This window comes from Electrophorus electricus, chromosome 10 (genome assembly GCF_041902795.1).
Source record: "Electrophorus electricus isolate QZ-2024a chromosome 10, ASM4190279v1, whole genome shotgun sequence".
NCBI lineage: Eukaryota > Metazoa > Chordata > Actinopteri > Gymnotiformes > Gymnotidae > Electrophorus > Electrophorus electricus.
The window spans coordinates 17881691-17946954 of NC_137506.1; the positions used below are offsets into that span (position 1 = coordinate 17881691).

Below are 65264 nucleotides of genomic sequence, written 5' to 3' on the forward strand. Positions count from 1 at the left end.
AGTCTATCAGCAGTAGTCATAGTCTTCATTAAATCAAAGCTCTCACTCACAATTGCCTCATATGAAAATTAGTCTGTGGAGAAAGTATCAAAACGTGTCATTTTGGCTATTGGAGATGGGAGCTGTAGAGTCTAACCCCACCCTTGCATCTGTTGGACCCCCTGTTTCATCATCATCATCACACCCGTCCGCCGGAGGTAAGAGTGGGCATACGAGTCGTGAGAGAAAGCCCCCCCCCCCCCCACCACCACCACCACCACCACCTCGCCGCCCCGGGGCTCCGAGAGGTCGGCGCAAGCCCCCAGCGCCCGGCGCGCCCTGTCCAACGGGCCTCGCGGCTGACAAGCTGTCGTGTTTGTGTCCCAGGTGCTACCCTGGCCATGAAGCCTGCGCCCGTGGCCCTGGAGGACATGGTGGAGTGGCCTCAGTCCGCTGCCCCCGTCGGCTGCGGCCCCGGCAGCTTCCGCCTGCGCCGCGGCAGCCGCTTCACCTGGAGGAAAGAGTGCCTCGCCGTCATGGAGAGGTGAGACTGCGGCCACGGGGGGGCGGGGCGGACGCTCTGGGCGTAGAGTCGGCAGGGGAAGCTCTGTGGCCTGCGGAGTGCACTAAGAGAAGGAAAAGATCTCAAATCTGGATGAGTTGTGAACATTCGAAAATAAAAGCGAGAACGTTGTAGAGAGAGAAACGGTCATGGAAGGGGGAGCTCAGGTCAGGTCATGAAGGTGTACGTTAATATTTGTGGGTAAGGACTTTTTAAATAATTTCTGTGCACTTGCCCATTCATGTATTGCCATATAGTACAATACATATATAGTAAAATGTATATATACAAAACAAACGTTTATTCCACCTTTGGATTCCAGTGGCGATAAAAATAAAGTGGCAAATGAGCTATATCTGTTACTTGATCCAAAAATCTTTTTGCATCTTTACAGGTTTTTGGACCTTTTTAGTGAATAGGTCTGTCAGTATTTCAGTGTGAATAGAGAGCTCTTTAAAAACCTGATGGATCCTCACTTATGGTTGGCTGTTCATCATATCAAATGAAGTCAGTTCTGGTTCTGTGCTGAGCTAAATGACGACCATTGTCTCAGAGCGATTTAAACGCTTTTCCTGCTGTCCATGCATCCCGCGTCCCACATTTTCCACCCGCGTCCCACGTTTTCGGGTTGCGTTCAGGCAGAGTGGGAGTGTTGGTGGGAGATGAGCAGTCACACTGACTTCTGGTGGGCACACCCTGCATTTGGTTATGAGCTGAGGTGAAGCAGCTGAGTTAGACCAAGGAAAACACTCACCACATGAGGCTGTGACCTCCAGGACCACAGGTGACTAACCCCTATTTTAAGGGTGCTTCGTTCATCGTCCGAATAACAACATTGTGGGGTGTTTCTTTACTGTTTCTCTTTCTTCAGCTACTTTAATGACAACCAGTACCCAGATGAGGCAAAGCGAGAGGAAATTGCCAATGCCTGCAACGCTGTCATACAGAAGCCAGGTGAGATGAATTCTCTTGCCATAAAAACACCGACCGCATGCGTGTGAAGCCATTGTTGGAGTTTGCCATCCAGGGAATTTACTGATGAAGTTCGCACTGACTTTATGACCAGGAAAGAAGCTTTCTGATCTGGAGAGGGTCACGTCTCTGAAGGTGTACAACTGGTTTGCTAATCGACGAAAGGAGATAAAGAGAAGGGCCAACATAGGTAACGCTGAGGTCCCGCGGGGGCCGGGCTTGTCACGTATTACGCAGCAGTAGTGTTTTTCAGTGTTACTTGGGTTAACACTGAGTATTTGAGGTATTTGAGTATTTGAGGGTTTGCACCTCTGCGTCAGCACTCTGGTTGCCAGTCCACTTTCCCGGGCCGTGTAACTCCCCTGCATGCCGGTCCGCTGCGATCTCGGATAGGTTATGGCAAGGTGTGTTTTTTTTTTCGAAGAAGCAGCAATCCTGGAAAGCCATGGGATAGACGTGCAGAGCCCGGGGGGCCAGTCCAACGGGGACGAGGCGGACGGCACCGAGTACAGCGAGCCGGTGGCAGAGCAGGGCCTGGGCGCGGTAAAGACCTCGTTTACTCACGCTACTTCATAAACGGTCCAGCGGTCCGGCCTCCGTCGATCCCGCGTTTAGTCCGACACGGATCAGAGAAGACCGCGAATTTGGATCAGTCCCCAACTGTTAATTTCATGTTTCTTTTTTCTTTTTTTGTATTTTTCTTCTTGAAAAGAGAGCACTGGCCAGAGGCTTTGGTTTCGGCAGAGGGGACCTGTCCTCGCCCGTTCAGGTACGCAGGACATGCTGCCAACACAGACAGGCCTTCAGTACCACACGGTGTCTTTCCTCATGCTTGCCATAGCTTGTTAAGCTATTATATTCATACTGATCAGACATATGTGGCATGGGGTTGGAGTTCACATTACCGTGTGGTATTACACAAATATAATTGTTCGATATAATAGTTCTTTATTAACTGTCTGTTCCAAGGCTACACTGCTCATGTGCAGGGGGGGTGCTAGAGTCCAGCACGCTTTGCTGATATCCCTGCTCAAACATCCCCGATACACTTATTTAACCTGGTAATTAAGTGATGATGAATTGGCTGTGTTTCAGAACGGAAATCACCAAATTGTGCCGGGCTCTCTAGGACTGGAACCGATGACTTATCAAATGACTCCAGATATACATGCATGTGTAACACAGATTTGTTCCGTTAATGCATTGTATAACACAATGCATAATAACATAACACAACTCAGCTAATTATCAGCTAATTATCAAAGTTTTTTTGCACACTGCCTCTGCACACCAGAATACTCAGCCACAGAGAGTCATTTTGAATTTGTGATCTAAAAAGCCATTCTTGCGATTGTAGGTGCCCACTGTGTTTCCCAGCTGGCTGGCAGCCTGGCCAGGACTGGGCCAAGGCAGGGCGGGGCCTCTCAGGGGGGCAGGGCCAGGCAGTCAGGGCCCAGGCTCAGGCAGTGGGGCGGGGCAGCAGGCGGAGGGCTCCAGACTGACAGCTGTCTCCTGGTCTCCCTCCTCCCCCCAGGATGACAGCACGGGCCCCAGTGAGCACCAGGACCCCATCACCCTGGCTGTAGAGATGGCAGCGGTCAACCACAGCATCCTGGCACTGGCTCAGCAGCGCAGGGGCAGCAACGACATCAAGGCCGAGGTGCTTGATGACGATTGAGGAACCTGCTAGACACACACACACACACACACGCACGCACACATACACACACACATCTGCCAAAGGAGGAGATTGGGATTGGTGTGAGGAGGGGAGGAGACAGAGTGATGTGAGTGTGAGATGTGATTTGAAGGGAGATTAGAGAAAATGCTGCGATATGCCTGGCTGATGATACCTTACCACTAATGACTGAAGGAACTGTAGAGTTCTGAGACTAATAACCCCACATTATCCCCACTCCTACAACTAACTCCTACAACTGCCACCTCAGTACCATAACGTTTATATGGTGCCCTGCCAAACAGGCCTAAGTGTCTGTGAAACAGAAACTCAAACAGTGCTTTTTCCATGTGCGCTTTGCTAACTAAACCCATATAAAACAGAAATTTGCACACAACATCTAGTAGGACGGAACAGGTCTACCATTCTTCTGTGGCTAGCAAGGAACCGCCAATTAGCTTCACGTTATTGCACAAAGCTAATTGCTGTTCATTCGCCTCACTTGCATTTTTGACTGAAAGACCTTTTCCTTCTAAGGAACGTCCTGCGCTCACGGCCGGCCAAGGTGCTGTTTGCCTCTAAGCCAACCTTTTGATTTCTTTTCGCAGACTTCGTGTGGTTAAGATCCATCGCCAGCCACACCGTGTTTCCCCCTAGTGGCGAGATTACGATACCTCTTAAGTCATGAGACCTGGGCCTGCTAGCTGGAAATCATATGAGCCTTATTCAGTGATCATGAGCTTCACCGTCACCTGACCAAGGTCAGGTCGGCTCTTCTACAGGCTTCTTTAAAAGCAATCAGACGAAATGCTGTTAACTGCACCGTGTGTAACCTCATAATGTCCTGTAGTTGGGTGCTGTGTTGGACACTGAAGATAGTCAGGTTTTGACACTGCAAACACTTTGAGCAGCACAGGACTGTGACAGAGACTCAGCAACCATGGTACTGGGTCACCATGTTCTGTTGGTGGGATACGAAGGTACATGCCCATTCACATGGGTCCACATATCAGTTACAAATGTTGATTACAGAAGATGGATGATAAACGATTAGAATTCTTAATTGTTGATCGTCGTCCAGAACCACTTTAAATAAATATCCAATTTAATATATCCACTTAAGCAGTCATTTGGTGTAGCTGTACAGATCCCCACAATGTCACTTTAGGGCTGAAGGCCATAGTGAATCTAAATTTACATTTTAAGAACATGTTACTGCTCTCATGCAAATCATGTGTTTTGTCCTTCCATCTGCTCCTTAACCAGTGGGAGAAGCAGAAGGGCAGTGTAGTGGTTATTCAGTTCTTAGAGAGCTGATTTCAACAGAGCCACTGATAGGCTCTTTAAACATGATGTACAAGACAACTCTTGGAAGTGCTGCTTCAAATCTTGTAAATCTCTGATTTTTGAGACATTAATTAATGAATTTCGCACTTGAGTCTGAAATTTTTCAACATAGAAATGTCCATCACTTAGGACTAAGCTTGTTTTAGCATGTTCTTTTCATTATCTGCAATTTCACTCCAGAAGTTCAAATATTCTCTCCTTTGTCCTAGTGTATTCTTTGGAGTAAAAAAAATACTCTTAAAGGTAAATTGCCCTCTTTTTGCACAAGGAGCCTTTAATATTAGATGTAACCTAACCATATTTCACTTTATGACTTTCTGTCTCTGTGCGAAGATTATGAATCTTCTCTTAAGGCTTAAGTATAAAAAACAAGATGTGGCATCAAGAAGTAGCATTTGACAATCTTCATTTCCTAAAGGTTGCTATTAAAACAAGTGTGTTCAACTTTTAAAAAGAAGCTTCGACTAATGTACCACAATATTTAAATCTTTTGTTTTTTTTCTTATGTGGCTCTAAATGGAGGATTTTAGTGTTATAGTCCATCAGTCCATCAGAGAAGGAAAGCTGAGAAGAGGTCTGAGTCACTGAACAGTCCAGGGAAAGTGCCAGTGGTTCGACCACCTTAAATACATTTATGATGCGGGTCTGTTTCGGTCCTGTCCTTGTGACTTCATTAGAAGGGAAAAGTGTTACCTACTGTCAGCTGAAATATAACGTCAGTGACCTCTACGTGTAATCCCTTTATTGAATTAAAATAATTCTTGTCTTCTTTGTATTTATATCATAATGCACCCTTCATGATGTCCCTGATTTAATACTTGCATGGAGAGAGGAACCCAAATCTTTGGGTTTAATTGCAATTGACTGTTTCTGTTTGAGGGAAACCGTGAGGGAGTTTGTCCTGTTATTCTGTCCACGTTCAATATGTGAATATATTACAAATATATAAATATTCTATACAATTATATTACAAATTACTGTTGTATCAACTCAAAATAGCTAAATCATGTATGTCTTATTTCAGGATTTAGTGCCTTTTTTGGACAGTAGACTGTTCAGTAATTAATATGTAGTATATGTATGCTTTATTACTTTTTTAAGACTTTTTTTTAAACTTGTTTATTTTAGTACTGTATCTTCTGAAGAATAAAGACTGATTAAAGACAAAATTGTGAAAACGACTGTGTCCAGAAACTGCATAGTTTATATCATGGAATATATTGAAAGTGGGAGCCCCAGGAAACCCCAGATAAGAGAGTGACCAAGGAGTGTCCCTGGTCAAGGAGAAGAAAGTAACTGGCTTTTCATCTCCAGTTTTGCATCATGGTTTTATTAGGTCACAGCCTAGAGAGGAGTGCAGTTTTTCATCAGTTTTCCGGGACTGGAAAAACTAAAGTCTCAGCACAATTACCTTCCAAACCTGACAGACAGAGATCGCCTTAATATGCTGAAGAACAAATATGCATCATTCATATAGACATGCTTTTTTCTTTAGTTATTACAATTTTCCAATCCCAAAGCCACATAAGACAATGGAGGTCTGCATACTGTGAAAAAAAGAACAAATGCACAAACCCTTGTGTAGAAAAATATACAGAATCCAACGATACCCAATTTCAGTATCTAGTCACACCACCACCCACAAATTCATGCAAATATTTCAAGGAGACAAACAGATGCTATGTTAGCCTGTTCACTTGGCTAATGTCGTTAGTCCTCACTGAGACAACTCCAGTAAATTATGTTTCATATTTTCAGACCCTTGGGAAACATTGAAACTGATATCAATGCATTTGGAAGTGCTTCTATTTAAAGTACATTTTCACATGTACTCTAAAAAGTGATACCATTATCCATATACAGAGACCATGTCAAATACAATGCAAGGATCTCAAAAACAATGTACACAACAATAGAAGTGCAACACAAATTGTCAAAACTAGTGTCCAGGAACTGTGTATAAATGTAACATATAGAAATTCCAACTCCGGAACAAAACGTCTTCCTCCGCATACGCCTTTGCTTCCATAACCAATGGAAAAGACCAGAGAAAGAGGGTGACCATCAAACTCATTTTGTCACATAATGCCAAATCAGTTCAGTTTTGCTTCTATGCTGAGGTGACCACCATCGTCTCAAAGTAATTTGTGGGTGTTTTTTTTTTTTTGCCGTCTGATGTCAAAATAGACAGGGAGTGGTCCCCCCAACACCCCATCAAGAATTTACCTTGGACAGGTACAGAGAACAAAAAGATTGCACCTGGACTGCATACTGTTGGAAGGAGAGGAGTGGTTATCACATCAAATCAAATTTATTTATACAGCGCTTTTTACAACAGATGTTGCCACAAAGCGGCTTTACAAAAGCCCCCAGTGTCAAGCCAAGAGCGACAGTGGCAAGGGAAAACTCCCTAGAGCATGAGGAAGAAACCTTGAGAGTAACCAAGACTCAAAGGGGGGGTCCATCCTCCTCTGGCCGACAACGGTCACCCACAATAGTAACAATTTTAAGAGAAAAATAAATAAATAATAATAACATGGAAAAAATAAGCAATGAATGTCTGGTTTTCTAGCTAAGCATGCCCTGCATTGCAGAGGAGCTCAGAACTAATACACAACGACGGTGGCACAAGAGCAGTGTGAGCTGAACCGTCTCCATATCAGGAGGAGAGCGAGAGATGGGGGTGGATTTCCATCAGACGGAAAAACTCCTCCACGACCCTGGATGTCATCATCCATCTAGAGACGCAGATGTTCTCTTCCAAAAGGGACAGAGCCCACTCTATTTCCTTGGAAGTTAATTCAGTGTACATGGCAAATTGCTACATTTTTTGATTCACTGGTGTTGAGTGCCACCTCCTATGCCGCTGTTTGATTGGGCAGCCACAAATGGAAGACGACATTCATCAGACTCAGTAAGATCTTCAGGAAGGCTGGGTCAGCCCTGGGCTCAGTCTGGACTCAGTGGTGAGGCTGCTGAAAAGGAGAACTCTGGCCAAACAGTCATCAGTCATCATACATCAGAAATTAGTGCAGTTAGCAGTTATGAGTCATCATACATGAGAAATTAATGCAGTCATCAGTCATCATACATGAGAAATTAATGCAGAGTTAGCCGTCATCAGTCATCACACATCAGAAATTAGTGCAGTTAGCAGTTATGAGTCATCATACATGAGAAATTAATGCAGAGTTAGCCGTCATCAGTCATCATACATGAGAAATTAATGCAGAGTTAGCCGTCATCAGTCATCATACATGAGAAATTAATGCAGAGTTAGCCGTCATCAGTCATCATACATGAGAAATTAATGCAGTTAGCCGTCATCAGTCATCATACATGAGAAATTAATGCAGAGTTAGCCGTCATCAGTCATCATACATCAGAAATGAGTGCAGTTAGCAGTCATTAGTCATCATACATCAGAAATGAGTGCAGAGTTAGCAGTCATCAGTCATACATCAGAAATGAGTGGTTAGCAGTCATCAGTCATACATCAGAAATGAGTGCAGAGTTAGCAGTCATCAGTCATACATCAGAAATGAGTGCAGAGTTAGCAGTCATCAGTCATACATCAGAAATGAGTGCAGAGTTAGCAGTCATCAGTCATACATCAGAAATGAGTGCAGAGTTAGCAGTCATCAGTCATACATCAGAAATTAGTGCAGTTAGCAGTCAGTCATCATACATCAGAAATTAATGCAGAGTTAGCAGTCATCATACATCAGAAATTAGTGCAGAGTTAGCAGTCATCATACATCAGAAATTAGTGCAGTTAGCAGTCATCATACATCAGAAATTAGTGGTTAGCAGTCATCAGTTATACATCAGAAATGAGTGCAGAGTTAGCAGTCATACATCAGAAATGAGTGCAGAGTTAGCAGTCATCAGTCATACATCAGAAATGAGTGCAGAGTTAACAGTCATCAATCATACATCAGAAATTAGTGCAGTTAGCAGTCAGTCATCATACATCAGAAATTAATGCAGTTAGCAGTCATCATACATCAGAAATTAGTGCAGTTAGCAGTCATCATACATCAGAAATTAGTGGTTAGCAGTCATCAGTCATACATCAGAAATGAGTGCAGAGTTAGCAGTCATCGGTCATCATACATCAGAAATTAGTGCAGTTAGCAGTCATCAGTCATACATCAGAAATTAGTGGTTAGCAGTCAGTCATACATCAGAAATGAGTGCAGAGTTAGCAGTCATCGGTCATCATACATCAGAAATTAGTGCAGTTAGCAGTCATCAGTCATACATCAGAAATTAGTGGTTAGCAGTCAGTCATACATCAGAAATGAGTGCAGAGTTAGCAGTCATCAGTCATACATCAGAAATGAGTGCAGAGTTAGCAGTCATCAGTCATCATACATCAGAAATTAGTGCAGTTAGCAGTCATCACACATCAGAAATGAGTGCAGAGTTAGCAGTCATCATACATCAGAAATGAGTGCAGAGTTAGCAGTCATCAGTCATACATCAGAAATCAGTGCAGAGTTAGCAGTCATCAGTCATCATACATCAGAAATGAGTGCAGAGTTAGCAGTCATCAGTCATCATACATCAGAAATTAGTGCAGTTAGCAGTCATCATACATCAGAAATTAGTGCAGTTAGCAGTCATCACACATCAGAAATTAGTGCAGTTAGCAGTTATCAGTCGTCATCATACATCAGAAATTAGTGCAGTTAGCAGTCATCATATATCAGAAATGAGTGCAGTTAGCAGTCATCAGTCATCATACATCAGAAATGAGTGCAGAGTTAGCAGTCATCAGTCATCATACATCAGAAATTAGTGCAGAGTTAGCAGTCATCAGTCATCATACATCAGAAATTAGTGCAGAGTTAGCAGTCATCACACATCAGAAATTAGTGCAGTTAGCAATCATACATCAGAAATTAGTGCAGTTAGCAGTTATGTCATCATACATCAGAAATTAGTGCAGTTAGCAGTCATCAGTCGTCATCATACATCAGAAATTAGTGCAGTTAGCAGTCATCAGTCATACATCAGAAATGAGTGCAGTTAGCAGTCATCATACATCAGAAATTAATGCAATTAGCAGTCATCATACATCAGAAATTAGTGCAGAGTTAGCAGTCATCAGTCATCATACGTCATCACACATCAGAAATTAGTGCACAGTGAGCAGTAGTCTCCTTCTGCCTCTGTGCAAAAATGACACACTATGTTTACCTTGTCCATCTAACAGTCATGGATATTTTCCCAGTTGCAAAGACTCCTGTATTATCAGTCTCTACTGAACAAATGCATCCACTGTTATTATTGTTACTATTACTTCCAAATCATTCTCATATCAAGCCATGCGCGTCATGCATATTTACACAGTACTGCTGTTCAAATTGAATGTCTACATCAATATAGCTGCACAAGATATTGAGGTACATCTGTATTTCAGCACATCAGTATATTTGCATGGCGCATTTTGAATGCATCAGTTCATCTGTATATTTGCATCTGGTACTTCTTGCACATTTTTAGAGCATACATTTGATACTATTTTCTGTTTATTTAGTATTATACTCTACTGTTTTTTGCTGCATGTTATTCTACTGCTGACTAAAATTCAACCCCTAAATTTCCTATCTGAGATCAATAAAGCATTATCTCTAACATTCTTGCACAAATAAAATTGTTCATTTGGTTCCATCTGACAGTTTTGTTTTTGAATCACTTGGCTGTTACAGTTTTACCCAACTAAACACTTTTTTCACAGAGCTGGCTCTGTGGGCTACAAAAGCCCATCTTAGGAGTCAGACATTATCAGACATTTTTTTGCTTACGACCTCTGCACACCATACCATTCAGCTACTGAGCAATAATTTTGAATGTGTGATCTAAAAAACAATTCTGTCAATTTGAATGAAATGATCTAAAGGGCCTCAGATGTCTGTTTATAGTTGAATTTGAATGAATTTGAAAAACTCATGCTTTGAAAGTGCTTTAGTTGCTGCCATGATAAACCTAATTTCTCTGGTCACAGAATGGTACCTGCAGGTTGCACTCCTGTCTAACTCGTGACCTAATAAAATAATGATAAGAATATTGACTTACTCTGATCATCTCCATAAATTGGCCCCGCAAAAATTCAAAGGCCATTTTATGATTATTGGCTCAAAGTTTTGACATTTTTTGATCATTTCAGTACTTGAACCATGGGTTTGGCAGGTCAGGATTCAGGAGTGAAAAAGCGCATAATTAAATCTTGAATATACTTCTACATTTCCATACATAAACTTTTATTTGGGCTATTTCTAGTTCTATATTTATTTATTTATGTATTTCTATGCTTATTTATTTCAACATTTCATTTTTTGTTTGTATGTTAATAAGGTAGGCAGCCTTAACCTCAGTCTAAAGCAGGAATGGTTAAAGGAGTGTTATTGTTTCAGCTCTGCTTTGGGTTGCTACAAGCCACTTAGCTAAGATGATTCAAGATGTATTCATTTGTGCATTCATTTTCATTTGTGCATTAAATTTGTACTACTGGCCAATGATTATAGCAGTCCCTACATTTTTTCACCCCCATCAATTTTTCAATATTAAAAAACATTTAGCAACATTTTAGAAAAATATGACAGAAAAAAAAAAATCAAGGATGCAAATGGTCAACAAATTAGTGATATGTCCATTATCATGCTCGTGTTTCGTAGTTTTGGGTTGAAGGCAGATCTCTTTTTGAATACTACTTGCTCTGTATACACAAACATGTCCAAAAAAAGAGCAAAAGCAGAAATGCATTATGGACTGCTTTTTTTGAAAGGAGTGTTGACAAAAAGTACGAGGAACATTTTCCATCAGCCGAGTCACATACGCATGTGTAAAATGCATTTTTATTTGCATTGGCTTCGAGAGATTATTCAAATTCTGGATGTGAAAGCGATCATGGGTGCTAATAAGATTAATTCTCTCATCATTCCAATCTGTGCCCCTTGCCTACAGCTACCACCTCAGGTCCACGATTACAAGATGGTCTACCAGAGAGTATCTTAAGCAGAACCAAAACTACTCTGCTGCAAACAGTTAATCAGTTTCAATTATGCTTCCCCTACACCCGAATTTAGTGCTTTTTTTTTGGGCAGCAGACTATGTTGGTTTCATAAATTCCATTTTTGGTAAATGTTTATAGAGGATAAAGAATGATTAATAATGTCATTTGTAAACGGCACACTATCCGTTTTCTAAAACACTGTTGCCTTGAAAAAGGAATGATGGCCAGGCACAGTACTGGTAAATAAGTTCACTTTTTATTTTTCCTTTACAGGGACAGTTGCACAGTCAATATAAAAGAAATTATAAATGAATTATACATGATTATTCTTTGGATATCAGCATAGATTACAAATAATTAAATTAATCCCAAACTTTCAGAATGTTTCCAAATGCATCTATATACAGACACAGGAACGTGTACTCACACAAACACCCACACAATCGCAATCAACAAACGAGGAGATGATTTATGAGAATAATCACTTAACTCCCAAGATGAGGCACAGCGCAGTGTCAGAACCCAACAGCACCGTAGAAGAGCCTGCCAGACGGCGAGCCAGGGCAGTGGATCTCTGCGAGGAGCGTCGTCACACATCTGTGTAAACAGAGTCAGCCCAACCCTGCCTTGCTCTGCTGCCGTGCTCTCTCCACTGCAGTCCCCGTGGGGCCGATTTATGAAATGGAGAGCACTTTGATCAGTGTTGGTAGCAAGCCAGCCGTCTTCGAACCAGATGGGCTGGAGCCAAAAGGCCACTTTATGGTCAGTTTAATATTTCTCTGGGTCTGCATCGCGTCGAGAAATCTTGCAGGCCACATAGAAATATCAATAGCTCCACAACTTATGATCATTGCTCTGTCAATCAACACACATTCTAAATATGAAGTGAGCCCTTGAATCGATGCATGGTTGTGAAGCGTGATCACTGGGTAAGAGTAAATCGGTAAAAAAAAAAAAAAAAGACAATAAGTGGTAAATTGCACTTGAAAACCTAAAACAAGTTAGGCCAGCAAAATATAGTATATTGCCTTAGTAAGACCCATCCTGGTCAATGGTGTTCCTATAAGGGGAGTGAAAACCCTCAAGGTCTATGACTAAGGTTTCCTTCCCTTTCTCAAAATAGTCTGTAAAATTCAGGGAGGCCTTGAACCTTTGACGCTTGTGTAGCCAGCCTTCAAGATGACTGTCCGTATTCCCAAAGATAGCCGCATCGCATAGAGTAAAAGTTGGGTTAGACGGCTAATGATCCCAAAATGTCCCCAGTGTACAGTGAGAGCCATGGATGAGAGCCAGAATTTGCAAATCATCTTTAAGAATAGTTTGTCTCCCTTGACCGACTTCTGCACACACCAGTCTAATGGAAGCAGCAGTTAGGTGATGCTACTTGTGCGCATGTTTGTATTTCTTGATGCACAAATTAAGATGCACTTCAGGATGGAGGCTAGCTTTAGAAGCATCTTTGTGCAATAAAAGGAAGAAGCAATGTCTAATGAAAAACACACGCACACACACTTACGTGCACACATGCACACACGCACTCTCTCACTAAAACTTTTATAGAACAAAATGACAGTTCTTTTAATAGAAGACTGGGATTATGAAATGAAAACTCAGAACAATAAATAGTACTTTTTAGAATGTTATCCTTTCATGGAGGGGGAAAAAAAAAGAAGAAGTATTGTCAGCTAAAATGGTGAATGCAATGGCTTATTACTTCAGCACCAAAACTTACAAAATGCAGAGCTCCATGGTTAGATTAGAACTACCCACTGGGTGGGCATGTATATAATATAAAATCAAATGTGCAATTCAAGGTTTTTTTAATTTTACGAAATTCTACCTACCTAATATCAATAAAATAGATTTTGATCTTTTTACATTGCATTAGTTTTAAGAAATCGCATGATAAATCTAAGGATAAAAGTGACTATGGTATAACCCATCTTTCTTGTCCGCTCTGACGCAAAAACATTAGCAAATCATGCAGAAGCCCACTCCTTCATATAAATCAAATTATGCACATCAATTGCACAGTGCTGCAAAATGCTGACTATATTGCAAGGAATTACTTTCATTTAACTTATTTGCTCAGTGCAAACAACTGAAATGTAGCTTTAGGTTTTACCAGGAATTGGTCCATGCACTCTTATGTAGCTAGCGTCCTTGCCACATTGATATATTGGAATAGAAAGACTATGGAAGACTCCCCTTCAGTAGAATTGCCCCACTGGTGTATGCCACTTGCCAGTAACCGTTCATTAGCTACAGTTTATACCAACTGCAGACCTTCAGAATACCTTCAGCTGATATGTGCCAACCCAAACCACATGGCTATCACCGTTACAAATGTACCTTTAAAACAGGTCGAATTCCAAGGCAGCTTCAAAACCATTGCAAGAATGCAGAGCCAAGCTAGTCTGCAATCTAGGGTTTCACACCGTAATCTTGTTAAAAATTACCTCCATGACAAAGTACTCAGTGTTCCAGTTACCTGTAATAGCCTGTGCAGCAGTAACACTTGCTCAGACTTTAATCATATACTCAGGGTCCCAACACAACATCCCTGACAACTCAACATGCATTCTGCCAAAGCCATTCTAAAATTCCATCTTTTCTCCTCTCACTGATCCACTAATTATAGCACTTCCCACCAATATAGCAGTAACTTTCTGGTCCCACATACACATCCACCTTAACTTTGCATACTGACAAAACAAGAACAAAACCAACCACTTTCATGAATGGAATAATTATACTACATGCATGAAACCATGGTAGTGACACCTCAGGGTGCAAATCCCATTCCACACTTCCAATAAGCAGCACCAATATCTCTGACCAATCCCTGAGGTAACCTGGCAATGACAAAGGCATTCTCACTAGTGTTATGTAGGAATGGAGAATGTCTACACCAATATAGGAAAATAAAACCCGATTTACCAAGGCACGTTCTGGAAACTCAGCACATTATTACTACTACTGTTTTTTTTTTTTTTTGACCAAACAGTGAAGATCATGCATAATCACCTAAAAACATGAGCCTACAAAAGGAGTCTTGATAGAATCAGGGCAGGACAAGAACGATGGACTCCAAAGAAAAGGAAACCTTATTGGGTCAGAGTGCGCAGAACTTGATTAGAGGTCTTCTATCTACAGGCGACCCATCTGCGCAGTGTGTTCAATATTCGGTTCCTTTACTGGTTCCTCCACACCGTGAGTGCACTTGAGTTGGTGCTGCGCCTCTGAAGAGTGCAGGAGAGAAATGGGACACCTCCTCGCAGAACTGAGCTCCAGGACTGGAATGTGAGCAGACACGGGACAGAGGACCCTCCTCAGCAGAGACTTCCCCTGGACTGGGATGATGTTGCTTAGCTGCTCCAGGACTTGCCGTTCTCTCCTTTCTGAACGGCCGTGGCCGAAACCCCTCTGTCCTGGGGGAGTCTGGTCGGCAGAGGGAGCTCACCGCTGTGCTGCTGCTCCCTAGGCTGTTTGGATCCCTCTCTCTGACTCACGCGATCTGGACGCACCAGCATGCCATAATTGGGCTTACAGTTGAAGTACTGACGACCTGCTACTGAGCCATCGTTCTTTCCTGGTAGGAAGACAAAACAAATAAGCAACAAAAACCACCACCCAACAAAGAACAAAAATATCAGATGCTTTGTGAATTCAAAAGCTTGACCAGTGAGAATGAAAAACATTTAATAAACACAGAGACAAAGTAAACCACGGGGGGCGGGGGTAGAGAATCATTGCAACTGACCTGCAGGAGTGTTGAGCTCTACCCCAACCCACACGCCATCTGAGAAGTCGGTGTGTCCGACGTAGCGCACAGTGCCACATTTACTGTTGGCCACCAAGACAGTCTCCCCTACTCTCAGCCAGGCAGGGAGGCTGGGCTCCTTGCTCACATCCTTGTTAGATACGCTGCCCAGTTTCTCTATGGGCTCTGCCTTCTGAGCATGTCCAGCAGTCACTTTTGCTCCTCGCGTCTCCTCATCCTTACGCAGAATGCGATTGAAGGACTTCAGCTCTGAGGTTTTGACCCTCTGGAGGGAGAAAGGGTTATCAATAGCAGCTTTAGGTACTAAGGGAGGAATGGATGTCAGTTTTACTTCGGAACAAGAGGGGGTGACCCCGTTCCTAGGCGCAGCCAGGGGGTCTTTGAGAGGAACGGTCTGCTCAGGATGCTTCTTCTGAGGCAGATCAGCGGAGTCACGCTTCAGCTCAGCTTCTGCAGGAGGACCGTCTGAGGACCGTCTGTTTGTGTCCGCTCCCAGTTCACACTCAGCCTTGCCCACGTCCGCTCCCATTCCATTCTTGGCCAGGTCCATGTTCACTCTGCACTTAGCCTTGTCCACATCCTCTCCCACACCATGCTCGGCCTGGTCCACGTCTGCTCGTGCTTCACACCCGGACACACCTGCTCCACGCTCAGCCTTGTCCGCTCCCGCACTGCGCTCGGCCGAGTCTGTGCCCACTCCCGCGCCATGTTTGGCTGGGTCGATGTCTGCTCCGCGTTGGGCCGGGTCCACATCTGCACCCGCAGCACGTTTGGCCGGGTCCATGTCTGCGCCGTGGTTAGCCAGGTCCACGTGCATGCTGGGGGAAAGGTCCCTACTGGCAGCAGAGACATCAGATAAGGTGGCCGTGGAGACGCTGGTGGAGAAATAGCCACTGGAAGCCTCGCTGATGGGGCTGAAGGCCAGGTCATGAGAATCGTGTGTGGAATAAGTCATGGTGTCCAGACTGGAACGCTTCTCGGAGGCTGGGCTCTTCCCTAGTATTAGTATCTGTGAGAAGGCAAGTACACAGCTAAATAACATCCTCTGATCACCAAACTTACCTCACACCACCAGTAGCTTGCTAGAAAAGGCACTCATGGTAGGAGACATGCATGAGAAGCAGGACATGCCACCTCAGTGGATCATTGGAAACATGTCTTTGGCGTTCACTCAGATGGAGACGGGGCTTTTAGGTTGAGGTCCACTTACTGGCTCTTCCCGAGCTCTGCTTTCATCAGGACTGCTGCTTGTTTGCATTATACGTGGTATAGCCTATAAGGCAGAGCAAAAATGAGTCTAAAAAAGTTTTAAATATCGTAAATTAACAAAGACTGCAGTTTTAATTAAACTTCATACATATTGGCTTCCTTTGGGATATGGCTAGTTTTAGATAATGTCAGATCAAAAGTCAGTATGTTTAAAGTAGGAGTGAACAAACTTGAATGTTGTACCAGTTGTCAAAACATTGTGTACAGCATCATTTTAACAGAGAAAAGACTAAGACTGCAAATTCAGTTACAAGGAAATTATTCTGTCTAATTCACTGGAACGCCTGCATGTTAAAAAGTTCTTTAGCATTTAGTGTAACATGTCTGAAGAAAGCCTTTCAGTGTCTGAATTTAAAAACAAAGCTTAGAGCAACCTTCTTTTACTTCATCATCCCAGAACAGCAGCAACAGCTACGATAATACCGATAGACTGTATTAGCCAATTCTATAGTTTTTACATGGAGAGATTATTCTTTATATGGAATTATTGTATTGAAGCAATAGGAACAGGAACACAGAAGATTACTTAAGTATCTGAGACTTAACTGGCCAATTTGCTGGTATATATAAAACCTCAATATTCTCGATCTGCTATGAAATTATTCCTGAATATGTATGTACTTCTTACAGCTGCCATTCCTCCATACAACACAAATCATTGGAGGGCTTCAGTTCTTAACGACTTCATGAAATACAGTAGCAGTCTGCACACACTGCTGCTGCTCTTGCGTGGGGAAGAGTGCGTTCACCTGCTGAGAGTGAGGAGAGGGACGCAGGTCTTTCTTGTCCTCGCGCGCAGGGAACAGAGACTTGAGCAGCTTGGGCATCTGGGGGACCAGGGCCCTGACTGGGGAGAGATAAGAAGCAGCAAGCCCTGAAATCCCTGTAGGGAGGGGTGGGGAAAGGCCACGGGAGGACAGACCAACGGTGGAACGCAGGGATGGAGAGTGGAGGGACAAGGACGGGCAGGGTGGAGGTAGACGGAGAAAGGTGGAAGAAAGTTGAAGGCGAGCACACGTAAATGCCATAATCGACAAACAGGGCAATGTGTGTAGAAAGCCTGTAAAACACGATTCCTTATGCAAACTTTCAATCAAATGTATTCATTTTTTGAGACATTTTTTATTTCTACAGATCACCATGTAATCTGTAAGAAATCTGAAGGAAAAAATGAAAGAATTTTAAAATTGAAATCGATCCAGCACATTACAGCTTAACCGTCAGAAACACACCGAAATGTGATGACAGTTTGGTAGAGACTGACAGAGTGTAGAGACAGGCTGGCCCATACAGAGGGGGATTCTGCACCAAAGATAAAGTGGCCACTAAGACTGAGAGTTTACCTTGCTCTGGTTCCAGGGTCTGAGTGTGTGCTGGCAGCGGCGGCGGTGGTGTTGACTCCCTGGAGGGACGAGGCAGTGTGCGGCTTAACTGTGGAGCCATCATGGAGATGTCCTGCTGACTGTCCCATTGATTCTTCAGTAAGGAGGAAAGATCATTAGAGTTAAGTCAGTTTGGGGGCAGATGGAGTTCTCCTTTAAAACGCTGTTTACGAATTCCACACAGAACTCCTACCTTGTTGTCCTCCAGGCCTGAATTTAGAGACAGATCCTGTCTGCTCCCGGATAACTGGAGGCGACAGACGCATACAAAACAGTATAAAAGTCTGCAGCCAAGTGTGGACCTCCCTCTCTGTGTAAATAAATGTGTATGTGGGTGTAGTGTGTATGGATCTGTGAAGTGTGTGTGTGATATATATATATATATATGCATGCGCAGAGGGGTCTCAGAACCAAGTTGCCTTGGACACTGAAAATAGTAATTAAAAGTTTTCAAAGAAATGCATTGTTATATATATTTCAAACTTACAGCTGAGATATATTTGGTGTTATGAGCAAGCTTGACTTAAAAGCACTGCCTATAAAGGTCTCTAGGAGTGTTAGGAGTGTGTGCCTACTCTGTGCACACTGGGAGAGCTCAGACTCCGCCTGCTCCCCTTTGCTTTGCCTGCCAGGTGCTCCTTCACTGCCACTTCCTGCACACACATCAGAGCACATGCTGGACCTTTCCATCACAAATCTGTAGTCAGCTTCACTTATTTCTGTTAAATTGAATAATTAACACAGAGCCAGCTGTGCAAGCGTAAGATGTGCGGGGTTTACCTGCCGCAGGCGGTCCAGGGTGAGGATGTTCTCCACGGCCAGAACGCTGCGCAGATATTTCTCTATGGCTGCCTCGTTATCTGAGGACTTGGGGTCCTCGGTGCTGGCAGCCATGCGAGCTAGCATCTCCCTGTCCTCCGACGTCTGAGCATCCTGATGGTGAAATGATTCCGGGATTATCACTCACTAATCCCTGGGGAATCCCCAGCCCTCTCTGAGGAAGCACAGGGCACCCACAACAGGTCTTCAGATCACGCCCAAGAAATTGACTCTATGTAACAAAGGCCTGCTACACATCTGACTAAAGTAACCACTACATGACAAATCCAGCATTACAGACCCATTATGAAGTTGTTTTGGAAACCCCGCAAGCTATGAAAATTGTTTTCTCTGCTGTCTACACACTTTTGACATTTGACACACCGCATTTTGACCCACTCATGATGGGCTCCAGAATTGTCTGATGAGGCTAGGATGTTGATCAGAGAAAACAATGCACAGAGCAGAGGGTCCCCATAAGATTAATGTGCGTTTCAGGGATTTAATCCCATGTATGGCTTTAAAAGGTCATCTGAAACATGCTTACCCCTGGGATATTGGACACAACCTCAAAGGTCACCCCACAGCCAGGGAGAGACATGGTACGCGTGGACATTCTCCTTAGGAAGTTTTGGGCAAAACCCTGAAAATGCATCACAGAAATATATCCAGAAAGTCACCAGACTCCATGTTACATCTCTGTTCTGTCAGACAAGAAGCAAATGTTTTCAACAATAAGATGGAGGCAAGTGGGGATACGTTTCTATACGTGTGCATAAAATACTCACATACCCCATATAGCCATGGGTCCATAATAAGATGTGCGGCCAGTGCTCACCTGTCGGCCAGCGATATTCACGCAGATGCGCTTGCGCAATACCAGCTGCATCTCTGCCGGGTGGCTGAGCTGCACCATGGTTCGCACGATCAGGTAGACCCTCTGATCTTGGGCACCTCCTCGACTCAGCTGAGGGCAATCGTGGACCGTAGAGTCCCAGGATGCCTCCGCCTTCACCTGAGGAACCGACAGCAACTTTCAGGGTTAACGTTTCCATTGCTGTGCTAGTGAGATCAGGTAAGAGACGTTGGTGTGATGTGGAGGCATCCAGCCGGTGTGATTAAGATTGGACATGTGTTCACCTCGCCATCGTAGTGTCTGACAATCTGCAGGTCAAAGTAGTCGTCATCATCCTCACAGGTGAGAGAAGCATCCCACCCACCAGCTTCTGGGGTCTCCAGATTTTCCTGAGAGCTAAAATCATCAGCTGAGAGAGACAGAGAGAGATAGATTACACATTTAAACAGCAGCCTATACTTGTCTTATATTAGAGCATATGAGTGAACATACCACTCAGGTCAAGGAAGAGGACTGGAATGTGAGTTTCCATCCCAGGCACCGGTACCCTACCAAGACGAGGCAAAATATCAACATGCTCTCCAGTACTGAAGATATTAAATAAATAAAAATTAAACTGAAGAAGAAATAACAGGCAACTAACAACAAAAATACATTAAGCACTAACCCTATGGGCATTGTACTGGTAAGTCATTAATGTCTCACCATTCGGCAGGAGCTCCTGGGATGCCACTACCAGCAGAGGGCACCATTACTGCATTCCTCTCCTCAGTGAGAGTGAGTCGGCACTCCAGCAGCTGAGCCTCGCGCTCCACGTCATCCTCCGACTTATCTGATCAGAAAGATCAGGAGAAGACAATTCATTATGGCTCCAGAACATGGACAAGCCCAGTATATTCAGTATATTAATTCTGCACCTTTAAGACAGGACACTGAAACGTACAAGATCGGTCAAGATGCTCGCAGCACGTTTTGTGTGTGTGTGTGTGTCTTGTTAAAGGCCTCCATTACATATTGCAGCCTTCTGTGTTATTTACATTACTAAGGCCTCAACCCTGCTAATGATTAACAGAAGACATATTGCATGCACTTTCCTTCGTTTCACCACAGCAAACATACTGAAGTCCAATATGCAGCATAATGTGACAAAACTGTCTGAATTGTTAAAGGTTTCCCATATTTTAACAGCTGGCTGCCCTAAAATGATGTTTGGAAAATACCAGAATATTCATCTCTTACAAACAGCAGTAAGCCTATTGAAGACATGCATGATTTATAAGCTGAAAACAACGTAAATAATGGGACAATTACACTGTAAAGCCCATTTTACACCAGAAGCAGATTGTTGCTTGCTGCAAGCCTGGACAACTTTGTGGTGCTTGTCATTTCACATGCTCTCCAAGCACAACGCTAACTTTTCCCATGGTGACACGCAGAATGGAGATGAGCTCTACAGTACTCCTGTGGGAATGGTAATAGAATATCTGATAACCCTGAGGTATTGGCGAGCGTGTTTTTTCCGCTTGCATTAATCTCAACCATTTTCAGCTTCAGTTCCGACATGAGAATTGTCAGCAAGTGGTGCTTACAAACAGCTGGTAATTGGCTAAAGGACATGCCAATCATCTTGCCAACAATAATTACAGTGCATCTGTAACTAGGCATATTGCATGGAGATGGGTAAAGGAGATGTTCAGTATCTGTAAGGAATCATGCCCTGCAAACCCTTCAGAGCAGGGGTAACAAAAGTGGACACAATAATATAAAAGCATTTAATAAATACAGTAACATTTTATCAACCTATATAGATTCATAATGGCCACATTACATATTCTTGGTTACTATAAGACGCATCCGATAGCGGAACTAATCATAAAGATGAAAAATGGCATTTTAGGTAGCTTAATACACTGGTTGACTCGCCCTGACACCGTTGTATTCAAACTCTTGCATCAATCCAGTCTAAAGTCAGTGATCTAACATGTCACGATATTAATAATGCATGTTGTCCGGCAGGTGTAGCTGCGTAATATTCCACTTGTGACGGCTCTGTTACACTTCGTGCCTTGCATTTCTCATACAGCTCTAGGATGGCAAGCTGAGAAAAACAGGTTCGCGATGGTATTACATGCTGCTTATTAAGTAACCAGATCATGTTTATAAACCCTCTTTGGAACACTTAATTAGTACCACATCTTTGACAAGGTTGTGTGTTGTTGCCTCAGTGATTTCCCCCTTCCGTTTGGAACCGCTCTCATACAGGTTATGCTTCGGATGGCATTCAGATCTGGCTTTGCACTTTGTCATACAGAGCTGTGGTGCTGATTTAAATGATTAAAGACCCTGCACAGCATTTCTCCTCCTTACTCAAAATGTAACCATTGCCAGGAAGTAGGTGCTCATCTTAAATGTTCAACTAAAGCAGAACTATGATCTGCCACTGCAAAGTGTATTAAACAACCTAAACTTTTCCTTTTTTGTATACTGCCCCCTAACTACCTTTTAGGAATGACACTTTACTATGTGTATCTTTGGCATCATAGGTGGCACTAACTGACTACAGCCAATCGTAAACTACTTTATATTGCATATTCATGAAATCTGAAATCAACTGACCCTCCCCTACTTCACATCGCTCTACTCGAGTAACAGATTGCACATGCATACAAATGTTCAGTTTTTGGATGCAAGCTGGAGAAAGGTTACTTTTAACATTTTATTCCAATAAACGAGACCAAATCAGGACTCAAATTTCTTGCTGGGGTTGAAGTGACAGCAAATACAAGAATTTGCAGATGGCATATTACTGTCAATTAATTTGAAAATTGGGCCCAATTCAGACTCCAGCTGAAAGCGACTTCCACGTTTAGCTCCCGCCATGTATAAGGTTAGCCAACATTTGCCAATAGCTTTAATATAAAAGTGATCAATATGCAAGAAATTCACAGATTTATACCACTCTAAATATGAACTGTGGCGTCATCTAATTTAACCAGAGAATTTGATTAGCCTCTGTTTAAATAGCAAGGATTGCGCTGTAAACTGAAATGTCTACCAGCCGTTCACCTCTTCAAGTTCCTGCAAGTAAAGTGACATTGATGAGATTCTACTTCGAGCCTGCGCCATACTGAATAACTGGGTTGTTGTGTTTGACGCTGAATCCGTCAATCAATCCGCTGGGGTCCACACCCACATAGCAGAATGGTAAATGTCAACAGGGGAAAAAAGACAATTCAAAACACTCAGTTTAATGTAATTTTAGGGGGAATAAAATAGAGGGTAACTAGAATATAAATTACATTCTTTGCAGAACTATGTATTTTTAACAGATTTTAAAAAGCAACTGTGCAGGGCCTTTAAATCAATTAGCCATGTTGTCTCCTGTTGTGGTAACTAAAGTTACAAGGCACTTTCAACTAAGTACCTGTTTTTGGTCACCATTCTCCCTGTAGCCAAAATAATGCCATACAATTGATGTTGCCTTTATTGTTCCAAGCAAACCTTCCTTTTTAGTGGTTCTCTCTTGTTTTTGGTTCATTTTCAGGGGAGTGCTGCCTGGTTGTTTGAAAAACTGATCAAGAAGGAGCGCGAATCGTGGTTCACTGAGCCTGCATGTCACATTTACATTTATGGCATTTAGCTGATGCTTTTATCCAAAAAAACCCGATACAATTATAACTGAGTACAACTTGAGGATTAAGGGTCTTGCTCAGGGGCCCAACAGGGGAAACTTGGCAGTGGTGGGGCTTGAACCAGCAACCTTCCTATTACAAATCAAGTACCTTAACCACTAAGCTACCACTGCATGTCACTCCCTAGCATTATTAACATTAGACCTTTCTTGTAGATTAGTCATAGAACATGAAAATCATCCAAGTTTTCCTTTTGTAATCAAGCAGCAATAAACGTTTTAGCATGTAGCATGTTTAATTTCCTTTACTTGACATCACACATCCTGTGACATGACTACTGTGCATGTACACATTGCAATGATGCTAAAGTGATATATTGTGCTCGTTTGCATGGCTGCAGGTCTGCTGTGCACGTGCTTATGGGTTCTGTAAAGTAAGTCTATTAGCAAAATGAAAATGATATTTATTACAGGGGCTGGCCTATAGAAGTCTGGCCGTTCTCAGCATTCTGAAGAAGGCGTTTTGGCATTATTAGTAAAACATCACTGTCTATGAAGATGCTATCTTAGCCAGCAAACGTCGAATACCGATGTAGTACCATGTTCAGAATATGATTAACACAGAAGCATAAAGCGTGGGAGTGGCACAGGAAGCCTTAGTTACTGCCTTTAAAAAAAAATTAATAAATAAATGCTTAACAGCTTGATTGACTTCACCTTGTGGTGAACCTAAGTTTATTCAAAATCTAAAGAGCAGAATCCTCAAGCAAGTTAAGCCAACAGCCTCATTGGACTTAAAAGGACTTTTGATGGTGAAACTCCATTGATATTTTGATTTAGGTCAAGACCAGACTTAACCCATGTGGAGGAGAAGACTGAGCAGGTGAATGTGGTAAGGATTACTGTACACTATACCCGTTTTGCCAACCAGGGACTGCAGATGCTCGTCCAGGTACTCCTGTCTCTTAGTAAGAGCAGCCAGCCACTGTGCCCTCAGTCGCTCCAAGTCACGCTCCTGTCATGATAAGCACCAGCTAATGAATACAGCTCTGGAGAAAGCTCACCATGTGTGCTGGATAAGAGAGGCATACTGCAGGAAAACTCACCTGATAGCTGTCCATTTCATCTCCTTCCAACTACAGAATAAGAAAGCATGTCATTATGCAGTTTTAAACAAATGCATTTCTTTAAACTGACATTCATTTCTTTAAACTATGAGTAAATGTGTATTTTCCACCTTGTGTGAGCCGCTGGCTTTAGTTGGGCGAGCTTGTCTGATCTCCACACACCCGATGGACACTCCCAGGATGATCTCAGCTATAAGAGGCATAGTGCCCGAGTCCTGCACCGAACGTACATCCACCTGTATACGCCGAGACTGACCCTGCAAACACACACACACCTCCCTTAAGCCCTGATGCATGCCACTTGTCACTTGTGTACCATTCCACACAGGTCCTAAACCCACACTGCAGATGAATCCAGGCTTTGGTACTATTCCCAGATAAAGTTACTTACCTGTTTAAGCTGGAAAATGCCTCCTGTGCGAACATCTGCTGCTGGCACCACCTCCACAGGCATGTACTCTCCATTCTCATTTAGCTCCAAGATCTGCACCCACATCTCTATCTTTCTTGTCACCTCACTCCACCTGCAGAGAGGGTAAATGAAGCATGTGGATAGTCACACGCAGACACCAAGACTTAAACAGTGCCTCAGAGCAGACCATACACCGGGGCCTGTATACAAATTCTCTGAATGGGGATTAGTACAATGTATTGTAATATACAGTTGCAATGTATTTTATTATACAGCACCGTATTGTATACACCTAAAGGTTTAACAAAACCCATGGCACCCATCCCACAGAATAAGAGTCATGCAACAAGAAATACGATCACAGCAGACAGTAAACTTAGCCAAGACGATACTGTTGGGGCTGCTTGTGTAGTATTAGAGGAAGTGCACTCTGGAGAGAAGAGACAGGTACTGTTCTTTGTTACTCACCTGTCGCGCAGGGTGCGAGTCTTGGCCTGAATGATACTGAGGTCCCACAGGGCAGGGTTCCTGCCTGGATCAGCCTGCCTGTGGCCATACACTTCTATAGCCAACGCGCCATCGGTGAGATACTCTATGAAATCCTCAGTCACAGACACCGCCAGCTCCTACCACACAAACAAGATATAGAAAACTCAGAAAACCACACACATTATATGATTACTGGCCTGGCTGCTCATTTCCTTTTTGTGGTAGTGTCAGATCAAGAAGGCAATAAAGAAAAGAAAGAACCATTGTTTAAAAAGGTCCAACTGGTGATTGGAGTCCTGTTTCCTTTCTGGGCTTGTTGCCGATTGTCAGAACAGCAAAGCAACAACTGCCCAACTGGTTCTCTGGCTCTCACCTTACAGCTGTCAAAAACCACCATGCAGTGGGGGTCTTTGCTGCTGGGAGAGGAGGCAGAGGGGTCCACCTCCGGAGCAACAATGATGGGCTCACTCTGATCCCAGAAAGAGTACTGGCAGAACACAAAGTTGGACAGATACTGGGGAAGACCTGTAGCCTGCAGGATCTTAATCTATTAGAGAGAAAATAGGAGGTCATGAACCACCAAGTGGGGGCTTATTCATAGCGAGCACCTGAAACAAGAATGATATCTGTAGTATCAGACAACCATGTTACCATGCAGACGAGTTTGCGCTCCTGCGCCTCCACGTCGGGGTTGCTGTCAGTGTCCTCTTCCCCAGCCATTCCGTCCTCCACCCCTCCGCCTACACGCACCACCTCCACATGCAGCCGCCCTGCCACCTGAGACGCACAGCTCGACGGCCTCAGCTAATTGGCTCAGTGCTGCTCACACAACCAAGTCTGCACACCTTTACTCTGCATTCACACCAGCAGTAGCGCGACGCAACACAGTGGCCAGACGTCATTTATTTCCAATGACGGCCGGTGACTTCCGGAAACAGAATGGTAATTCCTACAAACAGAGTTAATTCATCATACCTCGCCTTTCTGATTGATGATGGGCACAGCATACTGCAGCTTCACGTCATAGAACAGGCAGGAGAGGAAGACATTAGCCACTCCGATCAGACTGTGGTTGACTTGCTCATCAAAGAAGGGGTCTGATCTCTTAAAGTATGAACGAATGACCTGTGAGGTAAAAGGGGGGGGGGGTTCACTCGGAATGTTGGGGGCAATAGTCCCCTAGAGGCCGTGAGGGGGTTGTGGTCATCACTCACAGGGTTGTCTTCCTCGCAGTCCTTCCACTCCTGATAGAGCTCCCTCATGTCCACCAGCCTGTTCTCCATCTTCTCCAGTGCCCAGATCTGCTTGCCCTTCCCCTTTCGCCTCACCTGAATCGCAGGTTCACTCAGCACAGCATCCCGCTGCAGGTAGAGGTGGTGGTGTTTAACCTTGTGAGCCTCTGTATGACCATTTGAAGACAACACTTCCTCCTCTTTGTCTGATGTCATGGTTGAGGTCCAGGACATCGTATTAAATATGATCTTATCCCACTGGCCAGTACAGGATTCAACAGTCTGTGTATGTTGCTCAGATAAGAGGGCCGTTACCTTCCTGTTGGCGTTGAGGTTGGCAGCAGGGATCTGGAGAGTGACCTTGTACTCAGTCTTCTTGTCCAGGTCTTCCGCGATGAAGTTGGCCTCTTGCACCAGCAGATTGGCCTTCACAATCTGCTCCCGAAGCTTCCGCAAACTGCGTGTTAGCACTGCCTCCCTGGAACACAAGTTACAAGGCAGCGGGGCAATTCCATTAACAAACGCAGGAGCACAAGTACCACAGCCAACACCAGCTCCCCTCTCAGTGCGTCTGGGCTCCACTTCATCTGTGTCAGATCGGACTGGGATCACCATCAACAGACCTCAGTAGCAATAAGCGCCAGTAATTTGTCTCCAGTTCTAAGCAAGACTCCTAAAAATTGAACCTGCTCTAAAACTGCCCTGCGGAAAATGAAACACTCTGCAGAAACGCGTTTATAATGTACTGTGAGGCAGTTCCAGCGTGCTCCAGGGAGTGCTTGGCTCGGACCTCTCCTCGCTCCACTGGCGCAGACGACTGTGCGTGCTTGGGGAGGAGGCCAGGCTGCCCACGCTGAGCCTCTCCATGCTGCGGTGGTGCTGGGCCTGACCACTCAGCCTGTCCGGCGTGAGGCGCCGGCGTAGCTGCTGCAGCTCCTGCTCGTACATCTGCCGCTGGCGCTCCAGAGCCGAGCGCTTCTCCTCCTCATGCTGCCGCTCCAGGCTCTGCAGCACGGCCTGCATGGGGTCTGTGGGGGACAGGAGAGACAGAACGAGAGACAGCAAGAGAAAATAAAAAGCCCCGCGTTTACATCATAAAACATCCGAGAAGCGCAACATTAGAATGCTTCAAATTTTCAGGTGTGTTTCAAAGTAACTGCCACATTGCAGTGCCCTGAACACCGACTGCACTGAATGTTCCCCCACCGTTTCCAAGACAGCCACAGCTGTTCCTTTCTCTGGACTCACCATTGCTCCCCAGGGCCTTCATCATGACCTCAGTCTGTGCGAACTCGTAGCTGAAGCTGACCTCGCTGGACACTTCGCTGGCCGTGTCCCCGTCTGCATCCAGCTGCTCGCTACTGCTGCTGTTCTTCATGTTCCCCACTTCTCCCTCCACATCCTCGGGCCGAGGCCGCCGCTTTGGGAGGTTTATCCTGCAGGGGGGCCATCGTTACTGCGTGTGCAAGTGGCTAATAACAGCAAAAGCTCCTTTGACGAGCTTGACCTTGGCTAACCTTCGCTTGGTTCGTGTGGTTAAACATAGCTTGGTCTGATTTCCCTCCATAGGAAATCCCTTTCTGCTAATGGGACTGACCTGAAGAAGTGGTTGTTGCCCCACAGGATGCGGTCACCGTGTTGCAGCTGCTGCTGACTGGTGACCGGAGAGCCGTTTACACACGTCCTGCAACAACACGATAGCAGCTTGCATCACAATGGTGTCGGCAGAACAAACATCGAAAGGGAATTATGAACAGTCGGGTTATAAAAGCATTTTTTTTTTAATTGTTTTTGTAAAAGACTTTCTATGTTGCAAATCTGCACAGTCTTTAGATTTAAAGGCTTTAGACCATATTTCTCAAGTGACATTTTTAGTATCTTAAAACAGCCGGAAGACTAGCCACAAGAGCTGGAAAAGATTAGTCAGTTTTACATACATACTTCAGCACTTTCAGCTATAGTGGTTCTGAACTTAAAGACACTGCGACATTGTTTCATTGAATGCAGCAGTGATGCTACTGAGCAAACTGTGAATCACCTGGAGTTCCTGTAGGGATTGAGGAAAACCGCTCCCTCGGGGGTGATGTTGATCACACAGTGCTCTGCCTGAATGCCCATCCCACACAGCTGAATGTCCTGCGAGTCTGCTGAACCCACCTTAGTGTGTTCCTGCAAAACAACCACACCGCCATCACCTACAGCCTACACCCACCTGTGTACACCTTTCAGATGCAGCAATTTAAGGGAACTTGTACTACAAAGAAGTGATCCATACAGGTATTAAGACATAAAAGACTACACTTGTACTATTGGGACAAATGTAGGATTTTAGGGTCATTTTGCAGATATTACATGGAGGAGCTGTTCTGTCACCTGCCTGTTGCCTGATGTTCAAGACTAAAATGGCAGTGGCGTACCTTTAAGTAGTACACCAGTAGCTCGTTGAGGGCGGGGTCAGCATTGAGGTTGACTAAGAAACATTTATCTTCTCCCACACGGATCCCTGAAGACTGCAGTGAGATGCCCAAACTCTCCAGCTGCTTCTGCCTTTCCTGAGCAGAATAAGAGAGAATCGTATCAGGGCTCTCACCTCCATATTTATAAACACAGGGTTTCCGTTAAAGCTGAAGGTCTCGCATCATTCAGGTGCGAATTAGCTACCTGTGCAACCTCTTCAGTCTTCCTGAGCTTCTCCTCCCAAGTGACTGTCATCTCCTGGATCAACTTCTCAGACTCTTCCAGCCTCTCCTTCAGCTCGGGAGCCTTCATGGACTGGGGAAAACAGAAAAGCTCAGAACCCCCTTGCAAGGTCTCAGTGACCTAACTTTCTCCAATAAACACCAGTCTGTTAAAATGGAGAGCCAAGACATCTTAGGAATGTTCTAGAAAAAGCACCAGCAAGCCAAATGAACGAATAAGTCGTGTGAATGGGGGAGAACATTCTAGAGACTTCCCAACAGTCGGCCACAGATATGGCACACCAGCCCAGTGACCAGATTTGTTGGTATTTGCAAGGAATTGCTGGACTGGTATTAGCTGAGAGGAAAACCCCTCCCGTCTGAAACTGAGTGAGGAATGCTTGGTCAAGGCGTACCTCAGCTTGCGTGAGCTGCTCACGGAGCTTCTCCACCTCCTCTCTCAGCTCTCGAATGATCCTGGCATTGGGGTCCTCGTTCACCACAGCGTGGTTGACGATGCTCTTCGCCCGGTCGGCATAGCGCAGCGTTGAGAGGGTCTCGTCGTAGTTATCGGCAGCTGGACTCACTGTGGCCACCATGGCAGTCCGGCTGTTCCCTCCTAAACTGTCCTGCAGGTGGAAGAAAGGAAAGGAACAGGTTAACAGACAGCATGGTGTCCAGTGGCTGGAGAAATGTTACATACATCAGTTATCTCTATATTGTTAGTGTGGGTGGGGGAGACGAGAGAGAGAGAGAGAGAGCGAGAGAGAGAGAGAGAGAGGGAGGGAGGACTAAGAGGAAAATGGAAAACACTGGAAATTTTCCCCTGTGCTGATGAGGCAGGTCTGCGGGTGTTACCTTGAGCAGCCATGTGAGAACAGAGTCTCGGTAGGGCACAAACTTGCTCTTGTTCTTGCCTGCACCCTGGTCAGCCAGCGCTGAGATCACCAGCCCCAGAGTGGTTAGAGACCTGTCCCACGTGCCAAAGAGAGAGTGAGTAAAACAGAAAGAAAAAAAGCAAGAGAGCACAGTCTCTCTCTGTGCCCACATACACACCCTCTCTCACTCCACACACACACACACCCTTCTTGTCTGGATTTAACCACCCAATGATCAAAATTAAGACAAGCTGTGCCTCATGAGTCTGCCGCTTTCGCATGCCTGATTTTCCAGAAAGGATGAAGCCACTTAGCCATGGAAAAGTGCAGCAGAATTAAACACCATGAGCACTCATAAAATAAGACACCATTACACCAATATTCACAATCTTAGACCATGAGCGGATGTGCAAAACCAGACAAAACCACATCAGTGCGACCTGGTGGAGAAAAGGCCATTGTGCTTTAGGATGTAGCATGTAAATACTTGTTTATGTTGCTGCCTTCCTTCAGCCTCTCGCCAGCGGCGCCGGTCTTGGCTGCTCTCTCACTGCCAGCCAGATCCACCAGACTCAGCTTGCTCACCTTCTCCCCACTGACCTGCAGCGAGAGACACAGGGAGGGAGAGTAAGCCTGCAGGGTGCTTGTGTCAAAGTGGGAGAATCCATCTTCACCTTAACTTAAACTTTACTTTTTAATGCATTTTCATGCTCGTCAGGCTCCCTCCTGCATGCTTCTTCCACGAAAATGGGGAGGCTACAGGCATATTTGTGTATGAATGACTCTGCTGCTCAAACTACACTGAACTGTCAAACTGAGCTGGAACAAAGGCCATGCCAACCAGGACACAAGAGTTCATTGTCCCCCCCCCCCAGTCCAGCACAGCATGAAGAGGCAGACAGGCCGAGGCCTTAATATAAACGCAACCGCTCACATTAGCATCAGAAATAAAGTGGTGATGAGAGGGAAGGGATGCGAGAGGATGGGCGGAGCGAAGGGCTGAGAAGCAGAGATTACGGGGCAGCGGAGCAACAAAGATTGTATCTGTACTGAGGGAGTTGGCGCCTCACGCCGAGCAGACAAGCAGGAGGTTCCTATATGTGGTGGGGTTCATTCCCTGCACTTTCATTTATGTCTTTGTACAACCAGACCCATGTGCAGCACATATGAATCTGGACATCACTGATCGCTCTCAAAGTCCAACAATGGCAGGCTGTCTTTGAGATAGGAAAGTCTCATACAAAGATGTGTCCTTATTACTGCACTGGAGACTGGGGGGGGGGGTGTCAGACATCCACCATATAAAACACGTAGGACTAGCAAGGTTTTTAAAAACAGACTTGTGTGTCTGTTTACACAATGAGCAGTGCTGCTATATTTAGAACCACATCTGCATTCTAGTGCGATACACCTGTTGAGCAGGCGCTTCTGTTCAGCCATCACTGAATAATTGATCAGGAAGGGAAATGAGTGCAGTCAGGCAACTGGCAGGAGAGCACAATGCAGAGGGACACGGTGACATGAGCAATGGGCCAGAGATCAGCTAACGCCTGAGTCAGGAAAACACATGACTTATTAATCAATTTTCCTCCGTTTTGAACTCTCGAGGCCCAGAAAGATAAGGGGTGGCTGAGTGCAGGCCGCGGGGTGCAGCAGGGTAAAGGGGCGGTTCCTAATGCCAGTCCTGAGGCACCCCCATTCTGCCCAGCCCTCACTGACCCTGATGCACCTCTTCTAAAATAGCCACGACGTTCAGATTGGGAGCTGAAGCGGAGGGTTCCATCACCACCCAGGCCTACTGAGTTATCAGGCTACAACAAAACTCTTACTTTTTGAAATATGCAAGGCACAGGCTCTCCACACCTGGGAGCACAAAGCACTGTTTTAAGAGAAACAAACAGACTGGACCATTTATGTAAAATATATTGAACCGCAAGCACCGCCCGCTCTGGAAGGAAAGCATTAGCATTCGGAGCAGGACAAGGACAGAGTGAGAGACAGCCGCGATGCGATCACGCAGGCTCTGCCTTACCCCAGACTGCAGATCTTTTAGCGTGTGTGTGAGGATGATGTTGAAAACGGCATGTGAGCGACTGCTCTCCTCATTCATGTTGGTGGCAGCCACTGTACGAGATTTGTTCCCCTCAGACATCAATGACTCAATGTCCTTTAGGAAATGAAAGAGGAAAAACACAGATATATTCTGATATTCATTACATTTGGTTCTGATATTATATACACAAATACTGGATTTCCACTTGGGAATGACATTCTACTTAGGTTTTAGCATTTAAACACTACAATCAAACATCAGGGTACAGCATTTTTCAACAGTAGAGACAAAGCTCCTCTTACAAATTTGCATAAGTGATCATGCAAATGGATAATCTGCAACGCAATGTAGTGATGAAAGGTACATTCATCACATGATTGCCAGTTCCACAGTCAATTACATGAAAGATCCATTATCTCTACTTGCCACTGATGGGCTCCAGAGAGCATAATCGACTGTAACCATCATCTCCTTTGAGAGTGATTTTCATCATTCATTGACGGTAAACAAGCATAACAGACATAATGCAAATAATTCTACAGCACAACAAGCTTCCTTTGACTCTCTCAGCACATTGCATGGCAGATGCGAGTGATAAGGTGGTTTTATTTGAAAATAAGAAATACTGAACACTGAACTGAAGATGACACAAATATGAAGTCCTGAACAAACTTCAAGATGGGTGGATTTCTTTGTTCTGTTGGTTTGCCATATAAACTGTCAGTAACATATCTGTGAAAACACTGTTAAACAGCTATCCTTCTGGTATTACCTTGCAAATAGCCACAGCTAGCCGTAGAGTGCTGCCATGTAACTAGCCACAGCTAGCCGTATAGTGTTACCTTGTAATTAGCCACAGCTAGACGGGAGAGTCCATCTACATATGGTCCCAGTACTTTGTGTTCTCTAACTTTCAGAGCCTGCCGACTCCTGGGTAAAAAAAAAACAAAAAAAAACAACATTTTAAAAAGTTCTGTTACAAGCTTTGAAGAACTGTGAACCTAAACTGATAAGCGCCCATAATATTTACAGGCATCTTGGAAAGACATAATAATGCCTTACATGTACATAACTGCCAACTTTAACCTTCGTGTTAACATTGTGAAGCTCTTTCAAGAATGCAAACCCATAATGGAATATATTATGATAGAGGCTGAAGGACTTTAGCTCTGTAACACAATGATAAGATTTCAAACCGCAAACTGATTTTGCAAATACTTGTAGCCATGAATTTGGATTTGTGTATTACTCCATCACAGCTACCAGGACATGCAACTTAATACACCAGTAAGGTGAATTCTGGGTAAATTACTCAACAAGGCCTTTACAGTAAACAGTCACATGTTAAATGTTACATTTCAAGGGATACTTAACAAACCAGAGGGGAATAATATCAGATTACACTAAGGAGGATGGTCCGCTCACCCTTTGGGGTCTAGAAGGTCACGAACTTTCTCATTGTAGATCTCCATGTAGGAGACCTCCACAGTGAAGCTCTCCTCCTCTCTCTGCTGTTGCACAGTGCGCTCAAACAGCGAGCTGCAAAGCCGTGGAATCAAGCCTGGCTGGTCCACTGTACCCATCATGGTATATGACTTCCCAGAGCCTACAACGATGCAAGCAGCGAGACCATGGCATCAATACACAGCCGAAATAATAAACATCAGCACTGTGAACACAGTAGTTGATATGTTACGCAGGTAGTCAGTCATACCGGTCTGCCCGTATGCAAAAATGCAGGCGTTGTAACCCTGAAACGCATTGTGCAAAAGACTCTCCCCAAGGCTCTGGAACACTACATCTTGACCTGCAACAAAGGTGAACCACAGTTACTGTGAAGAGTCAGTAAACCAGGAGAGAGCAGAGGAGGTTATAAACAAAGCTTTGCTTATAGGACACCATTCAAAGTCACTTTCTTAGAAAGTTACCATATTTGCTTTACAAGAACACTGCCATTGTAACTGTGGCAAATCTATGACAATAATAATAAAAACATTTCTGGGTGTACCACATTCCCTTGAAAGACAGTACCACCAATGTGAAAACAACTTTTTAAAGTTCAAGATTACATAGCACTGCTCCTAAAAGCCTTATCGACCCCCTAAATAGAAGGCTCCAAATTAGAAACAGGATTTTGCTTGCCAACACTGGTATACTTGAACAACAAAGCAAGTTACTGAACAACACTCCTAACCCAAGAACACAGAGGAAAAAGGAGTACTTATAACTCACCTGCAAATTTCTCCTTTTCTGATTCATCCATGGACCAGAAACAGTAGTCATAGGCAAAAACCTAAGACCCAAAACAGGCATGAGTAAAGGTTAAAACACAATTTGACTTTTATTTTATTATTTTTTTAAATAGCATAGGATTTTTTCAGGGTTCTTTTAAACTGAAATATGATTACCTTGGGCTGATTTCTGCTACAGATTCAGCATGGAGTGGTCATACATATGGGAAAGAAAGAGATAACAGTAGAATAACTCCTCAGTCAATTATTATTCAGGCATAACTGCGACTGACTACAAGTACATTACATTTTTTCCTGCAAATCTACTCAGTTTTTCTACAAAAATGGATTAAAAGTAAACAAAATATTGCACACATTTTGGGAGCCCACTGTGTCAAGCCTGACCAAAACAGCACATTGTTTTCAACATGACCCATAAGGCACTAGGACCCAGGAACTGTGCACCTATTCACAGAAAAACCCCCGAGTGACACCATGTGGTTGGCTGCACTTTGCTCAGCGGACCTGAACACAAACAGATCATCGTTGGGAGAGAAAGGGTTGGGAGTCCAGAGCAAATACAGATTTGGAGCTTTGATTCAAAACTGTGATGGCCATCATGAGAGTTTGAAGGTATTGCACAGCACAGACCTCTCCATGCCCACACCAAAAACATCAAAACCCAGAACGGGTGCTCGAGAACAACAAAAGCTCTTCTCAAGTCAACCTGCTTCTGCCTTGTCAACAAAAACCAAATTTTCCGTGCATCACTAAGGAAACCCAATAGGCCATTCAGCCACATGCTGCACACTACATATTAAACCAGTCCTAATGCACATCATTGAGGCCTCTCAGTTGACTTAGTTGCTCAGTTGCGGTGGGCAGCTCGGAAAGACCTCACAGAAGTCAGTGAAGCATGTGCAGGAAGGGCACTGCCGGCTGAGCGGAGCAGAGCGAGGGAGTGCTGGGGGCAAAACGTGCCCAGAATCAGTCCCAGCAACCCCCAAGCTCAGCTTTAAAACCAGGCCATGTCATGCAGCGCTCTTTTCCTGTGTAACAACGGAACGGCAAAGCCGTCTGTCACATTCCAGAAATAGCTGAGGAGAGATTCACAGCCCCTGCAGGAAGTGTCAGGCTGAATTTTGGGGTGTCAACTGATGGAGCAGGCATGTTAAAGGCTGACAGGAGGCAGAACCTCACTGTCATATGGGGCCAGTTTTAAAGGGCAATCCCTCAGTTCTGACAGTGAGCAAATTACAAAGACAGAGAATAGCCTACTGTTAGACCATGATCATATCACTTCACTCTCTTCTTATACACTGTGATGAATCAAGAGTGACTGTTTCCAAAAGCTATCATAAAGCCTTGACTCCTTTAAAACAGATGTACACAAAGTCACTTTGTTTTTAGTATTGAATTATTTCTGAGACACTATCTGCATTTCAGGGACAGAACAGCTACATTTTTAACCTCAAGGCACCAAAAGGCCAGGTGGTTTCTAGGTGTGTGTCAAAGAGATAGAGATATAGAGAGATAGAGATATGCACTGTGTACAGCACACTGTATATGGCTGACATACTAGTAAAGATCTACTTGTTTTTGCTTGACTATTAACTTTCCTTGAAATTCTAGCCTATATGGAGATTATAGATAGTGTCAATTACAATCTATTTCAGAGAAGAATTTGGATTAGTGCAAGCAATAAATGTCCTAATATTTCACAAAAACACCTAACCCCCCTGCCTAACTACTGGCACTCAGCTCTCTGACCTTGCTCTCCATGAACATCCCAAGCACACTATGCTAATGGGAGCCATTAACCCCCTGCTGAAATCCAGCCGGCTGGCAGCAGGCTCACTCCGGCTCTCACTCACGTCGGCTTCCGCCCATGACTAGACTGCACTGCTTCGTGCTCCATCAGAATTAAAGACATGGCTCAGTATTCGTTAAAGACATAGTGATGTACAAGGGTTTCTGTGTTATTTAAATAAGGGTGTCCATTTTTTATTATGACTTAGTTGAAGATGAAATCCAAGGCTTGTTTCTCACAGCTACACTTCAGAGAGCCTGTGTCAGCTTTTCTATGTGATCTAGTTATGAATTATGCTGATCCTCATAGCAAAGCATATGGTTGTTATTATCCTAAAATGCCTTTGTGACAGGTCACACCAATCATAGGGAGATAAGCAAGTAAGAGCATCACCCTAGCTACGCAGTCTTCGGTTTATTTTAGCTTTCTAGTATTTACTCACTATAGGGTCACTCTCACAATGTCACTCAAAGCCCCTAGCATCCTGAGCACTGCCATATAGCCCTCACAGTGAGATTGTGAGAGCAACCTCCCTCATTGTGTGCTGCAGTGCAATTGCTGCTCTCTTGCACAGCGCCAGCACACATAGGCATGCAAATACATGTGCGTGTGCATATGCACACGCTCGCAAATGCATTTGTGCACACACACACCCACATAGACAAACACATGCACAAAATTGCTCCCTCCCTCACATGCACCCCCCATATTTTTCTCTAAGGGAAAACCTACCCTCATGCACAGCTGTGCATGCAGGACTAATGTCAAAAATGAGACATTGGTTGGATGGTTCAATAGTAAACAAAGAAAGGTCTTAAATTCCCCCCCCCCCACACCATCACTTATTAATGAAGGGGCCACTAGCATAAAGTGTGTTGATTCATTTTGTCATTAGCATTTAATGTCTTAGAAGGTAACACTGGAAATGTTAACACTGTACAGCCATAGAAGACTTTTTTCAACTGCGACCCATAACATTAATTCCAAGGAGTTCTTGCAATCCAAGTTCTTTTATGCAGCTAGAATCAGTAATGAGCTTTGATTTCAATAACTGTAATAAAATAATCTATAAAATAAATATGACATAAAACCTATTATTAGTTTCATCAAACTGTGGTAGCCTAGTTTCAGCTCCTAGGCTCTACACCGCAGAAGGCAAAAAGCATTATATGACTTGGCCCCACCTTCACCTCTTAAAGTTCCCGTATCTCTTTTATAGCACTGAACATTCTCAGAAATGCCACCTTTCTGTAATATTTTAAAAGTACAACATACTCAGATCAACAAGCTAAACAACCCCACACACACACACCCATGGAAAATGGGGGAGAGCTGAGCTTTTGTCCTTTTAGAGTTCATGTTCATCACCAACAAGCTAAACAACCATACACACACCTGTCAGGGGAGAGTTCATGTTCATGCAAATGTATGACTAGTGGAACAAATAGAATTGACAGAACAAGTGTCTCAGAAAATTCAGTCTCAGAATTACCATATTCTGAATATTACCATATTCAGAATTACCATATTAGGGGCAGTGGTAGTTCAGTGGTTAAGGTACTTGACTTGTAATAGGAAGGTTGCCAGTTCAAGCCCCACCACTGCCAAGTTGCCACTGTTGGGCCCCTGAGCAAGACCCTTAACCCTCAACTGCTCAAGTTGTACTCAGTCATAATTGTAAGTCGCTTTCGATAAAAGCATCAGATAAATTCCATTAATGTAAATGTAAATATTCCTGTTTAATTTCACTACCATGATTTAATATTTCTTTCTTAGACAAAACATCCCTTTTCGGCATCGATTAGCAGATGTCTCTACAGCTCCAGTAGCACTGGCAGCACTTGGCTTGCATGACCAATTTTAGCTCTTCAGTGCATTCCCCTTAAAGAATTATTTAAAGATGCAAATGCCATGGTAAGTCAGTGAGATAATTATATGATGCACCAAACTCAGTCTCACCCGGACCTACATGACAAAAACTACAGAAGGCTGAGAGACTGAATGCACTGCGTTCATTTGCTTACTCATATATGCATTCATGCATACAGGCATGCACAAGCACACACCATCTTCTCAGTCAGATCATTTAAATAATTTTATTCCATTTCAGGCATTTGCAGTGTCCTAACCCATGAACGAAGAGATTATGATTTATACGCCTGACCCAACTTCAGTCAACCAGGCACAAGCTAATTATTTAAAGCTTAGGAATAGAGAGCACCTGGAAAAACTGGGACCAGAAGACAGCCTGGCATACATGGTCAGTGGGATACACACAAAGACCTGGCCTACTTTGACCTTAACAAGCCAAAAAAGGCAGTAGAAAACCTGTGACAGCCATTTATTAAATGGAAATTCAGCAAGGAAGAGTTTTTGAACAGAATGAATTCACCAAGACTGAAACTCTAGATAGCCCAGATATTCTCCTGACCCAAAATGCAGAACACTGTCAGTTAGAATCATAATCAAGGATGTGGTGTGTTGAGTCTCTTTCACTGTACGAACATGCTACACTGCTGCAGGACACTCAAATGGTACATCACAGTCAAACCATGTTATGGATTTAAATAGTACCATTTCTGACATTCTCACACAAGTGAATACAAGATGAATACAAAACATTACTGCATAATTGGCCTTTGGGTATTATGTGAACTGATGAAACCTGTTTTTCATTCTGAGAGTATAGCTAAACCTAAAGCTCACTAAATCAGGGGTGTCAATGTCTGCTTCTGCAAACTTTAGCAATTGAATCCGGTTTTTAACTAACATTAGGCTGCGTAGGTGTCAAACGCTGGTCTGACAGGGCCAGAGACCAGTGTGGTTTGGTGTTTGACTTGCTTAAACACACATGATTCAACTCATCAAACAATTGACAGGTTTAGTAGGTGTGTCTGAGCAAAGCAGTCACTATACTTTGTTGGACTCCGGCCCTCCAGGGCAAAACAGACACCCATGCATTAAACTAAAGTCATTCAATTAACCTCGGTGCCTTTTCAGTTACCGACATGAGCCCAACTGTCAATTTACAACCGAGTTACCATTAGTTTTCAATATGTAAGAATATATATAATTACTTGAGTTGAAAATAAGGACACTGGGTACAGCACAGACATAGTTGCTGATGACACATTAATAATTTCACCTATCTATTACACAGACCTCTGGGCATCTCTCAAAACCACACCTCCAAAAGATAAGTCTTTGTCAATGACAATTACAACTGACAAAACAAGCCAAAATCCACCAGGTTGTAATGATTTAAAACTTAACATCTACTATACAGAGGTGTATACAATGATATGGGCTAGTAAAATGCTTTACTTCTTAACAGGTCAACAGAAGAAGTTTGAAGACATGGCACCATCACACCTTTAACAAACAACGTGACTGCATAAAAGAACACAGACAGGAAAGCCTTTAACCTTCTTCTTCAAACCATTTTTAAAAAACTTTATTAATAGTCACACACACTTCCAAGCAGTGACAGCAATGTGGCCTGAACACTAGTAATTGACTCAAAAAATATTCAAATACAATCAAGAACCTATACAGGACATGATGCTTGGACACACACCTTTAAATTTTCTGTATGCACCACTATTCTTAACTGTAAACTTAACAGGCGCTAAGACCCATATGCCATGAGTCATCAGTATGAGCTGCCTTAGGCCCAGCTGTGAACATTACGTTCAAACAAAGGATGGCGAGCCTGGTAAGGCTTCACTACCATGTACAAATATGGCGTCACAAAGGAAACCAATATGTCTTGTTTGAACAGAGGCGTCTTGTGCTGTCTAACACATAGGCTAACAATTAATATCAATTGGTGGGAAAGATATACGCGCTCCTGTTCTGCACATGTGAACTAAGCCATGTGAGGCATCTGGACTGTGCGGGGTGTGTATTAACGGGGATAGCGATTCAACACTGCGGAACTCATGAACTCAGCTCTGCAATTAAACTGTCTGTTGTGTGAAGTCAGCAGGCGGCACAGCCATTGACTTCCAAGTTTAAAACCTGTTCCACCTCACCCTTTGTCTGCCTGCTACAGCCAGAGAAAGGGAGTGGGACAGGAATAATTGTGCTCTCTTGTTTATCCCCATATAAGCCGGGGGGGGGGGGGGGGGGAGAAAAAAAAGTTTATGGCCGACAGATGCTAAAGCTAACTTGTATATTCCTCTCTCCTGCAGAATGCCGTTCTTCAGTTGTGGATGACCCAAGGTTAAACTCCCCATGCGTTGCCACAGTGACAGAGAAAAGAGAGTGAGTCAGACAGAAGAGAGTTATGTCTTGACACATGGCAGGATGGAGGGAGCAGCATGCAGCCTAAGAGAGGATTGTGTGGCTGCACTCCCGCTAGCCCGCCCACCCCCATGGCACCTTCACCGCTCACAAAGCCCATCAAGAATACTGAGCTCTCCGCTGGTCAGCGCGCTGTGAGCTGCACCCATCAGTCTCCGAAAAACAATCCGGATCCGAACAGGATGACACAGCATGGACAGTGAAGCTGTTTAACTAGTAGCCCAACGAGAGGATGACAGCAGCATCCCTCGTCATACTATGTGGCCAAGACCACGATTCCTCTACTACACAAAACTCCAGCAACACCAGGATCCATACTGAGGTCAGCAAAACTCAATGCATTACTAACGCAGATGGAAGAAAAAAAATGTTTTTATCTGTGGCATTATATCACTGTAATGTATTAAAAGCATCCATCACTCTCCAATTCATAATTTCATGCTATGCATTTTACACAGGCAGAAAATCTTGAAAGAATCCAGAAAACCTCCGATCTATAAAAGTGTCGAGGTTAACTGGCAATGCTTATAGGCGTCCTTCACGTGGAAAAAGGAGGATTAGGATTCGTCACCCATTCCTGTCACGGACCATTAACACAAATACAACCACCAGTGCAGTGGCTGCCTTTTTATTTATTTATTTATTTTTATAAATAACCACCAAGTATAACACTATCTAACTAACATAATATATAACAAGCAACATATAAATAATAAATAAAATGTTATGCGAATGACAAAAAAAAGATTTTTTGGATGTTAGTAGCAATAAAATGTAATATCCATATAAAAATATCCTTTAATATAAACAGTTACTCCAAGGACTAAGACGAACATTCATTCATGCATGTAATCTGAATAGGAACACAAATTGACTATTTTAAAATAATCATCTTTGGCTATTGCAATGAGCACCTTTAACTGTTCCTTTGGAAAAGTGCAAAATATGTTTTCTCTCTGCCAAAGGGGCTTCTAGACCTGTGGCTGATAATACCGAACTTCAGGGATCTGACGAACAACCATTACAGCCATCCAGGGTGTGAAGCCATTGCGCCAATGTGAGCTTACCTTGAATCTGCCTTCCCCAGGTTTCCACTGGTTGGGTGCAGGAAGGTCTGGTTCCCCTCCATTTCTATGACACATCTTGTGTTCAGCTCCTTTTCTTTTAAGGTGAAAAGAGGAAGAATATGGAGGAGAAACATCAGCATGCTGTATTACCCAGGCAAAATGCATTTTCTACAGAGTGATGGAAATTAGTGTAATCTCACTGTGATTTATGATTTGCCTCATAATACTGCTGGTTCACATGGTTATCAAAAGGTCTTTGGGCCTTTCATTCTGCTGTTTAAGAATGATAATGAAACCAAAATGGAAACATTTTGTGGTATGCTGTGAGAGAGAGGATATTATTATTACCTGAAGACAACTGAATATACCAACAACAGAGTAAAGGGATTCTAAAATCTGACCTCTCCTTCGATGGCTTATTGAACCATTTAAGACAACATATTTGGCACAAATCAGAGAAATCACTGTTAACTGACTACAGAAATATGTTTAAGTAGAGCAAAGTCACAACCTTGTCTTTTTTGTGAATGGTAAATGCCAGTCATTTGGGAATCTTGTTAACAGAAGCATCAGACCTAATCATTGCTTTCACCAGCTATACTACCAAGTATGGGTTTATCCTATATCTGCCTAGTCACTTTAGTGGGTTCTATAGAGTCCAGAAATCTCTTTACAACATACCAATAGTCATTACAAATTCATATGCACTGCAGTAATTATTTTCACTCTGGTTGAACATCAGGTACTTCTGAATTTGAGGCATGTATTCACATGTTCAGGCAATATACATAGCAACTAAACCCTTTTTATGTTTTTCACATTCAAAACAGCCAAAGCATAAAGGAAGGAAATGTTTTGGGTCACAAACATTCCAAGTGGAACACAAATCAGAACATTAGATTAACCATATATGAATGCACGGAAAGGAAATGCACTTCCACCAATAACATTATTCAGACCAAAGTTTCTTACTGTTTTAACACTGCTGATGGAAAACAATGTGGAAATGAGAGAATAAACAGCTGACTTAGAAATCCTTGGAAAGGACACACCATGAAACCAGAATGTATGACCACCTCATGCTCAAAGAGGAAACACAGGCTTCCTCCATCCACTAGTGGCTTCTAATGGAGAAACTAGAGGATAAAGGGTGTGGCACAGAGCTGGGTTAAAGTGGGAAAATCAGGTCTGAAAAGGACAGTACTGTAGTAGAGATAGTACAGCTGTGAATAGCTGGTAAGAGCAAAACTAAACTAATGTTTATTTATTAAGGCTCAAGTTGTAGCATTTGTGTTGAAGGTAGTCAGTTGCAATTCATGGCAAAAAAAAGGGTCTGAAAATGTTCTAAATGGACACTAAAATAACTGTAACCAATTAAAATAGGAGAATAAGTAGTGTTTGATTAGTTATGAGCTGTACAAGCCCTATACTTCTTATCTAAGACAGATAAGAATGTGATGTCATAGCTTTAACCTCACCATGAAGCATCAGGAAATTATTAACAAGTTAGATATTCCCTTGCCCTGCTGTTTAAATGTTTGGCACAGTTGTCAGACAAAGGTGTGGATTCAAACTTGTTCTTTGAAGGTCTAAAAATGTCTATGGTAATGGGAACATGCTCGGTTTGCAATTAGCAAATTGTCCACTACAGTCCATTCAGACTCCCTTCCTGCTTTTGTCCAAGAGACACACAAACACACACACACACACAATTACTCCATAGCAAGGAGCAAGCTATACAGACATGAGAAGAAAGACTGAAAACTAGCCTAAATATAAGAATCTGCAAGTTAATGCTTACAAATATTTCTTAAGTAAAAGGATTAATGTTATTGTATGCATAACAAGCCTAACTGTATGACCAAAACTGAAAATGTTTTCCCCTTCAAAGCTTAAATACATGATTACTTCAGTTAACATACATGATTACTTCAGTTAACATAGATGATTACTTCAGTTAACATAGATGATTACTTCAGTTAACATAGATGATTACTTCAGTTAACATGGATGGTATTAGTCTGTGTGGTTTGTGGAAGCACACAAACTTTACTGGACGGGTCTTGTGACCAAATTTTACACTCAAATCCGACACTTGACCTCAACAAATCTGGTCTGCTTCAACAGCTCTCATTTTCCAGGGCACATGTTCAACCACGACACAGTTCCACTTTCAGAAGACCTCAAAAAGCCCAATCAGAGACTGCTGCAACTCAACTGCCAATTATCAGCACTCTAAGAATAGATATTTCTGAATGATAACAATGCTCCTGCTAAAACACAAACAAATGTAGTGTACATTTAATTCCTCCCGAATCCTGGGAAAGCTGTGATGCTATATAATTTCTTCAACAATAGTTATTTCTATTAGAATTACCCAGCCCTCCATAAAATCCAAGTCATCTTTTTGAGATGTGGAAGACAAACTATTGCATGAACATTGCCAGAAGGGAAATGGTTACAAGCAAATTACTGTGATAGAATATTTTGTGTATTTTCCTACAAACACATGATTTTGCATGATGGCATAGTAAGAATACTTTCAAATAAAGGGTCTACATAGGAATAAATCGCAGTAGTAAAACTTAAACCGCAAGTTCACACTTTGACCAAGTATATATCTCTTCAGATATTTATATTCACCTCCATGATAGTAGTACAGCTATACTTTAATGTGCAAGCAAATCATACAACGGGCTAATACTGAAACTGAACGTATCAACTTCTCCACTTTATCCAGTGTTGTAGTTATTAAGGGTGATGACATTTGTAACTCACCTCGACGGTTCATAGGGCGAACCCTGACAGCAACCTTTACGTTAGAATCGTTCAGATTGGTTTCACCCATGTTTGCCTTTAGTTGCAGACAAAAGGCAGAACGTCTATCCCAAAAGAAAAATGGTCTGGATGCCAAACCTAAGCAAAAGCATCTAGTTAGGTAGATCAAGAAGTCCCGAGTATCCTTGAATTCAAGTTTCCTGCGGAGGTTTCCTTTCTAGTTAGCATACATCGTTTTAGAGAGCATTCATAGCGCTATTGCAGAGCCCAGAGCGGTAGGCATTTTCCTCACTCGGTTGCTTCCTTCCCAACATTGGGAGTGAGAGAGAGAAATTCCTTTATATACAATGTATGTTAATTATCAAGAGAATATATTGACCAAAAAAAAAAAGTTAGCTTAAACTACACTCCGGCCCGAAAGCTAGCTAGCCATCTTTGCTATCTTAGCTAGCTAGCTAACTAACTAACTAAACAACTTCGTTTGATTCGCGTCCGAGTCGAGGTCCGAGTTGGTTGTCCAACTAATGCTGGCAAAACATGCTACTGTAAATAACCATGACGGAAACTCCTGGCCAGTCGAATGAAAATAAGTAGGGCCTGAATTATTAATTCCCTGTAATTATAGTTTAACTGCGATTTTTAACCAGTTAAACGAGTTTTTAACCAGCTATGCAGCTAACTAGTTAGCTAAAGTTAGCTAGCTAGCAGCATCACCAACCTGCCGCCGGTAATATTAGCTTACGCTAAGTCTCACCACAGATAACTGCGGAGACAGGTTGTTAATGTGGACTGGATATCTTGTTATCGGAGTGAAAAGTTATCTCGCCGGGTGCCCTCTTTTAGCCGACCAGCTCCTTCTTTCGGTCGACTGTATATTCAGCTGGGGTAGTCAATAAATAGCTTTCCTCAGGTGACCTATTTAGCTGGCCAGTTAACAAGCTAACGTTATTTGCAGTTATAATCAGCTACCGTTAGTTAGCTAGGTTAGCGTGTTACTAACCAAAGCTTCCTTTCACAAAGTTCACGCGAACAATCCAAACAGACTAAAATAAATAAAATATGGATTAATATGGTAGATACTTTGGAAAAACAAATCAAACCGCCATAAGCATTGACGAAGTAATAATGTTGTTAGCTTACAATGCTAGCTTACGTTACATAGCTACACAATATTGGCTGGATAACGGGTCGGGTCCAATTTCATTATTAAAACAGTGCTGCTTGCGACAAAAACTTCCATCCTCCTTGACAAATCTTCGTATTTTTCCGAGATGACATTAACTTTTTAAATGTCTGTGTCATATTAACAGATCCAGGAAAGTGAAAATAAAGCCAGTTCATGAGCGTTCCTGTTTAAATCCTGCGGCCAATGCATGCAATAGCGGGCGTCTCTCGTTCCCGTAGTCTGCGTTTGGATTGTGGTTTAGTTGGACTTCATCACCATCATGGTGAGGTCAAGCGATCAGCTCGCTTCATCTAAGCCTACAAGTATTAGTAGAGGTATTTGTGTATTTTTATTTGAATGCTAAAATATAATGAGTATAAATATATATTTGCCAATTCCGATGATTTATTAGATTTTAAGGCTAAACAACAGTATAATTTGCGCCATAGGATTGCTTTGTACGGAATGAATAAACATGACGACGTTAGCATACATCCTGCGCATACTCCAAAAATGTGCTTCACAGCTTACATGCACTCCTCCTCTGAAGAGTGGGCCTGATATTTTTATGATATTCATAATGAATAATTTTGTAAATGACGAGAAGAATTTGCTTTTGAATCTAGGGACTTTGATGGCCTTTAAAAGTCACAATATTATATCTTAATTTCATTGCATCGTAGTCAAAACCCGTATTTTATTTACACCTAAGAACGAATCGAATGTATTATTCATTTTAATTCTACAACCTCTAAGTTCTGCTTATGTTTTATATCTATTTTTTATTTTGCAATTAGAAACAGCACATCCAATTCAAACTACCATGTCACGACGACATCTGCTGGTAATGAACAGAAACGTTGCCGCATCGTTGCATCCTTTCACATCTATGTTTGGTCGTTGTACTCATCTTTTTCGTAGCAGCAGCACTACTGTTGTCATCGTACTCTTCATGGCCATGTTTAGAATCGATATTATCCTTGAGCTGTTGCGACAGCAGGTAGCCTTAATTTATTTGCCAGGCAACAAGCACCCAGTTCATGGATGTGTGGTAAGAGGAGTTAGAGGTACTTTGTGTGATGTGTATGGACTTTTAGCGAGTCACAAAATGTTTCTTGGCCAAGATACTTGACTTCTGGTTGCTGATAGTTGGTACTGTCTGCCTGTAACTAATACATTACAAGCACCCATACTTGGCAGGGATCATTTAGATTAAGATATTCTGACTTTTACAGAAAACCTAAGAATGAAATCATAATGAATACTGGATAATCAGGAAATAACTTACACATTTTAATCATTCCAGCAGTTTCTCTGTTACACGTATCTGTGAGCGATGTGTCGTTCACGAACGATTCGGTTCTTTCATATTAACAATGGTAGTCGACTGACCGTTTTTAAAGTTTTATTTGGTTGTTTTAGATAACCGAATGTTATTTTGGACAAGCGAAATTGTTACTAGCTATCTTGAAGTGAAGCACTGTGTCCATGTAGGCCCCAGGTTTCTTTAATGCGTGTTTAATGCGTGTTAGCTGCATTGAGGTAAACCGAAAAGACATCAAAAAGGAATAAACAACTCTGTAAATATTCCTAACTCAAATTATATTACGTAGATATCTCGGCCATGAACGGATCTGTAACGAGACTAGATAGTGTTCATGGCACATCGTGATTCCTGCTGCATGAGATACAACGCCCAAGGAGTTGCATTAAGAATGGAATACAGACAAAATGTAATGAAGTGTGCGTGTGTGTGTGTGTGTGTGTGTGTGTGTGTGTATATATATATATATATATATATATATATATATATATATATATATATATATATATATATATATATACATATATATATATATATGAATGATTTGATAAATAAATGATTGGGTTAACCAAATGCATTTATATTCATTAAAAAGAGATATGCATGACGTGATGAATAGGTCTAATTAAATTTTTAAACAGAGAGGCAACAACAGTTATACTAACACACATGCAATGTAATATAAGCCTAATATTTAGTTACTTTTAATGTTTTTATGTTATTAAAATGGTTTGACCTGAAAGAATTGACTCGGGCTCACTTACCCTTAAAAATGTAGGCTTATCAAAAATCAGAAGGAAAAGAAATCAATCAATCAATCAATCAATCAATATCTCTCTCTCTCTCTCTCTCTCTCTCTCTCTCTCTCTCTCTCTCTCTCTCTCTCTCTCTCTCTCTCTGTGTGTCCAAGCGCTTGTGTACTCGGGTTTGGTCCACTGCTTACAAAAATCCAAACAATGACTGTAATATAAATTTTTTACACTAGAGGGTACTAACTTCTAGAACATGTCAGACGTCTCAGTTCTGCTTGCATATCTAATGTTCAGTGGATTGTATTTGGCACTGAATAAACAAAAGATTCATGATTACCAAGCAATATAGAAAATCTTTGTAGTAGGGTTAAGAAGAGATGAGATGGGCAGAGCAAGCTCACGGCCTCATACTAAATCCGACTGATTTGTTATGATCTCGTGTGAGCAATGACATTTGAACAATGACTTTGAACATGAGCATAACATGTGACAAAACAACTACAGTTTCGCCTCACTAATCTTTCCATGCTGACATTCAATCCTGGTTTATCCAAAAGCTCCACTCAGTTATATTTTAACCGATTGACCTTTACAATTAATCTACTATTTGTAACTTAATTTGTCATTCATTCTAACAGACTTCTTCACTCTGCATGCATATTGAGGGACAGGTCTTAATCGCTTGTTTTATGATACAGACAGTTCTCTTTCTCCCTTTATGATTTAGTGTAAATGTTAGAGTGTTTAGGCTCTTACTGGGCTTCAGATGGAGCCGCTATGATGTATTTAGCCGAGGCATCATGGGCAAAGGTCATTTGCTTTGAACCCTGCAATGCTGCAAGCCTCCACCCCACAGTTTTGGTTTCTGCTCCCATCACCCAAACAAGCGACACCAGTAGGTGGATGTCTTTGTTAGCTCTTCACCTAGGTCAGAACGAGTGATAGTCATGTGAGTCCAACAATAAACAAGAATGTTTGAAACTTTTAAATGCCCATCAATGTAGTGAGTGAATGTGTCAATCATTTTGTATCAAGTTTTTTAACAACTACTCTCTTTATCACTTAGAAGTTTGGGGGTTTTTTGTATGTTGCATATTAAAGAATATAACTTAATAAACAAAATTGTCTATTAAGCAGATAATTGGAAATGAACTGTACAAATTAACAAAGCCTAATCAAACCAGGATGATTCAACAAGTAATAAGGCTTTGATTAGGCTTTGCTTCATTTTTTAGAATGATTCAACTCTATTTTAGCAGGTGCTAAGGAGCGATATTCTGCGTGGGCGAGGGTCTTGTGGATTACTGGTCCCAGTGCTTTTTATCGTAGGAGTTCATTAAGATGACACGATTAGAGTAATTGTTCCGGTTGCTAATCAGACAGGGACAGGCAGAGGGGTCGATTTCAGAGATGACCATTATCTTTACTGAATGTGTGTGTGTGCGTGTGTGCTTCTGTTGGCTGGGGAATGGGGGGGCTGTCATGGGTAATCTACGGACTGGCCCACTGGGCTAAGAAGAAAGAGGCTCTGAAGTGATCACAACTACAATTGTGTCATATTCAGAAAGCTTTATTAAACATCTGATTTGTCATCTCTCATTGTCAGGGCAGCGGTATAGAAACTATGTTGCCACACTTGTTACTACTCTGTAGCGTTTGTCTCTAACACCAATTTGTAGATTTGAATATTTGAATATATGTAGCTGTCATCTTTTCTGACTGCCTAGAGAAAAAAATCTAAACTTGTTATAGTGTTTGGATATAGAACTGGATTTGGACATCAGCAGTATTTTAAGGTAAAGCTTTATAGCTGCCTGGCCTTTTTGCTCCATGGAGAGTGCAAAGAGAGAAAGAGAGAGAGAGAGCGCGCGAGCGAGCACATATGCCTGGGATGTGTGAGCGCACATATGCCTGGGATGACTCACAGTGTCCAAAAAGGAGGATTAGTGGATTGCAGAGAAAGAAACAAGAGAATCAAACACAAATGTCCATCTTTCCTCAAGAAGCGGTCTGATTCTCAAGTGGCAGAAGCAGTTTCCCTTTGGACCTGTGTTGATTTTATTTTGTGCATACTACGTGGAATCTTCAAAACATTTTTCCATCTCCCAGGAAAGTAATATAGTCAGGATAAGAAGAAGCTCCACAGCAGTCAAAATAACATCAATATCCCAGTACCAGCCTGTGCATTACAGTGAGTTCTGTCAGATATGTCTGACAACAGTTGCTACACTACCATTACCGGGTGTGAACTGCACCTGTTTACTGGTGTTCAAGCCAAGAACAGGGAGTGGACAACACCTGCATTTCCCAGGAATTAATTAGCTTTAGGTTGTACACTAACCTTACAGGTCATTCATATAGCCTGAATATACACATGTGATATGATTCTATAGGGAGTACAGGCTTGTAGAGCCTTCTATTCTGTTAGTAACATCGCAGTGGTTGGTAGCAGCTGAAAACAATTTTGCAAGCAGCCCCTGTTGATAGCCATAGTCAAATACTGAAGCTGTAATATAGAATTCCTTTGCCTTGCTGTGCCCCCTGTGCTCTGTTAAATAGCAGCTTGTACTGCAGCTCTTTCTATAGAGTATTTCTTCACATTCTTCCCAAGAAAACAAGATTATATTTATTATATGTATTATTATGTTTTATATGCATTTGTCCATTGTTAACGAGAGCATGGATTAAGTGAAGACGAGCAAAGGTTTAGATGCATCCTTGAGATTCTTACTCCATTAGAATGGATGGTGTTAGCAGTGTGGTTGAAAATAAAGAATGCTGATCACAGAAATTTATTTTATGTATTTGTTTTATGTATTTTTTTATTTATTTTATGTATTTTTATGCATGTTACAGATTACAAAAATACAGTAAATTTGCCTTAGTTATAATCAGTAACGTCTTGCTGTTAAGACACTCCACTTTCAGTGTGCATTGTACAATTATGCTTTCAATGCAGTTATTGTAATATGCATTATATCCATTTCTTCACTGTATATAATATAAATCATTCATTTACCTGACACTTTATCCAAAGCAACTTACTTAACACAACTTGAGCAACTGAGGGTTAAGGGCCTTGCTTGAGGACTCAACAGTGGTAACTTTGCAGTGGCAAGGCTTGAACCAGCCACCTTCAGAGTACTAGTTAAATACCTTAACCACTGAGTTACCATTGCCCAGTTACAGTTGTTTCTTCTGTAATTTAGACCAATATTACAAACCCTATTAGTATGGTCTCATATGAGGACAAATACATAATGGCAATGAGCATCATATGTGTCATAGTCCTGTGATTATGGTTTACAATTTTCATAACCAGCAAAAATCAAAAATAGTATGACACTGATTATTTGTGGCAAGACTAGGGAGAGCGAGTGGGTTTTGTGGTCTTGCCTCATATTGACTGGCAGAACATAGTCTTCTGTATCTCTGGAACAATCAGATCAAATGAATTGAACGGGTTTATGGGTGGACGTCATTAGCATGGCCACAGCCACCCGAAATTAGACTGTGGATGATGCAAGCTGAAACCAAAGAAGTCTAGAGGGTCTTTGCTGAATTGCAGTATTGTACAGCAACATAAGCAAACATTGAACACACAAAAAAGAAAAGCAAAGACAAAAAGTTAAAATATTATAAATCTGAATACAATTATAATAATATTGTAATACAAAATAATATAAGATAAAGAATTATTGATGGAATATAAAGACAGTACCTACATTATAGATATTGCCATATCTCAGTGACCAACACAATTGTAACGTGTGTTGGCCCGAGTGCCGTAGGGCGAGGGGCAGGACGCCGGGCAGGACGCACAGACTTCCTCGACAGGGACGGTCATTTATTAACATAAAGGACAGCAGCACTCACACGTATTACAAACGATGAACGTGAAACGATTGACGTTAAACAAACACGATACACAAGAATACATCTAACATAAACACGTTACATTCAGACATTATGCCGACAATAACCAACACCCTGCACACTTTAACACGGGTTTATATACATAAAGATGAACGAGGTGCAGGTGTGGTTACAAACAAGACAGTCCACCCACTGCACGTGGCGGGCCGAACCACGTGACTCGCGGGAGGCGAGCGTTCCGTGACGACGATGACATGGTGTCCCCATGTTTAAAGTTGACTTAACCACTCGCCCTAGAACAAAACGAGTAATTCACTGGACAAAATTTGGGCCCTTTACTGTTTATTTGAAGTAGGGATCATCTACTGAGACAGCACTGCCGGCACAACTGTTATAGGACAGAACAGGTCAGACGCCCATGGATAAAGTGAATGTAGCCAGAGGGAAAGCCATTTCAAACAAAACAATCCCAGAGAGACAAAAACAGGGCAAACAAATCCAGAGGGAGGCAAAAATCCCCCCCAAAAAAACCAACTCAGCGGGGTCAAAACATAAATCAAGCAAAGAGGAAAAGCAAGCACTAGAGTAAGGGCTCAGAAAGCACTAGAAAAAGTAGTAGCAATACTTCAGAGGGTTACATTGAAACATTATATATAAAAATAAATATATATATATATGTAGTATTTTTATATATATTTTATATAGTTTTCAAATTAAAAAGCAAAAAAAAAAAAAAAAAAGAGGGACCAACAGGCTTGACGGGTTAAGGCATTTAGCAGAATGCATATACTCAAGATTTTTATGATTGGTTAGGACCAAAAAACGGTGGTTGGCCCCCTCCAACCAATGTGTTCACTCCTCTAGGGCCAATTCTAGGGCCATGAGATGCAGTTTGGAGTCCTCGGCTCATTAAGACAGAATAGCTCCAACGCCAACACTGGACGTTTCGGAGCTGTATGATCAGGGAGTCTGAGAAAAGGTGCTGTGGGGAAAGCCCATTTTAGTTTGTTGAAAGCCCGATCAGCTTCAGGATTCCCAACGAGCTGTGAGAGGTGCAGCGATACTGCCTAAAATTCTAATGAACCACCTATAAAAAATTGCTGAAACCCAGAAGATTTTGCTGTTTCTTGACATTCGTAGAGATTGGCCAATTAATTATCACTTATACTTTATGATCATCCATAATGATACCCATGTAACTGATGACATATCCAAGACAGGAAGTGGACTGGAGGTGGAATTCACATTTCTTACCCTTCACATACAATTGACGTTCTAACAACATTTGGGGTACGGAACGTTTTAATAACATTTGTTGTACATCAGTAGGGAAGTCAGGGGAATATGTGAGATATAGGCAATGACATATCATCGAATAAATCTCGAAGTGTGTCATTAATAAATCCCTGAAAGACTGATGGTGCTCCACTTAATCCACAAGGCATTATCTGGTACTCATGGTGTCCTCTGGCAGTAACAAAGGCAGTTTTCACTGGTTCCCTTCTTTGATGAGAATCAAATTATATGCACTACTGAGATCTAATTTTTGGAAGTACCTGGCCTCTCTCAGTTGTTCCAAAGCTACCAGGATGAGGGGTAAAGGATAATGGTATTTCTTGGAGATCCGGTTATCAGTGGAGATTCTGATGATCAGTACAAGGACAGAGACCTCTGTCTTTCTTCTTCACAAAGAAGAACCTGGAAGCAATAGAGGAGGCGGATGGCTGAATGAAACCCTGTTGAAGGGCTTCATCTATGTACACTTCCATAGATCTCTCCTTCTCCTGTGTGAGGGAATAAACGCAAGCTTTATGTATCATGGCCCCCTCTAAGAATTCAATGGTGCAGTCACACTGCATAAAATTCCCCTCCGCTCCAGAGCCAATCAGTACTGAAAACAGAAGAACCAGACTGCGAGACAATGGAGAGGGAAAAATGATTTAAAGACCAACCCCTTTGTAGGAAAACTCACCACATTAGTGTGTGGAGACTACTCCACACACTTTAAAGGGGCTGGCACAGGGAAACAGTGGGATCTCAAACATCAATCCTGAAGAATGTGCCCTGTACCCCCACAGTATAAAGAGAATCTCTCCTGGAGTCATCTCCTTCCCTCCTGTGGGTTGAGATGAGAGGAATCAAACTGCATGGACTCATCAAGAATGCCTTTACATGGTTCTGATCCAATTTGTGGTGTGAGGCTATTAGGACGGACCCCTTGGGAACTTCAGGACCTGGCCCAATCGGCTAGCCAGGGCAATAATCCGGTCAAAGATGAGATCGTTGTCCTTGCACGCCAGTACCTCCATGTTGAGTTCATTACAGAAGGGAACAATGAGAGCGGTCTCATTCCGTCCACTTCCTGCTGCCACTGTGCGAAGTTTTGTAGCGTAATCCAAGCCTGAGCAAGTAGTCAATAAGACGAGGCAAGAGCTCTCCACAAGCATTACCCTCATGAGGATAGTCAAAGAATTCCTTTAATTAAGCTAAGAATTCCTCATAAGAATAAGTTCGGAGATTATTCCAAACCTCTGAAGACTAGTCCAGAGCCTTATCAGTTATACTGGGAAGTAAAAATGCAACTTTGGTTTGGTCAGAGCTGGGTGGGCAATTACTAAAATAAGTTGCACTGGAGTAAAAATCCACACTTATCAGGATCACCATCAAATTGATCAAATTTACTTACAGGAAGCATTGGACTGTTAGTGATGGGTGAAGCAGGTGGGTCAGGAGGATTAGGAGATTGAAAAGTACTGCCTATGGCTTGCAGTAGTGAGATCAGCTTGTGCTTGCTGCTCCACTTGTTGTTTAGCATGTCAACAGAATGGGTAAATTCCTCCAGTAATTGCTGGCCCTGGCTGGTAATGACCTGGACCAGATCCTCAGTATCCACCATCTGCATGGGTTGCTAAGTATTATGTTATAGGACAGAACAGGTCAAACACTCACAGATAAAGAGAATGTAGCCAGAGGTAGAATCCAAAAAGCCAGAGTGAAAGCCAGTCCGAAAATCCAATATAAACCAAAACAAAACAAAAGCAGAGATAAAAACAACAGGGTAAACAAATCCAGAGGGAGAGACATGAGGCAAAAATCATGGCAGAGGTAGCTTAGTCATTAAGGTACTTGTAATTGGAATGTTGCTGGTTCAAGCCCCACCACTGCCACGTTGCCACTGTTGGGCCCCTGAGCAAGACCCTTAACCCTCAATTGCTCAGGTTGTACTCAATCATAATTGTAAGTTGCTTTGGATAAAAGCGTCAGCTAAATGCCATGAATATAAATGTAAAAAACTCAACAGGGCCAAAACACAAGTCAAGCAACATGGGGGTGGGGAACCATTCAATAAGCACTAGAAAAAATAGGGGCAACACTTCATAAGGTTACAATTAAACATTTATATAGCATAGATAATAAGAAACAGGTGTAATCAACAGTCCAGTAAGGGAGAACGAGTAAATGATTGCTGAATATTGCTCTTGGCTGTGAACGGGATTCTGGAAGGGTAGTGTTGTTGATTGTTGTCGGAGCTGGGACAAACTGGTTGTGTGACAACTACCCCCAGCATAGCATGCTAGTAAAACTCATCAGTGATGAGTGACCTCGCCAGCCCTGACCAGTATTTGCCCGTCCTCACCTATCTTCACTCTTCGTCCTCGTCCATCCGCACCTATCTTCACCCGTCCTCCCTCGTCCATCCTCACCTATCCTCCCTCGTTCTCGTCCATCCTCACCCGTCCTCCCTCGTCCTCATCCATCCTCACCTATCTTCACCCGTCCTTGTCCTCGTCCGTCCTCACCTATCTTCACTCTTCATCCTCGGCCATCCTCACCTATCTTCACTCTTCATCCTCGTCCATCCTCACCTATCTTCACTCTTCGTCCTCGTCTATCCTCACCTATCTTTACCCGTCCTCCCTCATTCGTCCTCACCTATCTTCACCCGTCCTCGTCCTCGCCCGTCCTCACCTATCTTCACCCCTCCTCCCTCGTCCTCGTCCATCCTCACCTATCTTCATCCGTCCTCATCCTCGTCCGTCCTCACCTATCTTCACCCCTCCTCCCTCGTCCTCATCCATCCTCATCTATCTTCACCCATCCTCCCTCGTTCGTCCTCACCTATCTTCACCCGTCCTCCCTCGTCCTCACCTATCTTTACCCGTCCTCCCTCGTCCATCCTCACCTATCTTCACCCATCCTCCCTCGTTCGTCCTCACCTATCTTCACCCGTCCTCCCTCGTCCTCACCTATCTTTACCCGTCCTCCCTCGTCCATCCTCACCTATCTTCACCCGTCCTCCCTTGTCCTCGTCCATCCTCACCTATCTTCACCCGTCCTCCCTTATCTTCACCCGTCCTCGTCCTCGTCCGTCCTCACCTATCTTCACCCCTTCTCCCTCGTCCTCGTCTGTCCTCACCTATCTTCACCCGTCCTCCCTCGTCCGTCCTCACCTATCTTCACCCCTTCTCCCTCGTCCTCGTCTGTCCTCAACTATCTTCACCCGTCCTCCCTCGTCCGTCCTCACCTATCTTCACCCCTTCTCCCTCATCCTCGTCTGTCCTCAACTATCTTCACCCGTCCTCGTCCTCGTCTGTCCTCACCTATCTTCACTCGTCCTCGTCCTCGTCTGTCCTCACCTATCTTCACCCGTCCTCCCTTGTCCTCGTCCATCTTCGCCTGTCCTCAACAGTCCCAATAATCATCTAAAATATGCTGTTTGGTTAGTAGGAGGAATGTTTGGGAAAGTCTGCGATATTTACAGTGAGCCTGTTCTGACACACAAAAAAGACAAAATGTGTTTTTCAGTCACTAGCACAAAAGAAAAGTTTATTCATTCAGTGTCTTACCTCAAACTGGGTAACAATTTCAGTACCTTTTGTTTGTAAGATGTACTTTCGAAACTTCAGACCCAGAGCAGGGGATACATAGGTGGTCTGCCTGACCTCCACCAATGGGAGAGAGAGACCACAGTCAGGTTGCACCAGACCACCATAAAACAGACTGATGTCTCATTGAATTGGTCATTGATGCAACAGTCTGCTTGTGCTTCAGACACACTAGGAGCAACTCTCTCCCTCTAATCATGTGTTTCTTCCTCTACTAAGAGTCATAGGAAAAGTGGGAGGTTGATAACGAGTCTTTGCTAACGTTGCAGCTCAATTAATAGGAAAAAAGATTATGGGAAATGACATATCAATGCTCAGCTTTCAGTTTCTTCATGCCAATCTGGCACAACATTAAATGAAACAAATTGTTACGCAAATTGAACGCCATACTGTTTTTTTTAAATCTATGACGCTTTATTGCTATTATTATTGTTGCTGTTGTTGTTGTTAATGCTGTTGTTGTTTTATTAGCAGCACTCAGCTCCATCATTTATAATCAAAATTCCCATCAATTTCTGAATGACATGGGCGACGAGGATAAGAGGACAAAGAAGCTGCTACTGACCAGAGTCGGGGCGGGGCAGATAACAGGGGCTCTTCCCGCCTCTCACTCTGCAACAGAGCCGCCACACAGCCTGACAGATAAGGACAGGAGGACACCGGGGAAATGATGTGGCGATCAGGTTCGTGATGTCCACCCTACTGCTGCCTCATATTTGCTGTCAGATGGAAGCCTCCTTGAAAACTCCTTCTTTGACTTTCCAAATATGTATGCTGAATCTGTACTGGAACAATTTTTTTAAAATCGGGTAAGAGACGGTTTGTGGAGCTGAATGTGGAGCAGATTGTGTGTGTGTGTGTGTGTGTGTGTGTGTGTGTGTGTTTGTGCTTGCGTGCGTGCGTGCGTGCGTGTGTCTGATACAGTGTGACAGATGTATATTCCTTATATATAACAACATAAGACTATGTTCACCTTAAACACCTGTCCTCAAGACAGAAAACACAGTCTGGGCACTAGCTCAAGGCCGTTTCCTTGGGTTTAACTATCTCCATGATGCTTCAGTCCCACAAGGCTCAGACTGCAGTCATCTTTAAAGTTCATAGAAATGCTTTTGACCCCAATTAGCTCTCTCTCGTCCCTGGCCATCGCCTCACTGACAGTCCTGTCTGCTCTGCAGCCATAGAGGGACATGTTTGGTGCTGCTTTTAAGCAATTTCTGCAAATCCACTATATTTATAGCTCACCACTGCTCCTAGAAGGCATGTGATTTTCAGAGACAGGCCACACTGTACGTAGGCTCAAGGTTTTTGGGTTCCATTAGAGATTTGTAAGCCAGGTCAAATGATTGGTAAAGTGCTGTTTATTTGTTCAAGTTCATTTCCTCAGCATCACAGACGCACCACTTCCACAGTCGCTCTGTTACGTCATGACGAGGCGAGGCCAAGCATGGCATTTTCAGCAGTATAATCATTTCAGTCAGAGCACACTTTGCTTTGCTGTCATCACAACAAATTTCAATTGAATATTATTTGAAACCATTAATGTGAATTGTGTAAATAGGACAGTGACTTAAAGCTTATTACATAAAATAAGTTTATTATTTGTTGATATACCTACCAAATCATACTTCCTCACATCTGCCTTGCTTTACACAATGAAAATCAGCTATGCTGTACTCAAGATAGAGCTGTTTCAGTTTGAGGAATCATAAACAGTTGATAGGATATTAATTACATTATTTTGCTTTGTTCTTTAATTAGTAGATGGGCATCACAGTCATTTTGAGCACTCTTGTGTTATCTTTCCTGATTTTGGCATGTGGATGGTTAGATGGGCTTAAGCTCTCTCCTACATAAACATACCATCTTCTGAAACATGCTCCCACCAGCACTCCCTTGGCTGCATGCAACTTCTGCACTGCAGTAATGTGAAATCCCTACACATACTCCTGGGACCCATCAGCCAGGATGATGTTTAGTCTGTTGGGAATATTTCTAATCAGGTACATTCTAACTTTAGAAGGCATGTCAGAGCATCACAGTGCGCAACGTGAATGCTGTTGCGGTATTGGCGTCTGGTGATGTCCCTGTCTGCACTTCAGGACAAGTAGCGGGCAGGGTGGAGGTGGGTGGAGGTGGGTGGAGCAGGCTCCAGAGAGTAAAGCACACCGTCCATGAGAGAGCCTACGGTATATTTCAAGTGCCCAATTTAGCTAGAGGGGACAGACTAATATGAAACGCCTCATTTCATTGCTTTGGACAGCAACGAAACAGAACAAGATTACTTTTATTTATTCCAGGATGTGAACATGTATGTGTGATTCTTTCTTGCACCACATAATCTTTATATGGATGATTTCGTTAGAGAATATTTATTATTATTATTATTATTATTATTATTGGTTTGTTTTTTTTAGAGAAATATTTAATTATCTGGACCACTGATTCCACATATGCCTCCATCATTTACCAAGGTTATATATTTGAAGAGTATTTGCAGAGGCCAAGCAAATTAACAAAATATATGTAATATTTCATCGTCAAATCTCATCATGGTATTGCTTTGGTCCATTTGGCACAGTAATATCCAATTATGCTTCCAGGATGGTTTCTGTTACATCGTGTGCTACATATATGATAACTTATAGCAATTTTAAAAAAGGATTTACAATCTTAAAAATGTCTTGTGATGAAACACATACACTCTTCTACATCTTTATTATTCTTGTATTGAAGTAATTCTGCAGGTTATAGTGATAAAGTCTTTGTGTGTTTGTGCATGCGTGTGCGCATGTACGTGAGTGAGCAATCCTCATCCAGCCTGAGATACACTCTTCACAGGGTACATTAGTGACTATCTGTCAGGAAATTTATCAACCATAAAAAACGGTATTCTGGAACACAAACACTCCTAGGTCAAAGCTCTTTTCTCTAACATTTCAGAATATTAGCAATTAGCTCTTTTGTTTTATCTAATGTTCTTGCTAGATATTGCGCAGTTCAACATATTCACAAAGCCCCTGAGATTTATTTACGCACATTTGTTAATTATCAATTAAACCCCAGACTAATGAAGCTTTGCCCTCATTTGAATTAATTCCCAGATGGGTTTCCTGATTTATGAGTGACAAAAACATCTGTTCCCTCCAAACGGTGCTCCTACTGCAGATAATATTTGTCTTTTATTAGAAAAAGCAATTATGAAAACGTTGTGGTGATAAGCTTCTTCAGATATTATCTTTGGAAAAATTGTCCTTCTAGGTCCTGTGCTGATTTAGTGTAAATTCACTTAGACTTTCATGAATAATTGCTACTCATGGGTATCATGTAATTCATAGATTACAGAGACACAGCACACATTTCTGTTTTGTTTTTTTTTTAACCCCCTCTGTTAATTAACCTAAAGTTTATAAATGAGGAATGGGCCTCAGATGTGTTTATGCATAGAATTTTCTAGACTTATGTGTTCGTCATCCCAGTCACTCTCTGTCCTGACTGGAAACTGTAGGCGTGTGGTCTGTCAGAGTTGGTCCATTAACTTAATGGACTGTGGGTCATTGTGGGAAAAGAACGAGCAAAAATAGATGGAAAATGTCCGAGAGAGAGACAGCAGGAGGCAGGGACAGTAACCTTTTTGGCTTCTTTATTGGAATGAGATGACACACTCGAGCAGGTCTTAAATGAACAGCGTCTGTAGAGGCAGCTCTTCTGAGAGACTTGCCCTTTCTCTGTGTTCCACAGCCAGGCTGTGGAAGAAACATCGCTTCTCACCACTAATGACAGGTGTGACTCCTCCCAGCTCTCCACACCATGCTTCTGTCCCAGATGAACTTCTGCTCCACCAACAGAGCCACAGATCTTATTCATGTACAAGTAGAGTCCATGATCAAAATATTTCCTAAAGGGCTTTTCTTTGAAAGGATTAGAGTGAAAGATTTGTTTAGAAAATCCATTTTAAAAAGCAGCAGTGTTGATGCTATTTTAAAGCGTTACAAAGGCTTCACCAAAAAAAGAATATTCTCCTTTCCCATTGCAATGAAGTTGTAGCTTTGACAAAAAGGCTCTACAATATACAGCATGATGGCACTGCACACAAAACTGAACGACATGTGCTCATTAACACTGTTCACATATCAGGTTGAAAGTTTTCAAAATGTAATTAACAGCATCTTTATCACTGCCGTTGTGTTCACTGATGATTGATAATGCTCACGGGCTCTCTGTAGACTCATCCTCCTGACAGTTAATTACTCAGTCAACTTTAGAGTTCATGCTGTGTGAATCGGCAAGAGCTGCAACATACAATTCCTCGCTTCGCTGAACTTACAGCAATTGCTGTTTCAGAAATTAGGTCTAAATTGCACTCTCCTTTTGGACCAGATAACACCAAAGACCTTAAAGAAGAAGATTTCTTATATCACAGCGTGTGACAGAGAAGAAGCTAGAGTGAATTTCACAGCTGGCCAAACCGCAGCATGGAGTAAACCAAGCTCTATCTGGCCCTACAGCAGGTGTGCAATGTGCAGGACACGCAATGTTTCTTTCATCACCTTGCTTAAATCATAATCCTATGAAGGAGCTCTGATGTCATCCAACTAGTAATGGCTATCTGTTTCGATAATATGTACTAATAAATCAAGCAACCAGCAGTCAACAACAATCAATACAGATCAACACAAAATGCAACGCTGTGCAATTCTGTTACTCTTTTTAGCTGGTTTCCATATATTTCATTTATTGTTTAAAATTACTTCTGTTGCTGTGCTATAAAAAATGGCTTATTTAAATATAAGCACATTATTGCTTTATTCAATAATTCCAGTATATAAAACCAATTTAAAATGTTTTATAAAACTTTAGTGAATTAAAACCACCAAATCCCACTTTGATTTTTAAAACAAAAATTTTGATATTATGTAAGCTTGTATAGAGATTTAGCCCTTGGTTTTGCTAACGGTAATGGTAAGGACAATAAAAAAATCTCAATAAAATTAAAAATTCTAAATACAGATATAAAATATTAAGCATGTATACATTTTCTTTGTTGTTTGTGAACACTTATCTTAGTGTTCACACACAATAAAAAAGTGAAAACAGACCCCCAGAGCTGAAAAAAATCACTGCTAGTATTCCAGTAACTTACAAAGTTAAAGAAGAAAGACACCATTTATTTTCTTCAAAAAAATATTATATCCGTGAGTTCAAGGGTCAGTGAACTCATTGAAAAATTCCATGATTGGATCACTGAGTGGAGCACCTGCAGAAACTGTGATAAGCTGCTTATCTGGAGGATGCTTGGAAGCCCGAGTGTTTTCCACCTCGTTCCGCATCAGATCCTCTTCCCTGCAATCGGGAAGAAGACAAATACCTAAATGCATCCATAATTACACTTGGACTGCCATGATTACACCATCACAGAACAGAGAAAAGTAGCAGCCTTATCATTAGAATAAATATATAAATATTTGTATAAAGAAAGAGCAGGCTCTGCCTGTTGACAATATTTGAATGATTCATTGTAGGTCAGGTATGAGTTAATTTAAAAAGTCAACCCATGTAACAGACTTATGTTCTCTATTAAATGGATACATCTGAAGATTACTGATGTCTGAGCATCTGAAAGCATAGAGGAACATTCTTCTTGACTGTAACTAGCATTCTCTCCATCTGGGTAATTAAAGGTACTCTTAAGTTAGTGAACATAATGGGGGCGCTGAAGAGCAGATGTTTTCACTGGATCCTGGTGGGCGTATGAGCGCACACTACTGTACAAGCCTCGTCCATGGAGCACACAAAACAAAGTGGACATGACAGACGGCTCATTATGTATATGCGTATGTATATGTGTATATATTGTCATGGTAACCAAGTGAAGTTTGGATTGCTTAACGATTTTAGAAGTAGCATGGACGAAGTCTGGAAGCCTGGCTGACACAAACAAACTTGGTCAGAGTCTGCCAGCGTTCATTCTGATTGAGTACACAGCACAACTCTCTCTGGCCATCACACAAGACTAATCATGACATCTAGTTTTTTGTTGGTTTAACACGCGTTGGTTAACGTGAGTCAACTTACGGTTTAGAGTTTCACAAAATTAATCGACAGTCTATTAAACCTTTTTTGAGACTAAAAGGACAGCTTACAACGGACGCCATACGCTTAAGTAAAATTGACACAGAAAGCCTATTAGAACTAAAGGTCCTGTGGAGTGGTAAATGACTTGAGTACAGAGCACAGTGAAGTCGCAGTATGTGTTTGCACTCAAACGCATTCGGGGTGAGGGAAATAAAAATAATAATTAAGAAAAATCAGGAGACAACCCAAGCAATGTTGACTTTAAACAGTAAGACCGGGTCCAGGTAGTGGTGTCCTGAAGACGTACATTCACCACGTGTTTTACAGTAAGACATCTCCAAAGGCATCCTTCACTGGCTAAGCCGGACGACTTGCCCTGGAAGGCTGCCATATTTGTTGGCGAGCAAAACCTCAAATGAGAAATTATCCACTATTGTACAGTGACCAAAATAAGTCACTCATTTAGTCAGAGTTGTAAGAGTCTGTCAGTATTTAAATAAATGGCAGCTCTTCGTGTACACGAGCAGCGAAAAATACAGGAAGAAATATTATGAAATCCGTGTTTTAATTTCATTTCAACTGATGCGTTAATTCAAATGTCTTAAGGAAACCAGATGCGGTATTTCAGATGGATTAACTACGTTCCATCCGAAAGCAAATACTAATTACTGACCACCCCTGTACCCTGTACCTACTGATGGATTTAGGATGGCGATGACTATGGTTGTAACAACTACTGAGCAGTTTTAAGTCTTGTGCCACTCACATAAATGCAAAGATAATAGGACTCAGTTTCAAACTAAAGAAAAACATTTTGCCATTTAAAAATATTACATAAGTAAAGCTAAAGTTTCAGCTACCTTCCCAGAATATCTGTTAAAAAAAAATAAAAATTAATAAAGCAAAAAATACAACAATTGTCTCATATAAAACATTACAATATTCATTAAAGTCGATTTATAATTCCTGAATAATTCTACGTCAAATACATTGCAAATGCCCCCTGGCAATGTCAAATAGAGATATTATGAAGCTAAACGTTTTCAATTATATTTCAATATGATGGTTCACTTTGATTGACACTTACTTTAGAGTCATTTTAGTGCTTTACAATTTGCCCTTGGCTATAGAAATTTATTATTCACTGTGATACTTTGCCAATAGTAATTGACAAGGACAGATTTCACATGCAGTGCAATTGTAACCTTCACCATTTATTTTCATTCTTGCCAGTGTTCATACATATCTGGAATCAAAAGCAAAAACTCAGCTCAGCAGAGGTGATGTTCAGCTTTCTCTAAAAGGATGACTTATGCAAAATTTAAGAGGAGTCAAATACCTGGGGTGGGTTCCCATTGGAATATGTATCCATCAGGAGAGATACCCTGTTTGGTACATAACCAGTCGGATTTCCAATAAATTTCTCAGTACTAAAACTCTTGGCAAGATGCTATGTACAATTATAATTGATGGAAAACAACAATTTTAACAAAGTCTGGAGTGAAAAATAGCAAACATATACTTTAAAGTTTCACCTCATAGCTTATTCACCTCATAGTAGCATCCAGTACTTAACCGTAATTTACATACAATCAGTTCTGGAATGTTAAGGTCAACTGAATCAGCCTTAGAGGACTTCAACAGGTGGCAGGCCTTGTTTTTAACTCATAAACCATATTTGAGCCTCTTGACTTGCGTAGCAATCTAAAATAAGGGGAAATCACAGTCACAAAAGGGACAGTTGTGTCCCTTTCATATCACAGGCCAGAGAAATTTCTTTGAACCTTGGCCTTAATGCCACATTGGTCTCACTGTTTTAGTGTTTGTCTTGTCTCATTGATTTTAGCGAAATCAAGCCTTTGTTTTTGACACACAAGCATGCACTCACTTGTCATGACTTTCACTGGAACACTCTTTAAACACGTCCAGTGTTAACACTTTTTACTGTTTCTTTTCCTAGATGTTATGTGATGTAATTTCTTGGTGACAACGTTCAGCATCAAAACCATTACAATAGCTTTTGGTAAAACACATGCCATAAATTAACACAATAAATATAGGTAAGCAAACAACACAGACTAGCCTCTAGCAGACAAGCACAACATAAAATATTGCTTGAGATATTTAAAACACAGAAAGGACTTAGCAAGACTTAGCAAGACAGTGGTTTAGAGAAAAACTATTTTAAAGGGACAGAAACACCGAAACCTGAAACTAGACAGGGGCTCACTCAAGTGCCAGCTTAAGGTTTGCTTAAAAAATACTTTTTCACAGCAATGCAAAAATCAGTGTTATATGTCTCAAATGATAAATGCACCATAATGCTGTCAAACATCTAACAAGCCTTAGAAAGGTGTTCTTTCTTTTGGAGAAAAACAAAAAATGGAGTCAGCAGCAGCTCATTTTGCCGCTATTTCTGTGGTTCTGAGCGAATTCTCCAAACGTTGTGCTGACAAGGAATTCCCTTGAAAGGACTCCATTACTTAACGCTTTGTCCTGCAGAACCTTGGAGTGACCTCTCTGAAGCAATTTACACTGTTATAATCACACCCTTCACTGCATCCTACAAGCACCAGTAATAGCAGTCACAGTGAATTCGAGGATCCGATAAGGCTGTCAATAGTGGTATCGCGCTTCAGCTGATCCCGAGCCAATCGACCTAGGTTCCTAATGTTCTCACAGTGTGAAGCTTCTCACTGTCCTGATACCCCAGCGTGGTCCCATGCTGAAGTCAGCTCAATGGGCACAACTCATCCTCTAACACCATTATCAAATTGCCTTTGCCCTGAGGCACCCAGCTGAGAGCTACAATGAGAGCTCATCTTG

General features: G+C 42.3%; 2 protein-coding genes across 18 annotated transcripts in view; one reads left to right on the forward strand and one right to left on the reverse strand.

Moving 5' to 3' along the window:
* hmbox1a (homeobox containing 1a) overlaps positions 1 to 5719 on the forward strand; it is a 12844-nt gene extending 7125 nt beyond the window's left edge. For 7 of the 14 annotated variants that reach the window (XM_081721934.1, XM_081721930.1, XM_081721935.1 and 4 more), the window contains 6 exons: positions 367 to 523; positions 1413 to 1495; positions 1608 to 1703; positions 1938 to 2056; positions 2226 to 2282; positions 2871 to 5719. In XM_081721934.1, coding sequence (XP_081578060.1) covers positions 367 to 523; positions 1413 to 1495; positions 1608 to 1703; positions 1938 to 2056; positions 2226 to 2282; positions 2871 to 3191 — 833 coding nt within the window. In that variant the 3' untranslated portion in view covers positions 3192 to 5719. The remainder of the gene's footprint in view (positions 1 to 366; positions 524 to 1412; positions 1496 to 1607; positions 1704 to 1937; positions 2057 to 2225; positions 2283 to 2870) is intronic. The other 7 variants (XM_081721925.1, XM_081721926.1, XM_081721924.1 and 4 more) reach the window with 7 other exon arrangements.
* Positions 5720 to 11793: 6074 nt separating this feature from the next.
* On the reverse strand, positions 11794 to 45751 carry kif13ba (kinesin family member 13Ba). Of its 4 annotated transcripts, none has more exons than XR_014125568.1 (41): positions 44361 to 45751; positions 41583 to 41676; positions 34578 to 34593; positions 34402 to 34462; positions 33884 to 33976; positions 33595 to 33775; positions 33012 to 33099; positions 32149 to 32283; positions 30604 to 30716; positions 30097 to 30208; positions 29655 to 29867; positions 29222 to 29332; positions 28978 to 29112; positions 28599 to 28729; positions 28158 to 28244; positions 27809 to 27996; positions 27351 to 27588; positions 26876 to 27038; positions 26543 to 26689; positions 26304 to 26453; positions 25980 to 26105; positions 25702 to 25875; positions 25308 to 25465; positions 24819 to 24951; positions 24538 to 24684; positions 24407 to 24436; positions 24216 to 24315; positions 20375 to 20501; positions 20162 to 20217; positions 19954 to 20078; positions 19652 to 19828; positions 19361 to 19456; positions 18775 to 18927; positions 18570 to 18647; positions 18188 to 18241; positions 17956 to 18088; positions 17362 to 17495; positions 16554 to 16616; positions 15323 to 16352; positions 14587 to 15151; positions 11794 to 12211 (listed from the first exon to the last, which is right to left on the reverse strand). XR_014125568.1 is itself a non-coding variant. In XM_027001444.3 (41 exons), exons 2-41 carry the CDS (start codon positions 44428 to 44430, stop codon positions 14928 to 14930), a joined length of 5844 nt encoding a protein of 1947 aa, XP_026857245.2. In that variant the 5' UTR covers positions 44431 to 44498; positions 45501 to 45751; the 3' UTR covers positions 11794 to 14927. The 4 variants fall into 4 exon arrangements, 3 of the variants coding, with proteins under 3 accessions (XP_026857245.2, XP_081577737.1, XP_026857246.2); XM_027001444.3 differs by having other exon boundaries at positions 11794 to 15151; positions 44361 to 44498; positions 45501 to 45751; XM_081721611.1 differs by having other exon boundaries at positions 11794 to 15151; positions 34578 to 34590.
* Positions 45752 to 65264: the final 19513 nt, after the last annotated feature.

Excerpts from the sequence above, each read along its gene's own strand:
- kif13ba (XM_027001444.3), bottom strand. The coding sequence starts at position 44,430 with ATGGGTGAAACCAATCTGAACGATTCTAACGTAAAGGTTGCTGTCAGG. Across the intron at positions 24,685-24,818 it reads GCATTTTCCAGCTTAAACAG|GGTCAGTCTCGGCGTATACA; the intron begins GTAAGTAACTTT and ends GTGTGTTTGCAG. Across the intron at positions 16,617-17,361 it reads CCTCTCCTCACTCTCAGCAG|GCTATACCACGTATAATGCA; the intron begins GTGAACGCACTC and ends TCTGCCTTATAG.